At 45.7% G+C, this 71,502-nt stretch overlaps 3 protein-coding genes across 3 annotated transcripts in view; 2 read left to right on the plus strand and 1 right to left on the minus strand.

The window, feature by feature from the left end:
* tmem81 (transmembrane protein 81) overlaps positions 1 to 114 on the minus strand; it is a 4,118-nt gene extending 4,004 nt beyond the window's left edge. The window contains exon 1 of the mRNA XM_030734671.1: positions 1 to 114. This exon is cut by the window's left edge and continues 80 nt beyond it. The gene's annotated coding sequence lies outside the window, so the exon portion shown is untranslated.
* Positions 115 to 6,356: 6,242 nt separating this feature from the next.
* On the plus strand, positions 6,357 to 19,647 carry LOC115782889 (ras-related protein Rab-7L1-like). The gene is made up of 5 exons (XM_030733389.1): positions 6,357 to 6,474; positions 13,375 to 13,446; positions 18,406 to 18,587; positions 18,722 to 18,843; positions 19,518 to 19,647. The coding sequence occupies exons 1-5, from the start codon at positions 6,357 to 6,359 to the stop codon at positions 19,645 to 19,647; spliced, it is 624 nt and encodes a 207-aa protein (XP_030589249.1).
* Positions 19,648 to 27,647: 8,000 nt separating this feature from the next.
* LOC115782888 (cryptochrome-1-like) lies at positions 27,648 to 53,014 on the plus strand. The gene is made up of 15 exons (XM_030733388.1): positions 27,648 to 27,810; positions 30,845 to 31,008; positions 37,599 to 37,707; positions 37,815 to 37,957; positions 38,102 to 38,286; positions 42,049 to 42,137; positions 42,493 to 42,633; positions 43,281 to 43,592; positions 43,924 to 44,075; positions 47,254 to 47,456; positions 48,020 to 48,127; positions 48,212 to 48,358; positions 48,591 to 48,668; positions 48,797 to 48,921; positions 49,653 to 53,014. Exons 1-15 carry the CDS (start codon positions 27,784 to 27,786, stop codon positions 49,659 to 49,661), a joined length of 1,992 nt encoding a protein of 663 aa, XP_030589248.1. The 5' UTR covers positions 27,648 to 27,783; the 3' UTR covers positions 49,662 to 53,014.
* The last annotated feature ends 18,488 nt before the right edge of the window (positions 53,015 to 71,502 follow it).

Below are 71,502 nucleotides of genomic sequence, written 5' to 3' on the forward strand. Positions count from 1 at the left end.
AGAGTTCCAGGATGGAAAGGTTCCCTCCCTCCATGTTACTCTGATCTCATTCATAACTCCCACAGTTCTCACAGCCTGGCAGTTCACAGGGAGGCGGTTCTTTACTCCGATGGGAACAGCTGACAGCTGTGTTTTCATTCAAAGCTGGAACTTTATTAATAAACCTTTTTAATCATCACCCTGCCGCGTGTGGCTCCTGCTGCAGTTCAGAAAATGACCAGCAGATGTCAGACAGGCCACAGCGTGCAGGTCAGTACTGTTAAGTACATCATTACTGCAGTAACCGGGTGCACAAAGTTCATCAGTACACACTTTTACTGTTGTATAGGAATGCTCAGCTCCAGGCAGCTGTGAAGGCTTTTGGACAAAGAAACATCAGGATGAGGCTGAAGTACCGACTCTCAGCTTTGGTTCATAGCCTTTAACTAAAGTACTGCAGTAACTGTTCAGGAATTACAGACTTTTTCCAAAGTAATCAGATTATTTTAAATGTGAGGACTGTTTTTTGATGAAAATCCTTTGCAGTTTCTGACTGCCTGAAGAACCCGTGAACATCACCACATGCTGCTGAGGTCTTTACTACAGCAGCTGAAGAAAATCGCTTTGATGGGGGCGTTATCGCAGGTGTGGCCTCTCTCTTTGGTGCACACCAAAATATTAAAGTCCACTGAAGCAGCTTTCTTTTTATTTTTCCTGCTTTATTTTCAAAAACAGGACGAGACAAACGTCCGAACATCAGGACAGCGCACAGGTGGCTGTGTGGACGCTGACAGGAAGTGCTCTGGGAGTCTGTGATCACATGAAAAAAAAGAGCTCATGGGGAGAAAACTAAGCTGCAGGAATACTGGAAAAACCTCTAACATGTGTGTGGGTCCACCCTGTACACACATGTGAGGGTTGGAGTTCAGAGGTCAGCAGGCTGAGGTCACACAGAGATATTCTCTGATAATTTCAGACGTTGCTCAGTGTTTATGATTACCGCAGATGATGCTGGTGGGATGTTGAGACTGGAGTTGGCTCTGGGACCCCCCCGGCTGACCCAGTGACCCCCACCAAAGCAGACCCTCCAAAGACACCTCCTGTTTATCAGGGGGTCAGATGTCAGGTGACGTGGTGTTGTGTATAAATTGGTGACCCATTCCATTGATCCAGAGCCCTACTCCACAGATAGAACACCCAGGAAAGAAGAAAAGGCTGAGCACGGCGGGGAACCCTCAGAGCGTTCCTGCAAACACGGGAACGCTCAGCTGCACAGCGTGAACAGGAGGACGGACCGCGGTGTGAATCCAGGAATCAGGAGAGGATCCCAGCTGATTGATGATGGGTGAAGAACAGGAAGTGTGTCACAGATGATGACGGGATGAAAACTGGACGTTTTCTCTCACACACACGCGCGCGCACACACAGACACGCACGCACGGAGCGCAGCAGAGAGGAGACTGGACTGGACTGGAGTCTGATCATTAAAACATAATGAGTGAAATATCAAAGACAGCTGCTGCCACACTCGCGTCCCACCACAGTCTGTGAAGCAGCTCCTCAGCCTGCAGCTTCATTAAAGGTTACCATTATAATAACCACACATCTCTGGCTCAGCCTTTCTCAGGGTTTGTGGTGCAGCCAGCGGAGGTACCACATTTCTGTTCCTGCTGCTCTTCGATTATGAATGCAGATGATCGAGGAGAATCTGCTGGAGAACAAACAGAAGTCAGTGAGGAACACAGAGAGACAGAAATACTTTATTAAATAAAGCTCACCAGTATCGCCCCTCTTCTCATTCAGTTTACATATCAAAGAAGTACGTTGATAGTTATTTATCCAGCTTCCTTATTGATATAAACCTCAATATGGACATTTCTAATAACAGACTATAAACAGTACACTCAGCCTCCCTCGCACGGACCGGTGTCGGGTCCAAATATCCTAAAAATCTGATTTTAATGTTCCTCAATGAACTTGAAGTTCACATCATGCAGCTGACGACCTTTGACTTCTTCATGTTTGCAGGAACATCAAAGAGATCTGAAGACACATTCCTGTTAAAGTTATGCACTATGATGGACATGATCTCTGATAAACTGAACTCTATATGTCACATGCACCTTTGAACAGGCTATCCTCTGACCTGAATGAGGAAGAAGCTGAATGCCACCAGTTTCCTAAAGAGTTGGAACTGGAGTGAAATGTAGATAAAAACATTACATTTAAAATGCTGAAAACGAACTAATTTAAATAAATGCAGCCATCCTGAAAAGCAAGAATGAAACCAAACACAACCTGGATCTTACACACACACATTCACCATCTCTGCAGTTATTCAGTTTCTTTAAACATCCCAGCACCGAACCACAGACATCCTTCCAAAGCCTCTCTCTCCACTTTGGACCCTCGTTTCAGAGCCCTGTTCTGTAACCCTCTCCCCACAAACGCTGCAGCCACAACTTCTCTGATGAAGACTCCAAGCTGCTCACTCATCATCAGTTCAAGCTCAGGGATGGAGACTTTCCCTCGTTCCATGTTGTCATGATCTAATTCATCTAAAGAGTCTTGCAGGAAATAGAATCATGTGTGGTCCTCAGCCTAAAATAAAAAATCTGGTTTACATGTTGCATGTGATGGTGCTGCAGTTCATAAAATGACCAGCAGGTGTCAGACAAGCCACAGAGTGCAGGTCAGTGCTATCAGAGCTTTGTGACATCATTACTGCATCTTCACTGCAATATACAAAAGCTATCAGGTCATTCTTTCTGTACTCTCAGTACGTGGTACTCCCTCATTTCCACACCAAATCTGATTAACAGTGTTAAATGGGACAGAAAGTTATATAAAAGGACAAAATGAGGAAAATAAAGACACAGACTCCCAGTCTCCAAACTGCTGCTGGGGATGCAAAAAGGCTGGTCGGAAGTTATTTTTAAATCCTGAGTGATACCAGGAAAAGGGCCAAGACATGGAAACACACAAAACAGGAAAACGCTTAGAAAGAGAGTCACGGAGATGAGTCGGCTTCACGGGCGACTGAATCAATGACCAATAACTGTAAAACTCCCCACCTCACAGTCGGGTAAATTTCTGTGTAAGTTTCTGAGCTGTTCTCTTGACTTTAATCATGAACATCTGCAGGTTTTTCTTCCATCCGCTGACTGTTTCACCTTCAGTGGTCCTAATGCACTGTGGTTGTCCTGGGATGTGCCTTTTTTTTTAGCCTTGTCTTATTTTATTTCTTTGTCTTGTTTCCTCAATGATTTCCAGCTGTGTTTCCAGGTGTTTTCCAGTCCGCCTTTGTCCTCTGTCGTGTCCTGGTCTGGTTTCCTAGAGAGTCCAGTTGGTTTATTTGCTCCTGACCTGCATTTCTTTGTACTGTGTAAAAGTTCAGCAATAAAGCTGCTTTTTAGTTCACATCCAGTCTTCTGAGTCCTGCTTTCTGGGTCCATTCTGGGTCCGTTTCCTACCTGCCGCGCAGCTGATAGTTTTTCCTGCACTGCTGCCAAGTGCTTGCTCAGATGGGTCGTGTAATTGTTGCTGTTTTCCCTGTATTATTGCAGGGTCTGTACCTTACAAGATTAAGTGCCTTGTGGCGACTGTTGTTACAGTTTGGTTCTATATAAATTAGATAAGTTGGAGACGAAATGGCATTCTTCTACTTCCACTTAGAAGAAGAGGAACACAGGAATGCCATCGTCTGGTCTAGAAAAGCTGTTCCTCTGTAAAAAAAAAAAAAAAAAAAAAGGCCTCCATAAAGCTAGGACAGCAAGCCAAGCCAATTTTATTTATGAAGCATTTTAAAACAGCAAGCACTGACCAAAGTGCTGAATATGGAAAAATGAAACACAACAATATACAAAAGGTAAAAGTCAGCACCCAAAGTGAAAATAAAGTACACAATTAATCAAGAGTCAGGATAAAAATAGACTAATACACAATATAAACTTCTCAAGCTTGGTCGAACGCCTGGTGAAAAAGGTGGGTCTTGAGAGAAGATTTAAACATGACTAGCGAAGAGGCCTGTTTAACCTGGGAGCTGCCACAGCGAAGGCTCTGCCCACCCCCCACCCCCGAGCCTCCGCTTAGTCCTCGGCACGACCAAAAGCAGTTGGTAAGCAGATCTGAGCGAGTGGGAAGGGGAGTGTAGGTGGAGCAACTCCGTAAGGTAGGGTGGTGAAAGGCCATTTAAGGACTTAAAAACAAATAAAAGAATTTTAAAATGAACTCTAAAATAAACAGGAAGCCAGTGCAGTGATGATAAAACTGAAGTGATGTGTTCCTTCTCACGTGTTCCATTATTAATATTACCTGAGGGAAGCATGTATAATGTAAAAAATACTGGTTCCAGCACAGAACCCTGTGGAACGCCGTGACTATCTCTGCTGTATATGGAAAACTCCTCATTTACTCGGACAAAGTGGAATCTGTCAGACTGGTCATAGCATTAATTAATGGTTGTTTAGAGGAAGAAATGATTGACGTTAACTCAGAAAGATCAATCAGAGAGAATCAGTCTAAATAAATATCAGCAGTTATCAGAGTTGCTGTACTTAATGATACGTCTGTGAATCATTTTTGGTCTAATGGTTAAACCTGTCCACACTCAAAAAGATTATTCTTATTATTTAATCCTCTTATGTCAACAATTTCCACCAAACTCAGTTATGTTCAATGTGATTTCATAATATCATTAAACTGCCTGTTTTAGGCAATTCCAATTATAACCAATCAACTTGGATTTAATTAAGAAGTCAGCGTTCAACTGACTAAACTGGTCAACACGAATTCAACAGAACACAGTTTCTTCATGTACCTGTGTTAACATAAATATATTTCATTAGCCCTAACAGCTATATTTACTCAAGTGAAACTAAACTGCACTTACACTTGAATGAGTGTAACAATCACTGGATTTAGTTTCTTTGGACTTCTAATTATCCCTCTCATGCATGAATTATGAGAACCTTAGTCAAGAATGTTTTTATTTCTCTTTAGGCAAGAAAAAAATGCAATCAAAATTTTGTTTATGAACCTATTTTTCATGGAGTTACGAATATGTCCACTCAGCTGGACACCATGCATTTGACTTTTCAACCAGAGAAATGTGTGTTTAACACCCCAATAACAGAAAATGATATTGCATCCTCAGATCGACTGTCACTGCTGCTGATATTCACTAGTCCTGATTCTGTTAATTACATTCAAATAACAAAAATTTTTTAAAAAAGCAACTCCCCATGACTGGCTAATCGTAGCAGTGTATGGCATGATGCACAGGCATCCACTGTGTTGACTGATATGCAACTATAATAACAAAACACAGGCAGAGAACAGCTTTGAACAGCCGTCCAGTACGAAAGGGTTAAGTCAACAGTTTCCACACAGAGTAGTTCAGTAAATTCTGTGATAAACTCAATTTATTAAGCAATAAAACACAATGTAGCACCAACCTGGTCAGCTTGTGTTTACAGTACCTGTACATGATAGATTTGTGTCCCCATGTCCATCTACAGTTCAGTCTTACACTGTTCTTCAGCATGTTTTACTCTTTCTAAAAGGTAAATCTGCAGAAAAGGGGACACAGTTCACTCTGACACAGTTACTCAGCTGATGACCTCTATCCTAAGTGTGCCCTGCCTCTATGACAGCTGGGATTGAGGAGGTTTACTAAAGAGTATCATCAGCTGAAAGTGAAAGTGATCAGTCCCTGTAGAAGCAGGTCCTGTTAGCCAGAAGTTATACTGAAACACATCGGGGCACCTTCAGGGACTGCACTGCCTGGCATACAGCTCCTTTAATCCCTGTTTACACCTCTGACTGCCTGCCTGCTACAGAGCTGAGCAGAGAATTACAGACTGGCCTAAAACCATGTAGAAATGTGATGACTGGTAGAACTACGCATGTGTAAATAATGGGGAAATTGGTGCCATAAAGACCTCTTCCTTTGGCCAGTGTTAGATTGTTAGTCTGCAGAGATTTACTAACAGCCTGCTGTTCCTGAAGGCGTGTTTATGACTATGAATCATATTTATGGTCTCTAGCAACTTCCTGTCAGGGAACAAAAGCCACAGAGTGTTGAATTACAGACTCAGTGCTGTCTGGAACAGTTAAGTTTTAGGTTTAAGGAAGTTAACGAAGTTTGGCTGCCTCTTTGGTTTTGAAGCAGGATAGGAAATTAGAATATAAAGATCTGAATGTATATTAAATTCAAAGAAAACCTAAAAAAAAAAAGAAGAAGAAGAACATGTAGGTGTGTTCTTGTTTACTTAGAGGTGATTGAACTGTGTGCCTCATAAATCATGTTTCCTGGGCAGGGATATGAACTTTGAGCTCTCCATGCTGCTACCTGTTATTGTCTGATGAGGAGAACGATGACGGAGCACCTTCTGAAAATACTGATTGTTGGTGACGGAAATGTCGGCAAGTCTTCCTTTGTTCATCGGTATGTCAGTGGACAGTTCAACAAGACCTACAGGATGACAGTGGGCGGTAAGGCTGCTTCACTTTATCGTGTTCTTTCACAAAAATGTGGCCAGGCAGGATCATCGCGGTGTTTATGAGTGCTCGAAGACTTTATTACTGCCATAGGAAACTTCAGCCTTCGTCTTCAGACAGCTTCAAAAGCCTTGCTAGAAACAGCAGCTACATATTAAACAAATATGTAGGACCGCTTTTTTGCATTTGCGCAATATTTCTAAAATTAGAAACATCCTTTCTCAGAGTGATGCTGAAAAGCTCATTCATGCATTTATTACTTCTAGGCTGGACTATTGTAATTCATTATTATCAGGCTGTCCTAAAAGCTTCCTGAAAAGCCTTCAGCTGATCCAAAATGCTGCAGCTAGAGTACTGACAGGGACTAGAAAGAGAGAGCAGATTTCTCCCATATTGGCTTCTCTTCATTGGCTCCCTGTTAAATCTAGAATAGAATTTAAAATTCTTCTCCTCACATACAAGGTCTTGAATAATCAGGCCCCATCTTATCTCAAAGACCTCATAGTACCATATCACCCCAATAGAGCACTTCGCTCTCAGACTGCTGGCTTACTTGTGGTTCCTAGGATACTTAAGAGTAGAATGGGAGGCAGAGCCTTCAGCTTTCAGGCCCCTCTTCTGTGGAACCAGCTTCCAGCTTGGATTCAGGAGACAGACACCCTCTCTATTTTTAAGATTAGGCTTAAAACTTTCCTTTATGATCAAGCTTATAGTTAGGGCTGGATCAGGTGACCCTGAACCCTCCCTTAGTTATGCTGCTATAGGCCTAGTCTGCTGGGGGGTTCACATAATGCACTGTTTCTCATTCACCTTATTTACTTTGTTTATACTCCACTCTGCATTTAATCATTAATTGATATTAATCTCTGGCTCTCTTCCACAGCATGTCTTTCTCTCCCCTCAGCCCAACCGGTCGTGGCAGATGACCCCCCCTCCCTGAGCCTGGTTCTGCTGGAGGTTTCTTCCTGTTAAAAGGGAGTTTTTCCTTCCCACTGTCACCAAGTGCTGCTCATAGGGGGTCGTTTTGACTGTTGGGTTTTCTCTGTATTATTGTAGGGTCTTTATCTACAATACAAAGCGCCTTGAGGTGACAGTTTGTTGTGATTTGGCGCTATATAAATAAAATTGAATTGAATTGAATTGAATTGATCTTTTGTGGCCATCTTCCTGATGTATTCATGGATCTTCATTGTTTCATCTAGGACAGTGGTTCTGACACTCACTAGTCCTCGGCCTCCTTCCTTCCGCTTAGCGTACAGTCTCAGGGTGCTGGACTTGGGGTGAAACCCTCCATGCGTGGTAAGGAGCTTTCTTGTCTTGATGACAGTGGCTTCTATTTCCTCCTTTGGCCAGCTTATTATCCCAGCAGGGTATCTGACAACTGGCAGGGCATAGGGCCTGGATCTTGTTCTTCCCATTCAGCTAACTCTGGTTGGTCAGTCTGGTCTTATAGTCTCAAGTGACTGCTCTATCTACCAGTAGCTGGTGTTTTGCTCCACTGGTATCTCTGCAAATTCCTTTCTGGGCCTCGCTCATGTATTGAGCCACGTGAGTGTTCATCTTAGCTGCTATGATTTCCAACAGGAGTTTCGATGTTGTACTAAGGCAGGTTATGGGCCGGTAGTTGGATGCAACTGGAATTTAAGGACTTTAATTAATTTATTTACTAGCATAATACCTGTCCTGCAGATGGTTGTCAGTTGATGCTGTTGGTAATGGAATGATAGTTACTGGGCAGAAGCATAAATATATCAGCATAAGCATAAATGATCAGCTGGTGGCCCATGTGTAGACCTGAATTGGGCCACATAAAAATTAGACAAAAATTAAAATGTTATTTTAATTTTTGTCTAATTTAAAATGTTATTTTAGAAGCTACGTTTAAGATGAAAAGTCAAACGATTGTTATACGAAGAACCGTGAACAGATTTCTCAGGGAAGGAATTGCTAGGGTCATCTATGATGGCGGCGCATTGTTCGGCTGCGGCTGCTATGGCTGGTCATGACATCGGAAACTCAGAGCTTAATACAGCGGAATTGCAGCAACAACACTCAAAACCAACATACGACTGTCAGAAGATTATGGATTTGAGGAAATTCAGTAATCAGGGACTTGTATTGACATCCACTCTTGACCTTTTACGCAGCCTTGGTCTGCTGTGTTGAATACATCCAGCAGCCTGTGAAGCAACGGAGCCTTATTCCAATGAGAGCCGCCAGCGGAGGAGGCGAAAGCGGTGCGACAGATTGCGGAAGCGTGGACGCCGAGCTAACAGCTAGGCTAAGGGCTAACCCATTCAGAATGTCGCTTCCTTCCATCCTGCTTGCGAAGTGAGATCTTTAGAAAACAAACTGGACTTTTTGAGGCTGGATCTAACTTCGAAAAGGGAGGTGAGAGACAGCTGTGCCATAATTTTTACAGAAACATGGCTCAGTCCATTGGTTTCAGATGAAGCTGTTAGCATGGAGGGGCTGACAATATTTCGGTCAGATAGAAGCTGTGCTCTAACTGGCAAATCTCGGGGAGGTGGTGTTTGCATTTACACGAATAACAACTGGTGCAACAACGCAGTTAAAGTGTCGAGTCACTGCAGTTCTGATGTGGAGCTACTGACTGTAAAATGCAGACCTTTTTATCTGCTCAGGGAATTCGCTGTTATTATCCTTGTAGCAGTATACGTATATTCCCCCTAGTGCAAACACCAAAGAAGCCTTGAATGTTCTCTACCATTCCATTGGTAAATTGCAATCTACACATCCAGAGGGAGTTTTCATTGTTGCAGGGGATTTTAATCAGGCAAAAATGAAAATGTGTTTCCTCATTTCCATCAGTATGTGAACTTTGCAACCAGGGAGCAAAACACACTGGACCTGGTTTACAGCAATATTAGTGATGCATTCAGAGCATCACCCCACCCCGACCTTGGCTCCTCTGACCATCTCTCTGTGATGCTAACACCAGCATATAAACCCCTGCTGATCAGAAAGGAAGCCACCACAAGGCGAGTGAGGGTCTGGCCTGAAGGTGCTATGGAAGCACTTCAGGACTGCTTCGACTGCACCGACTGGAACATGTTCAAGGCAGCGGCCACTGAAGATCACCACACAAGGTTGGAGGAGTACACCGAATCTGTGTCTGCATATATCCAGAAGTGTATGGAGGATGTGAGTGAGAGCAAGAACATCTTTACATGAGCAAATGAGAAACCTTGGATGACCTGCGAGGTACGTGCGCGGCTGAAGGCACGAGATACTGCCTTCAAATCCAGTGATGTGTTAGCACTCAGATCAGCGAGAGCTAATCTGAACCGGGCCATACAAATCGCAAAGCGTGCCCATAGTAAAAAGGTACAAGATTTCTTCAGTGAGCCCTCCAACACGAGACGAATGTGGCAAGGTATCCAGGCAATTACAGACTATAAAGTCACTCCACCCCACTGTGAGAATAACATCGAGTTTCTCAACAAAATTAATAATCACTTTGGAAGGTTCGAGACCTTTAACACCACCCCTGCAGTAAAATCTACTCCTCGCCCTGATGAGCAGTTGCTACAGCTGGAGATGGAGGATGTTCGGAAAATCCTAAGAACCCTCGTAAGGCGGCAGGTCCTGACAACATCCCCGGACGTATATTCAGGGAATGTGCTGACCAGCTGGCTGGGGTTCTCACAGACATTTTCAACACCTCGCTGGAGCAAGCTATTGCCCCATCATGCTTAAAGACTGCTACGATCATTCCGATTCCCAAAAAACACACAGTCTCCTCCGTTAATGATTACTGCCCTGTAGCACTCACCCCTGTCATGATGAAGTGCTTCGAGAGGCTGGTTAAGGACTACATCACCTCCAAACTTCCTCCCAAGTTCGACCCGGACCAGTTTGCTTATCGCTCAAACCGCTCAGTGGATGATGCCATATCATCTGTATTGCACCTGAGCTTAGAACATCTGGAAGAAAAGAATACACATGTGCGCATGCTGTTTCTGGACTTTAGCTCTGCGTTCAATACCATCATCCCTCAACACCTGATATACAAACTGTCCTCCCTTGGCTTCAGCACCCACCTGTGTAACTGGCAGGGTTATTATAGTTAACGAAAACGAACGAAATAACGAAAACTGAAATTGAAAAAACATTGTCGTTAACTGAAATAAATAAAAACTATAATTAAAAGGAAAAAACGATAACTAATTAAAACTGAATTGTGAGTTTACAAAACTAACTAAAACTAACTGAAATTATCGATAAACTGACTTTCATTTACTTGTTTTTTTGGGGGGTTTTTTTTAAGCCTTGTGGATTGATATGAAATCATTGTTTCCGCTCTCCGAGTTTAAGCTGGGAGCGCCACAGGACAACTGTGTGAGTGCGCATGTGCGTGCGCTCACCGCGCTGGTCCGCAAAGTAATGGCTGCGGTCTGCAGAGAAAGCGGCAGAGTCCCGTATGGAGGTTCTTTGAGTACAAACACCTGCACACGACCACAAGATAATTAACACACACAATCCAGCTACACAAGCATAAATGCGGACATGAGGTCGGCAACTTCTGTAGGTTGTGTACAGAGGCCGCAAAGACCCTGCAGGTTTAATTAGCGAGCATCTAACCAAGCTAGCTCCAAAACAGAAGCAGCTTCAGGTGGTGAGAACATCAGGATGCAGCTGGATTTGAGCTTTGACTCCTTCAAAGAGTTTGTTTTTGTTTAACACCACATGTAGGCGTTATTAATCTGCTGCACTGATGCTGAACTTTATTGTGGAGTTTATTGTAGAATTTATTGAGTTTGGGAGTTCATGTTTTTCTTTGTTTCTCCCTGTTGATGTTCATGTGTGTCCTTAATATTACACACATTTAGCATGTCTTGTGAACAGTTGGTTGTTGACTATATTTCTTTAAACTGTATCTTTTGTCAAGTTTTCATTACACAATAGTCACTTTTGCGCCTTGAATCTTACACCTGATTAGGTATGAAAATACTAAAACTAATACTGAAACTAACTGAAACTAACTAAAACTAAGCATGAAACCAAAAATAAAAACTAATAAAAACGAGCAAAACCACTCTGAAAACTAATTAAAACTAACTGAATTAGAGAAAAAAAAGTAAAAACTAACTAAAACTAAACTATAATGTAAAATCCAAAACTATTATAACCCTGGTAACTGGCTGTTGGATTTCCTAACAAACAGACCTCAGTCGGTGAGGGTGGGTGACACCGTCTCCAATGTCATCTCACTGAGCACTGGCTCCCCCCAGGGCTGCGTCCTGAGCCCGCTGCTGTTCACCCTGTTGACCCATGACTGCTGCGCTAGCTCCGCTAACAATCACATTGTGAAGTTTGCAGACGACACAACAGTTGTGGGTCTAATCCAGAATGACAACAACTTGAACCATCTGGTCAAATGGTGCGAGATCAACAACCTGGCCCTGAACGTCGAGAAAACCAAAGAGCTTATTATCGACTTCAGGAGGAGCAAACCCATCCACACACCACTCCTTATTAATGACACAGCAGTGGAGATTGTCAGCAAAACAAAGTTCCTGGGGGTACAGTTAACAAACACTCTGACCTGGACTACTCACATTGAAGCTTTGGTTAAAAGAGCCCAGCAGCGCATGCTCTTCTTGAGACGGATGAAAAGAGCACACCTCCCCCCTCCGATTCTTACCATCTTCTACAGGGGCACCATAGAGAGCGTGCTGTGCAGTGGTATCTCAGTCTGGGCAGGAGCCTGCAGCGCCTCTGATTGGAGGCACGAGGTCAAGAGGTCAACACATGGACCACATGAGGAATTTTGTTAAAAATATAATTTCAATATTGGCAAAATTTACTGCAGAAGTTTTATTACCAAGTTTTAGGTGAAGCTTACAATTGTGTTTTTACACTGACTTTTTAACTACACCAGCTCTACAGGTGCTACACCACAGCATCACTTCCAATGGCAATGATTTTTCATTTGTTAAACGCACCACACTGCCCCCTATGGAAGCTTGGTAAAAAAAAAAAAAAACCTTGAAATTTCAATCTAAGTATCTGAGAATTTCAAGTTAGCTCTGCCAATCAGTAACTCCATGACAGTATGTCACTTCCTTGTTACCTGGAAGCAGGAGGCTGAAGTCATCAGCTGTCCAACAGTTCAACATGAAAACAACAGTAGCTAACTGATACTGTCGCAACCTGATTTTGAGTGCGCATGCATTGGCATCATCTGCTTCAAGGTAACAAGGAAGTGACACGAGCATCGTGACTTGCAGAGCTAACTCACAATTTTGACTTATTAATGCGAAATTTTGAGAAAACAACTCAAAAATTTGCGTTATAGATAGCAAAAAAATGTTTTTCAGTGACGGAAACAAGTTTCCATGGTAAAAAGGAATTCCATGCATGGTCACATCCATCATCACAGTTGGTCTTCATCGGTCACCCCGCAGAAAGTAAAGTTGTATTTCACCTTACTCCACGATCACGTCCATCACAAAGACAGTGAGTACGTGAACAGAGTCTTTCAGCTGTATTATTCGAGGACATCTGGAAGTGATGACAGTCCTTCTCCACTTGTCTTCACGGCCACCTCAGAGAATTTAGTGGCTGCTCCGGATTGCACACGGCAATCACAGCGATGGAGGATTCCCCATTGCGGACAGCACAGGAACAGGATCAATGTTAAGCTTGCCTACTTTCAAAATAATCGTTTATTATTTTGTGGAAAGAACAATCTTGTACACATGCTTCCATGCTGAACTTAACACCATGAAAAATGACTTGTCTGTTTCCTTTTTACAGTGTAGATTTTTGGTTTATTTTCACATTTTGAGCTTCCAGTGCAGACAAGCCTTCGGTGCTGTTTCATGTCTCTGTGTGTGACTTTAACATAGATTTTATTTCCTTCTCCAGTGGATTTCTCCGTGAAACTGCTGCACTGGTCTGATAAAGAGAAGGTCAGACTGCAACTTTGGGACATCGCAGGTACAAAGAAAGTTTTGCTTAAACTTTTTTAGGCTGCATGGATTGGATGAAGTTAGCTAAACTAGTTAACTGAAATAAAAATGAAAACTAGACTTGAGGAAAAAGATGAAAACTAAGTGAAATGATAAAATGGAAACAATGAATGTTCTTAGTTTTGAACAGTTCAGTCAGCAAACTTCAGCAGACTTTGGTGCTTCTGTTTAGAGACTGAGTTTTCTACATGACAGGAAGTGCTGTGTTTGTGTTGTACTGCCTGAATATCTTTAATCTGTTCAAAAAATCCATCCATCCATCCACTCTCATCCGCCCATTCTATTCAGGGTCACGGCGGGGCTGGAGCCTATCCCAGCTGTCATAGGGTGAAAGGCAGGATACACCCTGTACAGTTCATCAGCCTGTCACAGGGTTAACACAGAGAGACAGACACTGTTCAAAAAAATCATCATAATTAATAATAAACTCAAACACTGAAACTCATAAAAACTAAACTGAACATTTTCATACTGGAAAATTAAACAGAAATTAATTGAAGGCAATTCAAATAAAATATCAATGAAAGCTAATGAAAAAGTCTAAATCTTTAACTCCTCTGGATGGATGGATCATTACAGCCATACCACCCTGAACATACCCGATCTTGTCTAATCTTGGAAGCTAAGCTGGATCAGGCCTGGTTTGTACTTGGATGGGAGCACCAGGTCCTGTAAGCTCCCACTTGTGGTTCCTAGGATACTTAAGAGTAGAATGGGAGGCAGAGCCTTCAGCTTTCAGGCCCCTCTTCTGTGGAACCAGCTCCCAGCTTGGAGACAGACACCCTCTCTATTTTTAAGATTAGGCTTAAAACTTTCCTTTATGATCAAGCTTATAGTTAGGGCTGGATCATGTGACCCTGAACCATCCCTTAGTTATGCTGCTATAGGCCTAGGCTGCTGGGGGTTTCCCATAATAATAATAATAATAATACATTTTATTTATGGGCACCTTTCAGGGCACTCAAGGTCGCCTTACATTTTTTACCAAGGTAAAATCCTAGAACCCACACAGTTACAGGCCAAAAGCTTGTTTGAACAGATGGGTTTTTAAATGAGATTTAAAAAGAGATAAGCTGTTTATGACCTTTAAATGTTGCGGTAGAGCGTTCCAGAGATGGGGTGCTATATGACAAAAGGCTCTAGACCCCATAGTTGCTAAGCGGACAGAAGGTATAGTGAGGAGCAGTGACGAAGAAGAACGAAGTGGGCATGAGGGAGTATAGGAATGGATTAGAGCAGCAATGTAGGGGGGAGCAAGGTTATGGAGAGATTTGAAGGTGAGAAGAAGAATCCTGTATTTGATACGGTAGTCGATTGGAAGCCAGTGTAGGTCCTGAAGGATGGGAGTGATGTGTTGAGTAGAGAAGGTTCGGGTAATGATACGTGCAGCAGAGTTTTGAACCATCTGGAGTTTACGGAGAAGTTTGAGTGGTAGACCAGCAAGAAGTGAATTGCAGTAATCCAAACGAGAAGTGACAAGAGCGTGGACAAGAGTTGCAGTACTGGCAGGTGTAAGAGAAGGACGGAGACGATTAATGTTACGTAAGTGAAAATAAGCAGACCGAGTGAGGTTTTTGACATGAGCCTCAAAAGAAAGAGTGCTATCGAGGATGACACCCAGACTCTTAACTTGGGAGGAAATGGGGACAGTGAAATTATCAATGGTGAGTGTGAAGTGATTGGATTTTGCAAGGGTAGATTTGGCACCAATCAGCAGGATTTCCGTTTTATCATTATTCAATTTGAGAAGATTGTCAGAAAACCATGATTTTATTTCAGAAAGACAGTCAGAAAGGGAGGACGGGGGGAGAAGAGCATTTGGTTTAGAAGAGACATAGAGCTGGGTGTCATCGGCATTACAATGAAAATGGATGCCGTAAGATTAAGATTATCAGCATTGTTGCATCCCAGTAGCTTATTTAAATTTTCCCATATCATTTTCCCATTTCCATTTGCTCCTTTTATAATGTCAATGTAAAAATTAGCTTTTGCTTTACGTATGTATTTTATCACTTTATTCCTTAGTGATGTAAAAATCTGGCGATCAATTGAAGTTCCTGTACTCAAAGATTTCTTAAAGGCTCAATCTCTTTCTTTAATCAATTTTAAAATGTCACTGTTAAGCCAGGGTAAATTATGCTTTTGTTTCCTAAACCTACCTATTTTTGTAAACTGGCTTAAAATTTCATTTACATTTTTGAAAAAGTTGTTAGTACAAATCTCAGTATCATTATATTCCAATACATTAGACCAATTTATTTGTTCAAGTTCAGTCTTAAGATGCTGCTGCAGACGTTTAGGTATAAAAAGGTGAGATCTATTTTTAGTGATTATAGCTGGATGCTGCCTATTCATTTTTCTTGAGCAGAAAATAAAATTGTGATCAGAGAGACCTGATAGAAGGTTAAAAGTTTTCAAAATTCTATCAGGTTTATTAGTGAAAATCAAATCAATAGTTGTTTTGGACGTATTTGTTATTCTTGTTGGCCCATTTATAATCTTTGTTAAATTATATTTGTCAACAAGTTGTTTCAGTTTTTTCCTATTCGATTTATTGTCCCAGTTGATGTTAAAATCACCCATAAGAATAATTTCCCTTTGAAAGTTGCAGTGGTTTAAAAGTGTTCTAAGTTGTTCATAAAATATATCCTTGGTAGATGGAGGTCGGTATATACAAATCATAGTGAATGACATTGTATGAGATAATATAACATTTAAACCAATACATTCAAGATTAACTTCCCCTGGCCAACTGATTAGTTCACATTTAATATGATTTTTAACATAGACCAATACACCTCCACCTTTCCCTATTCCTCTATCTCTTCTATATACATTATATTCTGGCATATTCACAGCTGCTGTCGGAGATGTAGAAGTCAGCCAGCTTTCTGATGTTCCAAGTATGTCAATATTTGAATCACTTAACAGATGTTCTATTTGCTCCGTTTTAATAACAATGCTACGAATGTTGATGTGACCCATTAAAATTCCTTTTGGTTTTGATCTTGGATCCCAAATTACCTTTGCATTGTTGAGGATTTTTTAGGATTTGCTTCAGCAGATGTAAAGAGATTAGCATAATACTCAGTCTTGGTTGTAGAAAGAGCATTCTTATAGGTTTGAATATGGTTGGCATACATATCTTTATGAACCATAAGTCCAGTCTTCCTAAAGAGGCACTCTAGACGGCGACCCTTAGCTTTTAGGAGCCGGAGATCTGGAGTATACCAGGGTGCAGGATGAGAAAAGGTAACAGTTCGAGTTTTAACAGGAGCAATATCATCCAAGATGTTCTGAAGTCCACTGTTGTAATGAGTAACCAGGTCATCCAGAGTAGATAGATTATCTTTACTAGCAAGACTATGAAGTTTATCAAGCAAAGTCAGATCAATATTTTTTAAATTTCTAAAGGAAATAGAGCGAGCTAAATTAATATTCGTGACCGGCAAGTTGATATTAAAGGATACCAGTTTATGGTCAGATATGGTGAGATCTGATAGAGTGCAGTTGAAGGGAGTTATTCCAGAACAACAAACCAAGTCCAATATGTGACCTTTAACATGTGTAAGAGAGTCAACACATTGCTGCAAACCAAAACTGTCCAAGCAGGATATAAAGTCCCTGGTGAGTGGATCAGCAGCATTATCAATATGAACATTGAAGTCGCCCAGCAGGATAAAATATGGTGACATAGTCGATAACGAAGACAGACATGCAGAGAGTTCATTTATAAAATCCGGGCTTCTTTTAGGTGGGCGATACAAAACTGCTAAAACCATGGGCATAGCTCCTTTTATCTGTAGGGCGATACATTCAAAGGAGGTGAAATGAGGTACAGGGATAGATGTAACTTTCCATTTCTCCTGGTAGAATACCGCAAGACCGCCACCACGACCGGTGTCACGTGACCGAGACATGTAAACAAACCCAGGAGGCATAGCTTGATTTAACTGGGAAAAGTCATTATTTTGCTGCCATGTCTTGGTCAGACACATAAAGTCAAACTTACTGTCGTGGATGTATTCAGACAGCAAAAGTCCCTTATTGGTGAGAGAGCGAATATTCGGGAGGCTGAGGGTGATGGTGCTTGTCATCGGGGCAGCATTAGCCGATCTGGCTAGTCGAGTCAGGGCACTGCGGTCCGTAATCCGTCCGGCTTTCTTTGAAGGTCGCGGAAAAACCGACCACAAGGTACGGATCGGCTTGGTGTCATCAACGCAGTATTTGCGACGAGAGCCTCGGTGGGTATACCTTCTGCGGGGATGCCAGATAATTCGTCAGCCGAGTATTGGATTTCCAGAGCCACTGATTTCCAAAACAGGGAAAGAATAATCCAGAAAAGTATGATCCAAATAGACGACTTGTTGGGCCACATTGTTGAGAGTTCAGAGATCAATAAGATCAATAAGCATAAAAACATAGAAAGATTGCAGCCAGGATAGCAGCAGCCAAAACGCGCCAGCGTTCACCCCGGAAACAGATGTCTAATGCACTGTTTCTTTTCATTCACCTTATTTACTCTGTTTATACTCCACTCTGCATTTAATAATTAATTGTTATTAATCTCTGGCTCTCTTCCACAGCATGTCTTTTCTCTCCCCTCAGCCCCCCCTCACAGCAGATGACCCCCCCCCCCCCCCCCCCCCCCCCCCCCCCCCCCCCCCCCCTTTCCCTGAGCCTGGTTCTGATGGAGGTTTCTTCCTGTTAAAGGGAGTTTTTCCTTCCCACTGTCACCAAGTGCTGCTCATAGGGGGTCATTTGACTGTTGGGTTTTCTCTGTATTATTGTAGGGTCTTTACCTACAATATAAAGCAGCCTCAGGTGACTGTAGTGATTTGGCGCTATATAAAGATTTATTGAACTGAACTTAATTGAAATTGAATGATGGATGGATGACGCACTGACCTTTGTCTCGTCCCTTCAGGCCAGGAGCGTTTCATATCCATGACCAGGATTTACTATAAAGGAGCAGTGGGCTGTGTGGTGATGTTTGACGTCACCAGTTCCTCCAGTTTCTCCAGCTGTCGCCACTGGAAACAGGACCTGGGCAACAAGGCCATGCTGCCCAACGGAGACTCCATCCCCTGCATTCTGGTGGCCAACAAGGTGATTCAGTGCATCCAGCTTATGAATGATCATTTAGGTATCAGGTTCAGGCTTTACCAATGAGCAGAGGCCGCTTACATCCAATGAGTCACCTGACAATAACCCAGAGTCTTTCTGCTTCGGTCTGGTTGCAGTGCGACCTTGCTGAGAGGGTTGTGTCTGCAGACACCATCGACAAGTTCAGCAAAGCCCACGGCTTCATTACATGGATGGAGATTTCAGTCAAAGAAAACAAGAACATTGGAGAAGTCATGAGGTAAGGAGAGAAGATTAGAAGCAGCATTCAGAGAATTCATTTTTCAGCAGAAGCACAGTAGAAAGCAGATCTGAATCTGGAGAGTGAGAAGGATCAATCAATAACTGATAGAAGCCCAAACCTTTTGTTACGTGCACTTTTATTCAAAATGTAACATGTAAGCACATAATTAGCTCATGTTCAAAAGTTCAAAAGTTCAAAGTTCAAAATCTGGCAAAAATAAAACAACCCACATCCTCTAGAGCTGAAAAATGATCCTGCAGTTCCTCTGGTGTCCAGCAGAGGTGTCAAGGTGAGTCAGTCCCCATAGACTCCCATGTTAAACCTTCCAGTACAAATAACTCACCTGTTTAAATAAAGTTTGCATTATTGATGTACTCATCACCAAAGCTTATAACTGATCCTGTTATTTTTTAGTATTTCCCTTTTTTAATATTTCTTCTTTTTCATGCACTCCTGTTTTTTGTGCAATAAGAAATCTAAAAGCACATGTTGCCTTCTGCACAGCAACATGACACAAAGCTCATAAGAAAATGAGGAAACAGCCTGACAGCAGGCAGCCGCTACGAGGACACTGTAGACTGAAGACTGAAGACTTTATGGACCTTTTTAAATAACTAACAATTTCATCCCTCTCCCCTCAACATGTCAGTGTGAAATGTGCTGTGTTTCAGGAGGCTGGTGCAGGAGGTCCTGTCAGTTCAGACCACTCTGGACCTGCTGAATCACAGAGCTGAATCCCGAGGTGATCCTAAGCTGGACACAGAGATCAACAGCAGTGCAGGAGGAAGAGCCTGCTGCTGAAAGACCGCCGATCAGTCAGAGCAGAGCAGGAAATGCTCTTCGTGTGTGTCTGCATAGATGTGCAGTGTGCACTTTAAACATCTCACCACTGGAACTGCAAACTATTAGCAACTGAAAATGAAGTTTTACTGTCTCACAGCTGATTCTGCCCCCCCGCCCTGTTATACACTGAGATTAAAGCAAACCTTTGAAAACACATCAGATCTCTGGGGGAAACTCCTGCTGGATATCTGTACTGATATGGGCTGGGTAATGTGTTAGGGATGAAAGGATGCCATATCATTTAATAAATATGAAAATGATCAACCTACAGAGGCTGAATTCAAAGACACCCCAAAAAAGTGAAAATGATGTAGCAGCTGGAAAATTTAGCTGAAATTTTATTGCAGCAACTCTAAATGGTGCTCAGTAGTTTGTGTTGCTCCCATGTGCTTGTATTCATGCCTGACATCATCAGGCCTCCTAATGAGATGATGGATGGTGTCCTGGAAGATCTCCCAGATCTGGACCAGGGCATCACTGAGCTCCTGGACAGTCTGAGGTGCAGCCTGGAGGTGTCAGATGGACTGAAACATGAGGTCCCAGAGGTGTTCTGTTAGATTTAGTCAGGTGAGTCTGGGGGCCAGTCAGTGCTATCAATTCCTTCATCCTCCAGGAACTACCTGCATACTCTCACCACACGAAACACCAGGAGGAACCCAGGACCCACTGCAGCAGGGTAGGGTCTGACAGGTCCAAGGGTTTCATCCTGATACCTGCTGGCAGTCAGGGTGCCGTTGCCTAGGCTGTAGAGGTCTGTGTGTCCCTCCATGGATATGCCTCCTCAAACCATCACTGACCAGCCACCAAACCGGTCATGCTGAACGATGTTACAGGCAGCATAACGTTCTTCACAGCTTCTTCAGACCCTTTCAGGTCTGTCACATGTGCTCAGGGTGAACCTGCTCTCATATAAAAAGCACAGGGCACCAGTGATGGACCTGCTAATTCTGGTATTCTGTGGTAAATGCCTGTCAGGCTCCACGGTGCTGGGCAGTGAATACAGCGCCCACTAGACGACATCGGGGCCTCAGGCCCCCTCATGAAGTCTGTTTCTGATTGTTCGCTCAGAGACATTCACACCAGTGGCTGCTGGAGGTCATTTTGTAGCTCTGCAGTGTTCATCCTGTTCCTCCTTGCACAAAGGAGCAGATCCCGGTCCTGCTGATGGGTTAAGGACCTTCTCCGGCCCTGTCCAGCTCTCCTAGAGCAACTGCCTGTCTCCTGGAGTCTCCTCCATGCTCTGAGACAGTAAAACCCCTCTAGCGCACCTGTTGTTAATTTCATGAACACCAAAGCAGCTGAAACTGATTAACAACCCCCTCTGATTCTTACTGACCTCATCAAATCACAGAGGTTTACTGACTGATGTTGAATTCTGTTTTTTTGAGCAGTGTAGTTTCATATTTACCCCAAACTCTAATGACCACAATAAATAAAGAAAGTTCAAATCAATGTGGAATACTCAGGTAGGTGTTTGGATCTGTGTGCAGGTGGAGGCTCTGAAGTCCAGGCAGAGAAAAAGCAACTTTTATTTGAACTCAAAGCCTGATTGAGTCCTCTCGAAAAGAAGGCCTCTCAGTGAGAGAACGAGGCGTGGAGCGTGCTCAGTGCGGCCATCAAATCATCCCCTCCTAACACGCTGAGTCAGTCCTGACACGTGGCGTCCCCGTGCTAGCAGGTGTGTGTGTGTGAGTGAGGCGATGGTGTGTGGGTGCTGCAGAGAGCCAATCAGATGGAGGCAGGTGGCTGTGCAGGTCTAGCACTTAAAGTCTGCTGTGAAACATTCAACTTTGGATTTTTTACACTTTTCACTTTGTTTGTGGTTTTTAGCTTTGACTGTTTCCATCTTCTTTTATTTTGTAGTTTTCCTCCTCAAATGTGTTTCTGGTTCACTCACTTCCTCTTTCATTTTGGTAGTTACCTTCCCTGTGCTGCTCTCTGATCTCGTTCCCGTCCAGCAGTTCAGGACACGTTTCCCCTCCTGTTTTCCAGCCTTATTCCCAGTTTGTTTCTCTGTGCTTCACTTTCGTTCTTTCGAGCTTTATTCCACCTTTGATGGGTTTCATGACTTTTCTCATGTTTTAAAAGAATAAAGTTTTTTGTATCAGCTGACCTGATGTCTGCATGTTGCATTTGGATCCAAACTGAACACAGAAACATTAAACGCACCTTCAGACTGTTTATGGGTTTGATTAATAAATAGTTTACAAACGAGCTGCAATAAAAAGGTAAATATCTTTATGATCACCAGCCCTCCAACAAAGATAAAACCTTGACTCTGCAGCCTGATGAACAACATCTTTGCCAGAGTGGCTCAAATGAACATCTGGAGCTGAGATGATGCCAGGATGATGACATGCCTGGATGGTCATTTGGATTATCTGGAGGTGCAAAAGCAAAAATGCTGTTTTTCTATGTAACCCAGGTGTGAGGGGTCAGTGGCTGTCACTGTGGAAGAAAATAAAACGGAAGAAAAACATGAAACCTGAAATTTTTCATCTGGATTTTGAGTAGGTTAATAAAAACGGTCATTAACCTTTAAAGGCAGGCGCTGACCAATCACTCAAAAGAGACACAGTGTGAGAAACATGCAAACTCCAGCAGAGCTTTGTCTCACACTCATTAAGTGACTGAAATTACCTATGAAGCCAGTGCAAAATTAATAAAATCTGCATTCAAGATATACAACTTCAGCAAAAACATTAGCTGGTGAACGCCCATCAGCTGGAGAGCAGCTGGGGTTGTTCAGCCTTCAGACGGGAAAAGGACAATGTCCAGAATATGGACTACAAAATGCTCACCTTACTTCACCTCACATTGTCGTGAGTTTTTCCTGGCAGTTTATTTCATAGACGTATAAAAGACGCTGTGACGTCACCGGCTGGTTTCTGAGGAGCCGTTTTGAAGATGAACATCTTCACCATCTTGGTGTTCCTGCTGCCGTCCATCAGACCGGAGTCTGTGAATCAGGTAGTTTTGCATGCCTAAACACAGCTGGGAATGTTTTTTAGTGCCTAAAACTAACCAGGTCATCTTTAGCACCTAAAGTTAAGTTTTTAGCGTCTAAATTCAGAATCAGAATCAGAATCAGAATCTTTATTGTCATTGTACACAGAAATTCAGCCAGTGAGTAAAACGAGCAGCTGAAAACAACCATCTGGTGGCTTTCAGGTAGAACGCAGGTTTCAGTCTACATTCATTTTTCTAACCCAGAAGCTACATCAATGTTTTATAATGCCTGTGGTTCACTTCCTGCTTTATTTTAGAGGTTTGTTCCTCATGTGGTTTTGTGTTTTTCTTCCCTCCTTTGGCTCGCCCTCATTAGCATCTGATTGAATTCACCTGGTCCTTGTTGTCCTTGGTTATTCTTCTTCTTTGGATTTGGGTAGTTTAGCGCTCCACCCTCCCCCAGCTCTAAACACTGTCTACAGACGGTCTGTGGTCAGTCCATTGTTTCTGTGAGTTTTCCTGCAGGCTTTGATTCTCATCAGTGAGCTGGAGCAGCTCTGAGCAGTGCTGGAAACCCTCAGAAAAAAGGTCGAATGTTGGACTTTCTGTCCGTGTATCTGTGTCAGGCTGTCACAGTCACCCCACAGCAATGATGTTCCCCCATTTCACCGCTCACAGCAGGACGGCCGGTACAAAGCTCCTCAGAGGGGCTCATTAGTTGTTAATGGGTACAGTGTAGAGAGCTCTCTACTTCTCACTCTGGGACTCTTTTAAAAAGGCTTTGTGCCTCTTTATCTCACCACAGAACAGCCATCCATCATGGCTTCATGGACGGGTCAGCGCGCCCCACAGTTTCAGGTGACTGAATTCTGAGGTGCCTCATTAAAGTACAGAGACGCAGCTCCATGCACAGGTGTCATCCTACTCATCGTCACACGACACACACGGGGTGTACACGATTGGCATCAACACAAGCAGAGATGATCAGAGACCAAAAATCACTGATTTGCAGCAGCAAAATAATTGTTATTATGGTGACACAAAGTGGGCGGAGCCAGAGTTAAAACAATTGAAGTGATGACCAATGGGAATACAGGATACTGTGTGTGGGTGGTAAATACAGGTTATTAGAGGGTTATGGAGGGCCCCGCTGCTGGGCCTCATGTGTTAGCAGGAAGGGCTGGACAGAAACCAGCAGCATGGACTTGAAACCGGACTCAGAAGCACACAGCAGGAAAATCGATGAGGACACAACAACGAGCAGCGGAAACACAGGACTTAAATACACAAGAGGGCTGATGAGGGGAGTGGAAACAGGAGAGGAGACAGCTGAACATAATTACACTGAGGAGACAAGGGGAAGCAAAACTAAACACAAGCACACAGGACAAAGGACTGTCAAAATAAAACAGGAAGTAAGGCAAGGAAGCAAAGACGCAGACCCAGACACTGAGCATGGGAACAAGGAACTAAACAAAACACACTGGGTCAAAAGGACCCAGGATCATAATACTTTCAGGATCGAGGAGGCTAAAATAAACTAACTACCCAGCACTAAATATTACCTGGTTAAAGGTGGACACTAAAAACAACCCACATGCTTTTTTTACTGGATGCTGAGAGATGTTGGCCTTCTTTTAAAGAGCTACAAAGACACGTGGAGACTTTGTGGTGGTTTGTCAGCCTGCAGACTGAATACTGTTCAGGAAAGCATGGAGGTCTGGGTGTAAATGATCCAGCGCATTTAAATGCACCACCATGGTGTGCTTTACAAGTGTCCATATGTGATGAGCTGGGAGAGAGACCTGCCTCATTAATCCAGAGCATCGGGCCCTGACGTGTGCGTATTCAAGGATGAGCTGTGGCGTCGTGTTCCAGCTTGTTATGACCTGCTGTTGGAGCTCAGTGAGTGGAGGAGATGGGCTGAATCCTGGAAATGATCAGTGAATGCTGATTTTGCTTGTAGTTTGGCCCATCAGTGCCTAAACTCTGTCATAGCTTGTTTGAGTACTCATCTATTTCCAAGTCTATTTGGAGCTTTCTTCCTTTTCCTGGTGATGATGATGATGATGATGATGATGATGATGATGATGATGATGATGCAGCCTGGCTCGCCGTGATGCTCGGAGGCAGCAGCGTGGGAGGATTCCCGTCATCTCCTGTGAGCGGGCTCACTGAGCGTCCTCACTCTTATCGTAGTTTCATCTCAGAAAGCAGAGGCGGAGGGGACTGCGAGCCACATGGCTGACTGGCTTCAGTCCACAGGAACTCCCAAACAGCGTCTGCTCTTCATCCTGCTTTCAGCATGTTTCATGTGTCATCTCCTCCCCTCTTTGTGTTGATCATTTCTGACTGTCACGACTTACAATTGGTCGGGACCACTCGGCGTAACATACCGGACACCCTTTTGTTCCCCTTTTCCATGTCCAGGCTCATCCCATAGACTTCAATTTGATTTGTGCAGCATCAGGTCACTAAAGGTCATCTCAGGAAGCTACAATATCAGAGCAAAAACCTCAACACTCAGATGATCCCCTACGGGCAGCACTTGGCGACAGTGGGAAGGAAGAACTCCTGATTAGCCCAGTGAGGTTTGAGGCTGGTTTTCCAGTTTCTGCAAAGGATCCGAGTGACACAAATATTATCAGAGGATGAGGTCCACGCAGATGTTGGTATCCCTTTTGTGTGATCGCATAACATTACAAAGTGCTGACTAAGCATCGGTTCATCAGGCGGGCTCTTAGAGGAATGTGAAAAAACACAATGAGAGACTCAAAAACTCACCTGTCCCGGCTGCTGCTTTTATTCTGGACCTCTAAATCTGACTGTCATGTTAGCCTCAGCTGCCCACTTAGCTTTAAGTACTGTTTTCCTGTCTCTTGTGTTTATGGCTGTTTTCTGCTCACTGTAAGGCTGTCTCTATCGTTCTCTGGGATGCCTCCTCAGGTACTAATTGTCAACACTTGTGTCTGCATGCTTGGTTAGCACGGTGTTTCGGTTTGTGCTGCAGGGAAGACTTTCATACATACCCAGCCACTGACCTACACTGACTGTTGCTGGGTCTGAAGCTCCTGCACCGTATCTTATTAATGTGTTACAGTCATCATCGGCAAGGAGAAACCCTAACCCTCTGATGGACAACATCACAAAGGGGTTTTCTGGAAAAGCTGAATAGTTGTTGATGTGTGTCTGCTATGATTACTTTCCCCTGGTTGTCAAGACTTTGTAAAAAGCCAGAAATGACATATTTAGACAGCAGAAACATTTACTGTTTCATGTCCAGAGTCTTCAGAGGAGACACAGCAACGACAACCAAGAAAAAGAAGCTTTAGAAAAGCGGCAGCTCTTGGATTTTAGGCCACCTCAGATGCCTCTGACCTCCAAATGTAGACTTTGTGACCCTTTAAATGTGGAAAGCTTTACTTCAGGTACTGAGCTCCGCCGCTCCAATCAGAGGTGTGCTCAGACGGTAACGTCTGAGCTTCATTCAGAGCTGCTCACAGAAATGGAACTGCTGCATGAAGACTTTAATTTGATGAGCTGATGAATGTGGATAAGATATGAGCTGTAATGAGACTCTGCAGGCTGGAAGCTCTGACTCTCGTACAGAACATCTGGTGATGGGACACCTGTGCCCCTCTGCCTCCTCAGGACCACAGGACAGGGTTATTTCCAAAATGAGAAACCGGCTGAGTCAAAGCAGAGTGGAAAAATATTATATCTTAATAAAAATCAATAAAGTCTACCACGGGGCCGGGAAGAGGCCCCGTGGTAGACCCAGGACACGCTGGAGAGATTATGTATCTCGGCTGGCCTGGGAAGGCCTTGGGGTCCCTCCGGATGAGCTGGAGGAGGTGGCTGGGGAGAGGGAAGCCTGGGCTTCTCTGCTTAGGCTTCTGCCCCCGCGACCCGGCCCCGGATAAGCAGAAGAAAATGGATGGATGGATGGATGGAAAGTCATCATCACCCAGTATTCATAAACACAATCACTGTCCTATCTTTGGAAACACTGAAACAGTCTGAACATGTTGCAGTTTGAACATCTCAGGTCCCGCTGGGTTGATTTAAACACAGACTGAAATCACACACTGATATGCCTCTATTACCATCACACACACATTCACACACATGAATGAATGAATGAATGAAGCACACAAAATCAAGTTGAGGTGTTCTTTCTTTTCTCTGCAGTGATTATTCCCATGCTGACAATGTTGCAGGACAGAGGTATCACAGATAGCTGAAACGACAATAAAGGTTTTCACCAGCAGGGGGGGTTGTGTGCACACGAAGCCTCAGAAATGAACCAGTTGGATTGAAAGCTTCAAAGCTTCGTGAGGCTTCAGCTGCCCATCACTAATAACCCGCCGACCTGTGGAAACCTCCCGCCGACCCTTCGCTTCCTGATCTGCGATTCTCCTGCAGCTGCCGCCGCTGTTGTGAATGGACTTCCGCATCGCCATGCCTAATAAACGTGACTCGGCGTGCAGCACGTGACTGCAAACTAGCCAATGAGGAAGCCGGGATTTGGAGCACGTCAGCGTGCACGTTCAACAGTGCCTGTGTTGCATTGCGGTGCCCTAGGAAAAAAGACCTCTTTTCTGAATATTTTTCTCTGACGGTGTCGGCAGCTCTGTGAGCGCTAACTGCAACAGGACCGTCCCGGAATATCTGCTGCTTTGATAACAGGAAAACCGATCAAAGAGAGTGAAAATATCATTTATTTCAGGTTCAACATGAATAAAGGCAGTTTTAATTTCAGACCGTGTTACACTGATGTAAATCTGAAATGAGCTTAGTTTTGTAAATTTACGGCTTTACTCTAAAAGATCGCTATCCTCCCGCTTCATTTATTTATAACTGTAATTATTTATTTGTATTTACCTTTCGCGGTCCCTAACATGTCGCAGTGCCGCGCTCAGTAACACTTTTTTCCCCTCCTTCCCTGAACGCAGCATGAGTCCTGGATTAGAAGGCGGAGCATGCGCACTGAGCCGAACTGTTATGAAACAAAGTAGTACAGCAGCGGATTGAGGTGCAGACAGTCGGACCTCTGAACACAAACTCACACACACCTACCGGACCGCAGCGCGTCCCGTTCCCGCACCGACCGATGAGATGCTCCGGTCTCCGGGCCTCACATAGATGTCGCCTCCGGGGAGCCAGCACAAGGTGAGTGCGGGGGGCTGATGAAGGGAGCCGGGCTCTGGTTGTTATTAACAGCGCCACCGGTTACATAAGTGCCGCTCTGGTGACCCCGTTTCTAATGTTGTTCCTCCGCCTCGAACCCGCATCAGGTGCGTTTTACCGGGCAGACTCGGGGCTCCTGAGCCCGGTGCAGGTGATTTTCATCCGCGATGCTTTTATTCGGGCTGAAGTTGAGCTGAGGCGGAGAGCCCATTCACAAAAACTCTGTGACCTAATTTCCATCAGGTGGAGTCTGTGAACGCATCGCAGCCCAGAGCTTCAGTTTTTTGCGTTTAAACGTCATAATTTCAGCAGCAGCTGAACTTTAACCCCCCGAAGGTCTGAAACCTGCCGCAGATCCACTCGGCAATCTTCAAAGATTCACCGCAGCTGATGGAAATAAAACTCTCTCATGGAAAATAGTCTCTGTTCGTAAAGCTTAAAATATATTTATATCTTTTACTGCTCATAACAAAATAAACTCATTAAGGAACAGTTTACTGCTCAGGCTGATGTGGGATCGATGTGCTGGTCAATCAGATCGATGTGGAATCGTTTGATTACTTTGGCAGGAAAGTGGGTCAGAGGGAAGTTTGAGTTTTTCTTTGGAGGAAATCACAGGTGGAGCTTCTGTTGGTGAGTAATGAATCATGTAAAGTGAACATAAAGAGGAGATTTCTCACTAGATCTGGAGAAAATGCTCAGAAGATGTTTGTTGAAGTCAAAATTACAAAAATGAATTCAGATCACGTAAAACTGAAACCTGGTTTTACTGCAAACCTCTGAAGAAATCAGATCAGAGCTCCTGAAACCCTCCTGAAGCTGCTCATCCCGCTCCGAGACGAGCGTCTCAGCTTCTCCTGCTCTCAGCCTCACGGAGTGGTGGAGACAGGTGTTCTAACTGGGGGGGTCCCTTCATCCCTCCAACCTGCCGACTCTGCTGCTGCGTCTTAGTGGGTCAGTCTGATATCGCACAGGTGCACCCTGGGATTGTCTTTATTATGATGAGTTTATTGAAGCATCGGTGTATAAATCATGTTTTGGTGCCATGATGATGATGATGATGATGATGAGGCTGCTTAAAGCAGGAAAGGACGTCAGGTTGGATTTTTTTTTTTTTTTTGTATCCAACCTTAGATTTTTATTTCTTTTCTATATTTTTAGTTTTTGATGGTTTGTCTTTTTAAGCTGCTTTAAAATGTCTTATTAATACATTTTAATTTTATTGTCAGCTTGAATCTGAAGGACCGTGAACTGGACTAACATGCACGAGGAGCTGGTCGGTCCGGTCTGGTTTCTTGGCTTCAGAATCGTTTATCATAAGAGCTCAATTTAAAAAAAGAACAAAAAACTGCTCACAAAAGTAGAAAAACCTCAAATGTTTTAATCAGATGTCTCTAAAGTGCAGCAGAAAGAGTAAAACGGGGAGAATAACACGTCGGTGTTCCTCGTCCTCCTTTAGTGCCGTTGAGCCTCGAGCCGTCTGGGATTGACTGATGCAGGCGTGAGTTTTCCCTCCACGCTGATGACACGTTTTCATCGCCGGCTGTTGGGGGGCACGCTGACTGTGGCTATTTTTAGACGCCGCTCCGTGGACGTCACAGCAGAATAAATGGAAACCTGATTGGTTGTTTATCATGTGGCGAGCAGGTTTATCACAGGTAACAGGAAGTCCCTGACGCCGCGGAGCCTCAGCAGGAACCGTCCTCCTCCCGGCTGATCGGCTTCTGCCGCCCGACAGGTGAACGTTTCAAAACAATGAGGTCACCTCGTGGTGGGTGGAGCTTTGTCACACCTGAGTCAAACACAGGCTTTCCTCTTCTAAACTGTCAGGACAGAAAAGCTGAGGATACAGAGGTCATTCAACCATCAGGAAATAATCAGACTGATGAGTCCTGTTAGACTCAGCTGGTCCGAGCATCGTCCTCCCCGCACGGCTAAAACATGAGAATGAATTTTAAAGCCAGAGGAAACCAGCAGAAATCATCTGACTCTCTGCTCCAAACATCAGTAGAAGCTCAAATGTTCAGTTTGAGATCACCGAATAGATTATAATCTGAAACTAGGTCAAAAGATACAGTTTGACACAGAAGCTGAAGCTCCAACACCTGCAGTTCCTCTGCTATCCAGCAGAGGCGCCACACTGAGTCAGTCCCCATAGACTCCCGTGTTAACCTCCTGAGACCCCTCGTCCACATATGGGGACATTACAGTACAGTTTGGCTTTGCTGCACCTCGTGCTTCATTGTGCTCAGTAGTATTTTATGCTTTGTTAAGTCATGTTGTTTTTGTTGTGTTATGCTATAAAATAATCCCATTGTCCACATCTGAGGACATTTTTTTTTTCTCACAAAAGTACAACTTCCTGTTCAAAGAGGAAGCTCAGTATATATCCATTTCAGGTCCATTTAATCACAAATATCAAGGAGAAATTGAAAATGCATCACAAACAGGAGCTCAGGAGATTAAAGATTAAAGAAATAATATGTTCACAGCCGATACAGAAACTGCCTTGTTGTCTGTGCCATGCAGGTAAACCACACCTGTTGCAGCAGCTGAGTATTAATCTGCCAGGGAAAGGGTTATAATCTGTTCTTAGCAGGTAAACACTGGGCTCATCTTTGCATAGATTCTCTTTCAGATAACAGATCCTAATCTTACTGCTCCAGAATAAAAGTGAACACCTGTAGGACAGGTAAGCCTGAGGGAGTCAGAGCCACAGGTCCCACCTTCACCCAACCAACCCTCTCAGCTCACTTTATCCTCTGAAACCAGCTGTTTTAGCTCCTCCCCCCATTAACACAGCTTTATTCTGATTGGCTGTAGAAAAAAGTGTGTTTAGCACAGCCTGAGCTGGAATGGGAGCTATGACAGGAAGTCAGGATGATGTGACCGTTTCTGCCCACAGTAGAAAGCAATAAAACCCTCTGATTCTATTGTGGGCCGTCCCACCTGCTGCTTCTGTCCTCGTTTGGTTCAGCAGACTCAGTGAAACTTCTTCCTGTTTCCTTCCTTTCAGAATAAAATGGCCCCAAATTCCATCCACTGGTTCCGAAAGGGCCTCCGTCTCCATGACAACCCAGCTCTGCGGGAGGCAGTCCAGGGGGCAGCGACGGTGCGCTGCGTTTACTTCCTGGACCCGTGGTTCGCGGGCTCCTCCAACGTCGGGGTCAACAGGTGGAGGTAAGAGGATCAGCAGTCGAATATTTTTACAGCATTAATTTTTTCTGCACACAAAATGCAGCACACACAAAAATCTGGGTTCATTTGGACCTCTGTGCTTGGATTATCCTGCAGTGTCGCAGATCTGTGTGTTTTCTATTGTAAAAACAGAAATGATGCACATTAAATATTAAAATGCTTAACCTGAGGATAATACCATAGTAATACCTGTAAACAGCAGTTCACCAGTAGAAAAACACACGTGTGTTTGACGGGTTTCATATCAGCAGTTTTCTGTCTCATAAACCGGGGGGGGGGCTTGTTTGGGGAGGCCGGGGGCTGCAGCAGCCTCGGTGTGACATACAGGAGGACTGTTCTGAACTGCGGCTCTGATGTGATGAAGCTGCAGTTCTTCAAACCGCAGCATGATGTCAGCGTTTCTGTGCTTTCAGGGGAAACCCTCACGCTCCAGGAGATTTATTTGGTTGGTGGGAAACTGTTGCTGGTGATCTTTGAAGGTCCACAGACCACAGAGTGCCTGTTAGATCTACTTCTTCAGGCGAAGGAAAGGAGGACCGACTGGCTCAGCTGCGGTCACAGCCTCGGGCGGTCATTCCTCCATAATCCTGCCTGTGGAGGTCAGTCTGCAGGTGGAGCGCGGCTCAGCGGCTGGACGAGCAGGTTACAGCAGAAGTAGGTTAGGCTGTCAGACTGCGTGGTCAGTGTGTTTGCAGCCGGGGGGGCGGTGTCGATTCAGCTGCTGTTTGTGGTCGTCACACAGCAGCAGCGACCCGCTCACGTCCAGCTGACTGCGATGCTAAAAGGGTAAACGAGGCAGCGGCATCGATGCAGGAGGCGCGCATCACTGACGCACACGCCAGGTCGCCGCCAGCAGATTCCAAAACAGCTTCTGTAGTTCTCCCAGTTTGATCCCGATGCCACGTCAGAGGCTCTGACTGTGTTCATGGATGTTTTCCTCATTATAAACTAATAAATGTCAACTTGGAGCTCAGAGTTGATGAAAAGGTCATAAAATGTCTGAGATTTGCCATAAATGTCCTTGTGGTGTGTTTAATGCTCTCAGCCTGTAGGACTAATCTCAGACATCAGGCTCTTAAAGCAGTTGTTTAATATTCAGTTTATGGCCACGTGAGGCAAAGGCAAGCATCTCTCTGAACGAGCCCCAGCTGTGTTCATGGGAGCTCACCCTCTGCCGAGGTGTTTCCTGGGTACGTGTCGGAGAAAAGCAGGAGGATTTGTGAGTCTGTGCTGTGCGTGATTCGGTTAAAGTGTAGAGGCTTCTTTTTCACGTTTTAAACTGAGGTGGGTGGAAACTGCAGACAGTCGCCCACTTCGGGCCCAAAAACCGTGCCGTCAGACTCGAGGCCACTCGATCCGTCCGGAGGCGCTCTGTGGTTCAAGGTCCCACATCGGGAAGCTCGTGGAGCAGATGAATGGGAGCGAACAGATGTCTGTTCAGCTGCTGAGACACCTGCAGCTCTGTGATGGCAGACGATCATCCCATTAGCATCGCAGGTCTGTCTGCTGGGATTAAAGGGCTCCATCTTCTGAATGAAGGGAGTGAGCTGAGTCTTTAGCAGACGCACTGTCACATTGGAGACCAAACTTAAGGGGCCTCCTCAAAGCCTGCGAAGCTTTCTGTGGTCCACGTGCTGCAGGATGTCCTGAGAGGTCACAGATGATTAAGCTGCAGTGTTCAGGAAGCATCTGCTGAAACCGGAGAGCTGCCTGAGATGTAGGTTACTGTTAACCTGCATCCAAGCTTTACCTCATGAGGCTTCACTGAGGTAACCTCAGCCGGTCTGTGAGCTGCACTTCATTTAATCAGCTAATTACAGACAGGGGAAAGATTTCAATACAATAAAGATTTAAAGTTTTTTTAATTATTTCAGTTTCATCAATGATCGCTTCATTACAGGTCATAGAAATATGTTTTTATACTTTTCACCAATGAAGATTACAGCAAACAGCAGCTGACGCGTCTGAATGATTTAATATTGTAGATCATCATCATCATCATCATCATCACAGGGGTGTGTGTGGACTAAAGTAAAGACTGCCCAGCATATTAAACCTGACCTCACAGCAGCTGACCCAGAACAGACACATTTTAATAAGTTATAGTAAAAGTACATCAGTCTGTAGCTGCTGCCCCCCCGGCTCACCTCCCCCAGCTCTGAAACCTGTCTGAGTCGGCTGCTCTGTGTTGGATTTCACGCTTTATTTCTCAGATTTGTTCTCCACCCTCTGGACTCCGCTCAGTTCAGCTACCCCGTTAACATCCCTGGGGTTCATTTTCCCATGTATTTGGGCCCGTGTAAGGGCCCTAGGATTGTTAAAGGGCTACATCCCTTTTTCCCATTTTCAGGGAAATATGAGAGTAGTGCAGATATGTAGGTTAGTGTGCCAGAGCGTTAAACTTACGAGCAGTTATGTGATCGTGACCTACATGAGGGCCTGTTATCCAGCGAGTAGCGCCACAGGTAGAGGAGCAGGAAGAGACGAAGGAGCTCCAACCTGCAGTACATGTGGCGAATCAGTCATAATGTGTTCATCACGTGGTGACCGAGGCTACCGGCTGCTGTCAGGCCTGAATCGTCCTGTCACAGAGCAGATGATCCACTCAGGCTCAGCAAACCTGAACACAAACGCAGCTTTTTAGCTCGTCTGTCGGTGACGGGCGCTTCAGATGTTGTGGTACCGAACGGGTCGTATGTTTGAGTCTGTGTGCGACTGCAGAATGTCAGCTGAGGACCTAAACGCAGGGTTTTACAGCCGCTCTGACACACAAAGCAGTGTTATAGTCGGTGTGTGTGTGTAACATCCAGAAATGACTCATCAGGCAGGTGTGTGGCAGGAAACGGGCTCAGACAGGAACCCTGCGGTGTCCTAAAAATAACTCTGTCAAACTGGACCTGCTGCTTATTGGCTGTGAAGCTCCAGATTTACAGGCTACATTCAGTCAGCATCAAACCTGTGGATCCAAACCTGCATATTGAAGCCAGGCTGGGAACTCTGGGATCTGTGTACTGGTTTGTTGGTAGAGCTCGCCTCCTGCCCTGTGACCCTGAGCGGGACGCTGCTGTTAGGGTATTTTCATATCAGCTGCTTGGAGCAGGAGGTTCCTGCAGTGCTCGCTGTGATGGCGCTGGAGAGATGTCGTCTGTTTCTTTGAGAGAAATCTGATTAGTGAGTGGGTTCAGGTCTGTGCAGGCGTGTGGGTCAGTGTGTTAAACGTGTGTTTCTTTGTTACTGCTCACAGACACAGAAACCTGTTTATGTCTTAAACCTCTTAGAATGAAAGGTTCCTGCATCATCCGGGTTCTGGCCAGCGCTGTGCCGGCCTGTGGATTTCACAGCATTTAACGAGCAGTCGTCTGGAGAGCCCCCCCCACCCCCCCGTCACAGTCCCACTTTCCTTTGTTGGCAGATCCGAGACTTTAATGTAACCAGTTTGTTGGGATTCAGGCTGCCACCTCAGAGCGTCCTCTGTCAGAGTGGATTCAGAGTGACACATGCTGAGGTCTGGATGATGGTGGTGACGATGATGATGATGATGGTGATGATGATGGCGACAGGTTTTTTATTTATTTTAAAGTAGAAACTTTTCCATTAAAGTGTCACAACAGTAGGTTCAAGTTTTTAGTCAGGAAAATGTTTTTTTCACATCTTCCAGCCAGTGACTGTTATTACAGCTGTGTGTGTGTGTGTGTGTGTGTGTGTGTGTGTGTGTGTGTGTGTGCGCGCTCAGGAATGAGGTTACTAGGCTAAGGGATTGTGTTGTGGAGCGGTCGAAGCAGAGTGTGTCTGCTGTGACAGATGTAGGCCAGAACAGTTATATAAGGATGGCTGTAGACACACACACACACACACACACACACACACACACACACAGCACCTCTCTGTTTTCACATACATGAGCAGCAGTGCGAGCTTCCCTGTCAGATACCTGCCTGTTCATACGTGTTCACTCTCTGCACGTGCACGCTCACGTGCGTGAAGGCGTGGAGCTGTTTGACGTGAATGCAGCAGAGAGACTGAAACCGTGGGTCGGCGTGTTAAACCAGCCGCTCCGTCACCTTTTTCGTGTTTCCTTCACTTCCTGTTTCTGCAAAGGCGATGAGCTGGTGGTGACTGAAACGTTGAAGCCTCACCGATGCCGGCCGTCACCGTCAGCAGCCCGAGCACCACTCAGGAGTCTTTGTACACGACCTCGTCTGTCAGCTTAATACAGGAAGCTCGTTTAAGTTATAATGAACTGTGTTTGTTCATCATAGCACCAGAAAAACAACCCCACCCATTTCTGGTCACCTGTCCTCTTTATTCTGTCTCTCCGTCTTTCCTTTTTGGCAGTCAGAACATGTTTAATAAGAAGAATGTGGGGTTTGGGCTGAGCCTCGGCGCTCATCAGGAAAATAAAGACCCTCAGAGGGGCTTCTTAACTGTACTGTAGTAACAAAGCAGCACTGAGAGGGGTCTCTGTAATAGAAGTGTTACTGGCTGCAGAGAAACCACAGCGAGACGTAACATCAGCATCTTGTCCTAAAAGCTGAAACGAGGTCACTCACATTTCCTCCTTTCACAGGAAATGATGCGTATCAGCTGTGACATCGGCTGCTAGTTTCTTAGTACAGCATCATGTGATGATGAAGGGAAACGAGCTGCTCGGGATGTTTTATAGGACACAAACTGATGGCCGGCCTCGGGCGAGCTGTAGAGTCGGTGTTGGGCTGTTTTTATTCTCCTCAGATCAAATGATTGGCGGCCCGAGTGGCTGCAGTCTGAACCGATCTATAAAAAGAGCAGACGGTCGGTTATAAAACCGCCTCCTCGCTGAGTCTGTGCAGGTCCTCACGTGCCGCCGCGTGCAGGCGGATTGGGAGCAGGCAGAGCTTTGGTGGCCTCTGGTTTAACGACGGGGTCAGATGGGAGGGAGCTGCACCGATCAGACGCTCAGAGCTCAGTCTGGACCGTCTGACCTGCAGGCAGTGCTGTCTGTGAGCAGGCGGCTCATACAGGAAGTGTTCGCACTGAAGGAACCTAAAAACCAGCTTATCCCCCCAGGTTCCGGCATGTTCGTTTATCAAACAGAAATGAGACAACACAACGGAATAAGGAGTCCAATTATTAAATTTAATAAAGCCATTTCAAACAGTTTAAAGATATCTGGTTAAGACTGCATGCCATGCCCGTGTGAGATGGCATGAAGTACTGGCACATTCTAATTCTAGTTTCATATAGTCACAGCGTATCAGTCTTGATTACATCATTATTCAAAACAAGAAAACAAAGGATTCAGTAAGTAAGTTTTTAGGTTATTTACTAGAAAAAAGGATTCTGTGCTCATCAGTAGATACTGTGTGATTATGTCTTATCCCATAAAGTTAGAATGAATCCATTAAAATGCACAGGAGGGGGCGCCGGTTTGTGGAAGCCGCCATGTTGCCCCGCCATCTTGGATGGATGTACATCGCCGTCCCGCCTGATCACGTTTTATGTATGCAGCTACAGACCGACCACATGCCTGAGGCAGCAGAGAGCAGGTGTACCTGCTTTATCGTCGGGGAAGGGCCCCCTTTACCAAAGAAGTGGAAACACGAAGGAAAGAGGCACCAGCATCTTAATAAACCAGCATCCTCTTCCTCCTCACCTCCAGCCTCATCTTCTGAGCTGAAGTTAGAGCTCTGACACGTGACACCAGCTGAAGTCAGGCTCCAGTGTCCTAAAACAACCTGATCCCCAAACTTCCCGGCTCCCCAGCACAGTCTGAATGATAAAGATCTTTATGGCACAAAGTCGTTTTTAAACCCTGTGTTGGTTTGTTTTTTTTAAGTAAATTATAAAGAAAAAATCCTTTGAGCAGGTGGAGGGGAGCCTGGAGAGGTGGAGGTATATTCTGGAGAGAAGAGCAGCGAGTCAGAAGCACCACAGACTCAGTGTGTGTAAATGAGAGGGAGTGAAGGTGGAGGAATACCTGGGGTCAACCAGCTAAAGACAGGTGAAGTAGAGTGGAGGCAGGGTGGAGCAGGTGGAGACGAGTGTCAGAGGTAATCTGTGACTGAAGGAGAGCAGCCACAGTGAAAGGGAAGGTTTAAAGATGGCACTGAGACCTGCTGTGATGGTTTGGAGATGGTGGCTCTGCCACAGACAGACTGGAGAGGCTCAGATCTTCACTGGGAACGAGCAGGACGGCTCCATCAGAGGGACAGCTCCGAGTCACAGAGGCTGAGATGGTTCAGCCGTGTGCAGAGGGTGGAGATACTGAAGATGGAGCTGCAGGCTGAAGGAGGAGAAGGCCTCAGAGGAGGTTCGGTGAAGAAGGCCGTGCAGAGGGCTGGTGTGCCACAGGAGGGTGCTGGGATAGGGGGAGGTGGAAGCAGAGGATCTGCTGTGGAGACCCCTGAAGGAGCAGCTGACAGAGGACAAAAAGTTTAAAGGAAAAAAAATCAGATTTTGAAGTCGTTCCCAAAGGATTTTAGTGAGTTTAAGCTGTAGGATTCAATCATGTAAAAGGCCCAGCTTTAAAATGATGAGTTCCCATCCGTGTCAAATAATCCCATTTCTCTCTTCCTCTTTCTCTTCCTCTTCAGGTTTCTCCTCCAGTGTTTGGAGGATCTGGATGCCAGCCTTCGTAAGCTCAACTCCCGCCTTTTTGTCATCAGGGGGCAGCCAGCCAACGTGTTCCCGCGGCTCTTTAAGGTCAGAAACCGCCGCCCCTCCCTAAAGTTCAGCATTTTTATTGTCATGTGACGGAGGACAGGAAGTGAGAGGAACGCACTGTGTGAATACCTCTTTCTGTGTCTCAGGAGTGGAAGATCTCTCGGCTGACCTTTGAATACGACTCGGAGCCTTTTGGGAAGGAGAGAGACGCCGCCATCAAGAAGCTGGCAATGGAGGCGGGCGTGGAGGTCATCGTCAAAATATCACACACCCTCTATGACCTCGACAGGTGAGCAGCAAACCTGGGCTTTAGTTTTTATTTAACTTTGCAGCTGACACGCATGAAAACAGTGTGAAGCTGTAAACATGTGGTGTGATCTGGGGTCATGTGATCTGGGGTCAAACGCCAAGCGCCCTCTGTGCTCCTCTGCAGGATCATCGAGCTGAACGGGGGACAGCCTCCTCTCACCTACAAGCGTTTCCAGACTCTGATCAGTCGGCTGGATCCTCCCGAGATGCCCGCCGAGATGCTGTCGGACGCGCTGATGGGCCGCTGCGTCACGCCCGTCTCTGAGGACCACGGGGACAAGTACGGCGTCCCGTCCCTGGAGGAGCTGGGTGAGAAAACGAACGCACTACCACAGGCGTCACCCCCCCCCCCCGAAAAATAAAAAAATCCTCGTCTGAGCACCAACGCGCCGCCTCAGACCGCTCCGTACGTTTCCAGCAGCTTCTTTAAAGCTCCGCTGATGATTCGCTTCAACAAAACAAGGAAAACCGTTTAAAAGAAGCGCGTCTCAAAGTTTCAGAGCAGCTTTTTCCTGGTTTCAGCTGCAGAAACATCTGAATTAAAGTTCTGTGAGGAACCGCCGCTCTGTTCTCTGAAGGTCAGATTTCTGTATTGATGCTCTGATTTTAAATGTCTGAAACAATCTTACACACACTCTCAGGTTGGTGTGGTTACCATAGTAGCAGCACGTACCTGCTGTGGTCACATGACCGCTGATTCTGGTGTTTTGGACAGAAATGCTGGGCGCCGTCTTCCCTCCGCTGTCCTGTCACAATAAAGGCTGAAAGGCCCAAAAGTGACTTTAAAAAAAGAAACCTGCAGATCGCCTGTTTGTATCCAGCTTCCTGTCACACACAGACATGGAGCCAAGGTCTGCAGAGGCTGCAGCGCCACCTAGTGGTGGCTGGCTGCATGACCGTTTGAGTCCAGCTCTGAACTCTGTGTTGGAGTTCAATAAAAGCTCAAAGTTTAACTTCCAGAAGAAAGAAAGATATTTGGGGGCGAAGGCACCAAAGTTTTAAAGAGTTTTTAACTGGAGATTTTCTGTCCCAGTAATTATTAGGATTAAAGTTACTGTGAAGAATAATCCAGATTAAATATTTGAAGATGCCTCCTGTTGGCAAACTGTGATGCTTGAAGGACTTCGGTGCTGCACATTCACCCAAACCTGAACTCCACGTTTGGAGGAGAATAAAATGACATTTTGGGAAGAACTTCAGTTTGAAGGAGGAAAGTGTGAGTCTCAGACGACTAATGAGGACCTGGACTTCAGAGGGCTAAACAGGAATACTCACTACTTCATACATCTCTGTGATTGAGCACCGACCCTTCAGTTTGCAGAGCTGATCTGAGGCCTCTGCAGCTCTAAGAACAGATCTCAGATCAGCTCCTGGAGCAGCTCAGCTCAAAGATCCTGGGAGGCACAGATGGAGTAAAATAATAAAAATACAACTGTGAGGGATGCTGATCCAACCCTCAAACTCTCACCTGGTTTCCCTCATTTAAAGCTGTCTGTTCATACAGGTACCTGCTGTGTAACACCTGTGCCTCTGACCCCTGAGATATTTAAGGAGCTCCGTCCTCCTGAATGAACATGCTGATCCTCAGTCTGCTTCACACAGATCTGCAGCTCTCAAAGCTCCGCCTCCATCTGCTGCTCACAGCTGCTGCTCATTGACTTTATCAGGTCACCTGCAGTGACAGCACACCTGCCCAGAAAAGAACTCTAATCTAATAGAAGTTAACTGACTTTAAGTGTGTTCAGAGCTTTGCTGAAGGTTTTAAAGGATGAAGGAAGAAGACGCTCAGCTGTGTGTCTGCAGAGACCTTATTTTAAAGAAGCTTCTAAGCAGCTCGCTGTTCGAGGTGTCAGCTGGGAAACCCTGATGGGTTTGATGGTTTCAGCTGCTGTTCATGAGTAACTGTAATAACGGTCTAACCTCGGAGACGGGGCGGGCCGGAGTTTCCTCGGCTTCAGCACAGATTAATCAGCTCATCGACAGGAACGTGGTTCTGGATGGTTCCTGTGAATCGTGCTGACAGTACCGAGGCCGTTACGCCCGACACCGGGGTTCCTCAGTCAGAGGACCCTGTGTTCGATCCCGATGCGGGTTTCCTCTGAGAGCTCTTCTTCCTGCTGCACCTGAAAACTCTTCTGGAGCATCATTCGTACGCTGCTCGTCTTCCTCGAGACGTTCTTCGCTGTTCCCGTATGTGCTGCGTTGTTGCCGCCCGGCTCTCAGATCCGCGGAGGTCCGCCGGGCCTCTGAGAAATCTTTGACGTCCATCAGTTGCATAAGATGCCGGCGCGCTGACGCCACCTCCTCCACGCTGTGTTCGTGTGGGAGGGTACCGCCATCACTGGAAATGATGCAGCAGAGATATCTGAGCCCACGCTCCACCTATTCGGTCTCCAGGCTGTTGGTGTGATGCTGAAGCCCGAGCTGCTCTTCATCATCACGGCAGGTCTAGGGTTTAATATTTTTCCCGAAAATGACATGAATCAAATCCCGGGAAATGGCTCGTCATTTCCCGGGAATCCCGGGAAAAAGTTTATTTATTTTTTTATTTTAATTAGGCCTTCTGTAGCCTGTGTCGGCCTTAACCTATTCTGATATTGTAGAGGTAGCTTTCCAGCTATGTCCTGTTATGCCCAGTAGGGGGCAACGTCGGCTTGATTAACGCAATAAAACCTACATCTCGGCATTCGAGTGCTCGAGCTATGCGGTGTTGTATCGTTCCTCAACACTCCCTTAACAAATATAATTCGAATATTCCTCCATTGTACATGGAATTATACCAAGCTATTTTACAACTGCTGGTGCAAAACAATACGGTTCATCTCCACAGCATTGATAAAGGCTCAGCCACGCTGTCGTGGCGACATCTGTTGCGCTATATCTCCACCAGTGGAACGCTGTTATAGTCACTGAAAAGTTAACTACCGTACTACACTATAATATGACATAACACAGGGCCTTGAGTAATGCACTACGACTTGGTCATTGCCATTCTGGCAACAGCAAATTTATAACACCGTGTCTGAGGGTTAAAGTAGGTTCGCTGTGAATCGTCTATTGAAAAACTGGCCAATCCTTATAGCCTAAAAAAATATACATTTTACTCAACTCCATTTTAAAAGCGAAATATGTTAAAGCAATCATTTCATGATAATTTCTTCACACATTAGGCCCGTATCCTAATTCATGATTGTTAGTAAGCGGCTGCAAACGAGGAAAAGAAACACTCGAAGTTAAACAGATATTTCTTTATTGTTCAGGGCAGGCATATTTTATAGGCTATATAATGCAATATAACAATATATAATAATATAAAATTATATAATACAAAATACCTTAGGGTAAACACATTGCCTACGATTTCAACAAATTAAAGAGGAAAAAAGCACAACTGTGTAATACCTCTATTAAAACGCTTGAGATGAAGAGGCTGAAGCCTTAAACGGAGGCTGAACGTGCCTGAAATGAAGAGTAATGCTTTTCGCATTAAACGAACCCTTCTCTCAATATTTCCTTAAATTTAACTTTCTGAAGCTTTCTTTTCTTTCTGAAAGTAAAATCGACGCGCGCGACTTTTTTCCCGGTTTCCCGTCTAACGTTTCCCGGGAAACGGGAAATGGTTCTGATCGCATTTCCCGGGAATCCCGGATCCCGGGATTAAACCCTAGGCAGGTCCCACCGACGGGGCAGCCGGAGGTCAGTTACATCAGCAGGTCCTTCAGCTCGAGACTTTCACTCAATAACTAAGAGTCTAAATCAAAAATATTTAACTGTAAAATGACCGTGACCGTTTCTACAGGTGACGCTCACCTGTAGAAACGGTCAGACCCGAGCTTCATCGCCGCTGCGGCTGTAATGATCCTTAATCAGAGTGGCGGAGGCGTTCACCTGTCAGCTTCAGCCCAGGTGTGTGCGAGCAGGTTCAGACGCTCACACAGCTGATGGACACAGAAACGTTACGATGTCAGAGCTCACCTGCAGCTGCTGTATAAAAGCAGGTTTCACAGGTGCATGATGGGAGGCAGGAAGGCGACGTGCTGATTGGCTGCCTGCGTTTAACCTTTCTTCCAGGCTTTGACACGGAGGGGCTGCCGTCAGCCGTGTGGCCGGGAGGAGAGACGGAGGCCCTGACCAGGATAGAGCGCCACCTGGAGAGAAAGGTGGGTACTGCAGCTCGTCATGATTGATGACCTGCTGCTCACTTCACTTCAGTTTTAGCAGGTTTTTAAGGCTTTTTTTATGTGTGTTTTTTTTATATTTCATCTTTAATTTTAAAACTTTTTAAAAGTTTAAAAGTTAAAATTTTTTTGGTGATTTTAGATTTTATTTCAATGCTTAGGTTTAAAATTTTTTGCTTAATATGAACTGAACTAATAACGAAACTTATATTTCAATAACCAGATGACTCAAATCCTCTCGTATATATTAAAATATTTTGATGCACTCTGTACTTTGGTGAAGATTTCATAAAAACATGACGTGTGACGGTAAATTCGTTCCCTCCTCTGTCTCCAGGCGTGGGTGGCGAATTTCGAGCGTCCCAGGATGAACGCCAACTCGCTGCTGGCCAGCCCGACGGGCCTCAGCCCGTACCTGCGTTTCGGCTGCCTCTCCTGTCGCCTCTTCTACTTCAAGCTCACTGACCTCTACCGCAAGGTGCGCCTCACACGCTGATCTCTGAACAGCTTGTTGTAACCAGGCGGGCAGTTTAGAGCGTGGATGCATGTTGTGCACATAATGAGCAGGTGCAAAGAAAAGGTTTACAGGCAGAGCGCCATCCACTGGAACTAGCAGTTCAGGTTTCTAGCAAAACAAAGAAATGAGGCGTTGCAGTTCCACGTGCATATACAGAACCTGCAGGAATGATGCTTCCTGGCTCTGACCAATCAGGTTTGAGCAGGCTTTGTTTGCATGTAAAGAGAAAAAAGCTGAATCTAATCTGCAGACAGGCCCCACCCAGCAGACCCCTCAGAACAGTGTTATGACGGCATCTGAAGGGAAAACGAAGAGCTGCTTGCAGCTGCTCACTTACTCACCGGGGCTTCCACATGGAGGGGGGGGGGGACTGTGAGTTGGGTGTAAACCACTGTGAAGCCACCGTCTGAGGGCCAAACAAACTCCAACCACCTGCAACAGAAGTCAGATGTAGCTGACGGGTTTGCAGGATTCATACGTCACGTTTCACACTGATATCCATAAACAGACAGTTTTTAAGCTGAGATGAAACAGGAACTGAGCAGCACTGAGAAAAATGTTTTTTCTTCAGAATTCTCTCAGAACTTTGACTCTTTAAATTTGTGCAGGTGAAGAAGAACAGCTCTCCGCCGCTCTCCCTGTACGGACAGTTACTGTGGCGCGAGTTCTTCTACACCGCCGCCACCAACAACCCGCGCTTCGACAAGATGGAGGGAAACCCCATCTGCGTCCGCATTCCCTGGGACAAAAATCCCGAGGCGCTCGCCAAGTGGGCCGAGGCGAAGACGGGCTTTCCATGGATAGATGCCATCATGACTCAGCTGAGGCAGGAGGGATGGATCCATCACTTGGCCAGGCACGCCGTGGCCTGCTTCCTCACCAGAGGAGACCTGTGGATCAGCTGGGAGGAAGGAATGAAGGTGAGCGCACAGGAAGTGGTCGCGGTGCCAATGATACCGACACAGTGAAAGGAGGTGATGTAACGTGCAGGTAGTCACAGAGCCTGATGTGGACATGAGGGAAACGGGCCACATGTTTGATCTCTGTGCTGTTTGTGCTCTAACGATGCACACAGCTTAAATATAATTAATGAAGTGAAACAAATCATTTTAATGAATGTATGAGCAGCTTGTTTCTCGTGGCCTCGTGATATTATTTCCCCTGCGTGTCTGCTGATGTTCCTGTTTATTTGGAGGGATCTGTGCCTGAGGTTTAAATGCTCACCTGGAGCGTGTCGGTTACCTGCTGCAGGTGTTTGAGGAGCTGCTTCTGGATGCAGACTGGAGTGTGAACGCGGGCAGCTGGATGTGGCTGTCCTGCAGTTCATTTTTCCAGCAGTTTTTCCACTGCTACTGCCCCGTGGGCTTCGGCCGGCGCACCGACCCCAACGGGGACTTCATCAGGTGGGTACCTTTCCTTCCATCGCCCCTTGGTGCCAGCAGCTGACCCTGCACCTGGATGGCGCCCTTCCTCCCTCCGTCTCTCTGGACTACACAGATACTTGAACATGAAAGTGCTTCACATACAGGAGCCAATACTCAGGTTATCAGAGGACATTAGTGAGTCAGAGAGGAGGCACAGACAGCAGATAGTCGTGTGTTTTCAGGGTTTGTGTGTGAGTAATGTTTGACCTTACAGTACCTACCAGCTAATGATGTATTTGACACACAGTCAGCTCAGCAGAATATAGCAGGGAGGGAGAGAGATGGGGGGATAAAGGGGACCTCCAGATCTCTGGGTAAGTCAAAAAAACAAACGTCCTTCCCTCCTCCTCCTCCTCTTCTTCTTCTTCTTCTTCTTCTTCTTCTTCTTCTTCTTCTTTTTTTTTTTGGTCCATCAGTTGTTTTTTAGCTCTCTGTTAAGACTTCAGCACTTTAGTTTTTGGACTTGAGCATGCCCTCTGTAAAGATCTCACACGGTCTCTGCTGCCTCTGTCTGTGAGTGTGTGGTGATTGTGTACACATGTGCGTCTGTAGACATGTACCCAGCAGATGGATTTGCTGCAGAGGTGTAGCTAACTCCTCTCTCTGGATGTGGCTCTGTGTTTGTGTTTTTGGGGGATTGGGGGAAAAGTTCAGCGGTCCCTCTCCCCTTCGTAGATTGTAGCTGATTGCTTTTAAGGTGATTGGCCGTTCTCTCGCCCTTCCACCCAGATGCAGCCTGCGCTCCCAACCGGGGCTGCCGTGGATGGACGCTGTCGATGGCCGTTTGTTTCACCCGTGCAATCCTGAGGCACTCGTGCCCCAGCGGCACCCTCTGAGCAGGTTTATAACTCGGTGGCGTCTCATTTCGTCAAAAGGGATTCTGACCTCGGTAGGGGAACGCAAACGCCTCGCCTGCGTTCGTTAAGTAGAGCGCTATGAAACATTCCACAGAGGGTAGTGAGGAGAGGTGTTGGACCAGCTGTAGCTCTGCCATCGCAGTGATGCACGGTTGGCGCCGGTACTCGTTACCCGCGCTGTGCCACGCGAGCCGGTCCACTGTCCAGGCGCTGGGCAAAGCCCCTCATCCGGCCCTTTGTGAAATGTTCAGCGGTGCTCTGCTTTTGTGAACGCAGCCCTGCCGGTTCAGGCAGACCTGGAGCAGCAGCTGGACCACACAGACCCACAACATATGTTCCAGTTAGTGTAGATGGACATCAAGCAGAGCACAAACAGGAGCCTGAGGCACAATGGAAGCCAGATTTACAGGAAGGTCCTGCAGGAAGAACCAGGGGGCAGTAACGAGTTCTCTGATGCTGAATACAGAACAACAGGACACGACCCGGGATCAGTACAGGATCAGTACAGCCTTAATGTGGGCTGTTCAAGCCTTCTGTTCACCTCTTAACACACACACAGATACACAGAAATATATACACACACACACACACACACTGTTCCAGTCTTTAGCGTATTTGTCTCCATACGCAAAAATACCACTGATGCTAATTTTAGGCTTTTCCCAACAATCATCCATCACTCCACTAAAGCCGCCTCCTCCAAGCCCAGAGTGGTGCATAGTTAGAAAAAGTACACACACCCTCAGTTACATCCATCCAACATCCAACCACATCCAGCAGGGATAAACGAGCCCCACCTTTGACGTGTTACTGTGAATCCTCCTGGTCGGGTTAAAGGTGAAGTGAGGCCGTCCAGCCAGACTTGATCAGCTGACCCAAACATGGTCAGGTTCCCTGCAGAGTAGTTAAAGCAGCTCTGATAGTTCAACAGGTAATAATAGAGATACGTTACCCCTCCCACATACTGCTGCCCTCCATCGGACTTCTTGCTGCCGGCAGGTCGCGGATCTTCCTGGCAAAAGGGTTGTGGTCCCTTTTGGTGAAATGAGGGGGCTCCCTAGTGGGCCAGCCCAGAGTGTGGCACTGTGGCTGTGGGAGAGGACAGTCAGCAGGGGGGCTTTGGCCCACTGACCACTTAAAAGACAAACACCACAGTCTGAGGGACAGGGGGAGCAGGTTTGAGCTCTTTTCTCAGTCCACTGCTGTTTGATGGGGATGGAGGTGGGGGAAGGTTGGAGGGAGGGTGGGGCTGGAGCTGGGAGGTATGATGGAAGCCTTCTGTCATCGACGGCGAGCCCTCGGGGTGCTCTCGGCGCTTTTTCACGTTAAGCTGTGAAGACTTGCACAAAGCTTGGAGGTGAAACAAAAGAGCGGGAAGAAGCTTTGCCTTTACAGCCGAGTGGACAGACAGGAAACTCGATGGCAGAACTTTTCCACCATATGCCAGCTCCGGTCCGAACGGGGTGGGGGGAGGGCTGCGGGTGGGCGGGGTCAAAACTTTGTGCTTTCTAACGGCGTGTTGCAGTAGACGTCTCCTAGCGTCATCAGCACCGATCGGCAGTGATGTCTCTAGCGACGGAGCGGTCTCCGTCCGTCGAGCACGTGCGCGTCCACAAGACCGCACCGCCACCCGACCCCACTGTGCCGCTTCCCACTGTTCCACTCGCCCCCTCCTCCTCCGTCCTGTCTGTGTCCCCTCCTCGGACTCGGTAAGGTCGGACCAAGCGCAGTAGGTAGGTGGCCTCTCTTTCCACAACAGCCCAAGGAACCTTCAGCAGGTTGTGAGATGTTGAAGCCTCGCTGCATTCTCATTGGCTCTCGGAGCATCACTGTGTGTGCGCGGCGTGGCTGCCGTCACACCAGCTCACAGTAAATGTTGTCTGGGACCACAGCCCCTCGTTTTCTACCATGTTTGGCAGCATAGTCTTCCTGTGGGCGCACTGTGATGGTAACTCCCCTCAGTGCCGCTGTACCCATACTCTCATGTACTGTACCATACTGTGCAGTGTTGTGGTTGTTTGTAGCTTCATTTTGTAGCAGCTATTTTCCATAATACTTGTAAGCATGAAGTGCTGAAGACCAGCATGCTCTCAGTTACAGACACACACAGGCTGCAGGACTCAGACTCACTTTATCCAGCAGAAGCTTAAAGTTCAGCCTGGAAACACTGACGAAGATGAGAAAGTAGCTCTTGAGCATTTAACTGTTAACCTTTGCCTCCCTGCGTCACCCCCACCCTCTCTAAGCCCCGCCTCCTGCTGACAGAAGCCAGCATGTCTAATGTTTCCATCTACTTCCAGACGATACTTACCTGTCCTCCGAGGTTTTCCCGCTAAGTTCATCTACGATCCGTGGAACGCTCCCGAGCCCGTGCAGGCAGCAGCCAAGTGCATCATCGGAGTCCATTACCCGAAGCCCATGGTGCACCACGCAGAGGCGAGCCGGCTCAACATCGAGAGGATGAAGCAGATCTACCAGCAGCTGAGTCGATACAGAGGACTGGGTACGAGATCGGAGAGCATCAGAATTTACCCTCTGAGCAAAGAGCCCCATGACCCCCCCCCCACCCACCCACCCACCCACCCTCAGCTGCTTTATTTGTAAAATAACTTTAGGATATTTAATGAGGCCTTGAAAAGTTTTAGCTTCATAATATAAATATTTTCTGAGTTGCAGGCCTGAAAGTGCAGAGTGCTTAGATTGCTGTTTGGTCCTCCACAGAGATCCACGTTAAACATTCAGGGCTGAGAAACATGTTTAAGCAGCTCTGAGCATCTGTATGATTTCTGTGACTAATGTGCAGCAGGTTAAACTCACTGGGACCCTGGATGGTTCATCCAGTGCATTCTGGGTAAAGTCAACCTGTGGGGTGGGTGGCTGCGATGCCTTCTGGGTCACAATAACAAATATGTGATTGGAAGTTATAATTCTATTAATGTCAGACAGGAACAGGAAGTGGGGGGTTGGGGTGGGACTACCTGTGTCACATCCTGTTTGCCCTTTGTGAACCCTGGTTCAGACTAAACCTTAGTAAATAAATAATGAATGTATGTTTGCACCTTTCAGGCCTGCTGGCATCTGTGCCGTCCACCAACGGGAACGGGAACGGGGGGATGATGGCCTATTCTCCCGGAGAGCAGCAGCCAGGGACCAACAACAGCAACAATTCACACTGTGCGTCCGTGTGAACGTTTGTAGCAGCTGCCGCTGTCGCGCTGGAGCGTCGTTGCTGATGTGCGACGTGTTCTGTGTTTTCAGTGCCTGGAGTGTCGGGGAGCCCGGTTCCAGCAGGAAATGGCAGCGGAAGCATCCTGCTCAACTTTGACAGTGAAGAGCAGACGGGACCCGGCGGCGTTGGACAACAGCAGCAACGACTGCAGCCTTTGCTGCAGCAGCAGCAGCATGGTACATCATCACTGTCGTCTCCAGCTTTTAAAAATAACCAGTTCTGCATTTGTTACAGAAAGAGCTTTGAGACATTCAGCCGACACCGCATTGTGTGCAAGCAAACTGATCTGAGAACAGATTCACTGCACTGTTAGTTTAATGATGTCACAGTGGAATAACACGAGTCTGCATCACAGATGAGCTCTGCCGCTTTGTCGCTGTGATGAAGGTAACGGTGTGTCTCCTGCAGGATACCACTCAGTGCCAGACGCCAGCCAGAGCACCAGCAGCCAGCTCTACCACGAGTTTGCTGTGCCTCAGCACCCAGGTAGGCCGCAGGCAGCGCGTGATGCTTTTCACACGAGTCCATCATCAAACGCTCGTTTGTTCTCGAGTGTTAGTCGGTTTGTGTGCCTGAGACAAAAACCACAGTTTAATCACTTCCTTTTGTTTCAGGACTCCTTCTGCACCCCAGGGGCGGCATCACGGGAAAACGGGAGCGCGAGTCGGAACGCGGGGGGTCGGGGGAAGAAGAGGTGGCGTCCTGCTCCGTACACAAGATGCAGCGGCAGAGTGCAGAGGTCAGCCTTCCCCTCATCACACCATCAGGCTGAGGTTTCCTGAAACATTATAAAAACACTGATTATGTAACCCGACACCGCACGCGCGCACACACACACACACACGATAGTTATGTATGCAAATGTCAACCTGCTCACAATAAAACACACGAAGCAGATGTTTGCATTCAGGACATTAAAGCTGACCTCTGCTCCATAGTTTTATTCTGGGCTTCAGCAGCTTTGCATGTACCCCCCCCCCCCCCCCCCCCCAAACAGAGTCTCATGCACAGCAGGAACTGAAGAAAGTTAAAGCTGAAAGTTCATTTCATACTCTGAGTGACACAAGGTTTCATTAAATGAATTAAAATGAAGGTGGAGCACAGTGTGCGTATCCTGGGGGACGGGCGGTGGGGGCGGAGCTCTCAGCCCACCTGATGTTGAGTGGTCGTTCTCGGCCTCTCCAGCTGTGTTGTTGTGCATCACGTCTTTAAGCTCAGAGTTTAACACTCACCACAGCACCGGGGGGGGGATCCAAACCACACGGCAGCAGCAGCACTGCTCTCGTGCTGTGGGTGGATCCACAGAGATTACACTGACCTCGTTATTAGACATGTTTTAATATGAACATCATCACTGGAACAGGAGCTGTAGGACAGGAAGTGAGATGAAGAAGAAGAGTAGGACCCCTTTAAAGCCTCGATGTTCCTGTGAGCATTAAACCAGGTGTGTCTCCTCTCATCTTCCTGCAGGCTACCTAGAGCAGGTGGAGAAGAGACCGTCCATCCAGCCGGCAGAGAGAGGAAACCCCGACATGACCGCTCTGTCCTCCAATCACAGCAGCTTCAGACAGTCTCCTCCTCCTCTTCCTCACACACACACAAACTCCCCAGGGTGCAAACACAGAGGTGAAAATGTGTCGGCCGGTTCGAGTCTGTTGACCTCTGACCTCAGAGGAATGTGCAAAGAAACAAATGACCTCAGACTTACAGCTCGGCAGATTATTTCTAATAAAATAAATAAACCGACTAAAAAAAAAACAAACGTGTCTTAAACTGCTGCCACCAGCGACAACACCGAAGCAGCTACCAGTGTACGAGAGGCGGGATCAAACCCAGCTCAGCGTTACCCATTCTTCTTCTATTCACACAGGTTCACACAGGAAACGGCAGCTGAAGCAGCCGCTCTCAGCCCGCCACTGCTTCATATGAAATATGCTGTTAAAAAATCACGAACCAGAGGCACCTGAGCAGGTGAGGCGCTGATATTTAAGCTGTAATGCAGATTAATTCCGGCGGGGTGAAACTTTCTTTCCTCTGTCTGTGTAAATAAAGTTTTTTGTTTGTTTGTTTTTTGGATACTGGAGGTGCAGCTGGTTATGAAATCCTCTTAAAGGTACTTGCTGTGATTCCATGTACAGTTTCACTGAGACTCACCACCACCAGGGGCAGCATTTCTCCAGTGAGTGTCTTCAGATTTTTATTTTTCTGCCCTCACAGGGTTACCTGTCCCCGCCCACCACTCTGTGTGTTTGGAACCACTCACCTGGTTCAGTAAATATTAAAGTGATGCTGCAGTTCAGCTTCAGCTAAAATCTCAACACTTCAAAGTCACAGATTCTTCTTCCTGCTGCTCACATGCAGCTCGACCTTTGGCTTTAAACTACAGGATTTCACAGAAAGTACCTTTAACTCTGACGTCACGGGCGCATCTTTCACTGCCCGGTTTGTGAACACTCGACTCGTATCGGCAGCTAAAATCAGGTCCAAATTCACTTCGGAGGAGTTTCATTCATGAGTGTGTCTAAATATTTATTTGTAGCTGAGTAACAAACCATCAAACCAGTTCCCTCCCATGTGTGGTCTTTAACTCGTGTCCCGGCGCTGCTGTAGGTTAGTGAAGAGCTGCTTCGTACTGTACAAACTGCCTTCAGGCCGTGGCGTCGTGTAGCTTTGTGTCCTGGTGCGCCGTCTCCGGGTTCATCGGGAGAAAACTCAGTTTTCGTTGTGGAAGCGTTCTCACGCTTCTCCGTCATCCTCACACAGTTTCTCACGTTGTTAATGACGGTTCACAGTGCTGTGGTTCAGGACGCAGTTTACTTTGAGTTTCTCCATCCGAAGTCACACTTTCACCTCTCTGTTCCCCTCACACACCGCCTGAGGTTTCCTGCGCCGCAGAAAGTCCTGCAGATGTGGTGGTGGTTTGAGCTAACAGCTGGATCCAGGCTCCTCTCACAGGTGTCACATTTTTCTAAGATTTCTTATAAAAACCAAAAACTTGATAAACAAAAAGGAAGAAAAACTGTAAGTGGAGTCGATGCGACGAGACGGGCGGCAGCATTAAGATCCCGACAAGCCTCAGCGACATTCCTCACAGGGTTCCTGCTGCTGTACGAGTGTGTCTGCGTACACACACGCATACACACACACAGACGTGGCTGCTTGGCACTCATCATTTTCAAACCCCAATCTGACAAACAGAAGCACAAATAAAGAATAAATGTGAGTCTGGCCACAGTCTGAGTGACAGGTGAAGGGTCACAGGTCGTGTAAGATGAAAGATGAAGCTGGAGTTTTACTGAGGACCCCTCCACCCTCCACCGTCACTTGGCTCCTGCTCCAAGAATGAATTCAAACCAGAGAATGTAAAACACGCCCGGCAGCATGTGGTCCACAGCAAACACCTGCACTTCAGGTAGTGTCAGGAAACTCCCCCTGTGTTAAAGCAGAGCAGAGTAATTACCCCTGTACTTAACAAGCAGAGTAAATATAGGAACTGGAGTCATTATAAATACCTGTAACATATGTGGTAATTACAGAGTATTTGTACTGTATTTACATTTAGTTTTTCCATTAAGTACCTGCTTTCATTTGAGACGGTCAGTTTGAATGTGGGCTATTGTAACTGTACAGTAATTATCCTGCAGCCACTGAAGAGACTCAGTCCCTGACACTTCCTGTTTCACAATAAAAGCCTTCTCCTGAACAGTGGAGGCCTTTAAAAGCAAAAGAGCTCATAAACAGGCCAGAGTCAACAAAGTGCAGCATAAATGAAGGCTGAGGATAAACACAATGATCATAAATACAAACTCTCTCACACACTCAGCCTTCATGACGATTAGCCAGGAGAGAACATCAGTCTGCCCCTGATATCAGCGCCCCCTGCTGTTTAAGCAGTGTAGCTGTGATTAAATCACCACATTGATCTATTGATTGATGAATGAGCCAATCAGCTGTTTGAAACTTTATAGCTTTAGAGCTCACATGTGGGTTGATGGTGTATAAGAATAAAATATTGATTTGACCTAAATGCCAAATTGACCCCAGCTTTCTAACGAGGGTATCAATTTAAAAATGTGCTAATGCCCGATTATTGTAAATACCCAGCAGCAGCGGCAGTTTTGCACGACCCACCAGAGAAAGGAGTCACAGTCGCTCCCGAGCTCAGTGTTTGATATGTAATTAATTTCTTTGTGAGTTCAAATGTTTGTGGCTGTCACAGATAAAGAATCTGTAGTACGGCACTGATTAAAGCTGCAGCAGGAGGAGGGGGGTTAGGGAGGGGTTAGCAGATGTTAAAGGTTCAGCATGTAGGATTTTCTCACCTGTAAACAGGTAAACACAAACTGGCAGAGGAAGCGGATCCTTTTACGCCAAGTCCGTTTGACGAGCTCTTCGGCACTCTCAGGTCTCTGACAGCGAGGCGGGAATCCTGCACGCTGCACCTTTAACGGTCGGCGGGGGGGCTGTAGGTTTCGCCCTCCTGAGGCGCCTCGGTTTGAAAGCAGCTGTGGGGACAGAATTCGTTATCTGTGGGTCTGAGGGGGCTGATGTGGGGCAGGGAGGGAGAGACTGTACCAAGTGTTGTAGTGTTTCTGTATTATAATTCTGTCTGTTCTCCAGAGGATCTGAACATCGTTGGCTTTCTGTAGCTTTTATCACTATGGGGGAAGTTGAACCAAGTTTCTATTCTTTTGTTTCCCTTCATGAAGGTGAAGACGAACGCCATCTATCTGTAATCTTCTGCTCTTTCTGTCTCTCCTCGTGTTGTGAAAGGCTTTTTGTGCTCGATCAAGTTCATGACAGGAAATTAAAATTGTTACAAGTTGAAAACCTCTCTTTGTCCCGTCTTAATTCACTTCCTGCACACAGCAGATGCACATTATGGAACAGCTGTGTTTAGTGTTTTTTTTATGTGTTATGAAGGTACCTGATAAATTATCATGGTAACTGATGCTCCAAGAACTAAACCGTGAGATCAGCAGATTCAAACCGACCACCTCCTGACCAATCAGAGCTCAAACTCCCCGCTCAGCTAAACAGTTCTTGATAAGAGGTGTAATGTTCATCAGCAGCTTGGTCTACGGAAATCAGTTCACACGGGTCAGAAAACGGGACAGCGGGGGCGTAGAGCATCTGTTTACAGAACATCCAGGAGAAGAATGCGATAACAGCAATCCAAGGCCGTCAGGGAGCCAAATTTCTGATTCTACAAATTGTTTTGGGTACAGGCTGTACTGATTAATTGTTGACAGCCTTCAGTCATTCTGGCACCTCTCAATGGCAAAAAATCCAAACCTCCAAATCTTTTTGGTTCATTCCTTCGCCGCGCAGAAACGGATACGTCTCCAAGATCTAATCCCTCCAATCAGCTCCAGATATACAGAGTCTGAGTTTGAGTCTGTACCTTTCTGCATTCCCGTCATAAGCAGCCTTACCAAGGCCAGACAGCTGCCCAGACTTCCTGAATTCTAACGACAAGCCAGGTATCTCCAGGTCCAATCGGAGAAATCCCAGTGTCAATAAGCCAAATGTGTGTGTCCTCCATTGACAATATGGCCAGGGACCTCATCTTCCATCCACACAGGAATCCATAATGTAGCCAGCCGGGAATGTCAACTGGATAAGCGGGAACAGGGTTCTCCTTTCCCCAATCTCCTCATGGTGAGAATTTGATCAAAATTTGTTGACAGACCAGCTGACCAGATCAATAATTATAAATTCCAGTTCGGAAGCTGTGTGAAGAGAGGCTCTAAAGCAGCAAAGCAGGGGGAAAAGGAAGGGCTGGGGTGAGAAGAAAAATGCATCCGTCTCCACTGAGAGTAAGTACAAGAAGAAATAAAGACTAACACACACTTTCATTCCTCATCTTTTTCTGCCATGTTGAATTTAAAATGTGCCGATCTGTTGGATTCTTCTTTAAGTGTTGCTAAAGCACAGAGCTGCACTCAGACCGCGGTGATAACAGCAGCACGGCGGCTGCAGCTCAGATCATCTCACACTGGCCATCAGAGCTGCTCAGTCACCAGTTTACCAGCTTTCCTTCCTGCTGCAAATAAGCTTTATTACTACTTTATTACTACAGCGCACACGTTTGTGCAGAACTCCTCCTCTCACACTCTGCTGCTCGCAGCCTGTGCTTTGTGTTGAAGTGCTGCTCGTGACGCCATCGGATTGAACTAACGTCTAACCGAGCTAACCCCGGACTCACACATAAACATGGACGGCTTTCATTTGATCCGTGCCGACAGAACCAAGGAGAGTGGTAAGAAGAGGGGCGGGGGTCTGGCTGTGTTTGTGAACGATAGATGGTGCAACTCCAGACATCTAACCATCAAAGAGACGCTCTGCAGTAAGGACATTGAACTGCTCGCTGTTGGTATGAGACCGCACTATCTTCCTCGGGAGTTTTCACATGTTATTGTGATAACTGTGTATGTGCCGCCCTCTGCTAACGCTGCTGCAGCCTGCGATGTCCTCCATGCTACTACCAGCAGACTCCAAACACAGCACCCACAGGCCCTCTTTCTGATCTCAGGGGACTTTAACCACGTCTCCCTGTCCTCCACTCTCCCCACCTTCACCCAGTATGTCACCTGCCACACCAGGAATACCAACACACTGGATCTACTGTATGCCAACATCAAGAGGCATACAGCTCATCACCTCTGCCTCCCCTGGGGGGCTCAGATCACAACCTGGTTCATCTCCAGCCTGTGTACAAACCCTTGGTACACAGAGAACCAGTTGTGACACACACAGTGAAGAAATGGTCTGAGGAGACTGAAGAAGCTCTGAGAGACTGCTTTAGCTCCACTGTGTGGGAAGAGCTTTGTGCCCCTCATGGGGAGGACATCGACAGCATCACGGACTGCATCACTGATTACATCAATTTCTGTGTGGAAAACACTGTGCCCACCAGGAGGGTACGGTGTTTTTCAAACAACAAACCCTGGATCAACTCTGAAATAAAGGCTCTCCTGAAGAAGAAGAAGAGAGCCTTTAGATCAGGAAATAAGGAGGAGCTGAGAGCCGTGCAGAAGGATCTGAGAAGGAAAATCAGGGATGGAAAAAACATCTACAGGAAGAAGATGGAGGACCAGCTACAGCAGAGCAACATCAGTGGGGTTTGGAGGAGTTTGAACTCAATTTCAGGCCACAAACCAAGCCCTAGGGTTGTGGGAGACTTAGAGTGGGTTAACAACCTGAACCAGTTCTTTAACAGGTTTGACCAGCCACCCGTCCCTCCCCCAGCCCAGTCCCCCCTGCTGTCAGCCCCACCATCTTTAATGACTGCCAACCTCTCTTCTTCTTGGGACCTCACACCTCTCAGCTCTCAGCCATCACCCACCCCCTTCACTTCTGAGGACTCCATCTCACAACCCCCACCCCCCACCTCCATCTTGTCCATCTCAACTCATCATGTGAGGAAGGAGCTACGTAAGATCAAGGTGCGAAAGGCTGCTGGTCCAGACGGCATCAGCTCCAGGCTCCTGAGGTGCTGCGCAGATCAGCTGTGTGGCATCATGGGATACATGTTCAACCTGAGCTTGAAGCTGGGGAAAGTACCACAACTGTGGAAGACCTCCTGTGTGGTACCGGTACCAAAGACCAAACGTCCAAAGGATCTTAGCAGCTACAGGCCGGTAGCCCTGACATCGCATCTAATGAAGACCCTCGAGAGGCTGGTCCTCAACCATCTACGCCTCATGGTGTCGTCTTCGTTGGACCCGCTGCAGTTCGCCTACCGGCCTGGCATCGGGGTGGATGACGCCATCATCTACCTCCTGCACCGAGCTCTGACCCACCTGGAGAAGCCTGGAAGCACTGTGAGGATCATGTTCTTTGATTTCTCCAGTGCTTTTAACACCATCCAGCCAGGACTTCTGAGAGACAAGCTGGAACTGTCAGGAGTGGACCACCACATCTCCGAGTGGATACTGGACTACCTCACTGACCGCCCACAGTACGTGAGGACACAGGGCTGTGTCTCTGACAGGCTGGTCTGCAGTACGGGGGCCCCACAGGGAACTGTGCTGGCACCGTTCCTCTTCACCCTCTACACTGCAGACTTCTCCATCAACTCCCCACGCTGCCATCTGCAGAAGTTCTCTGACGACTCTGCCATAGTTGGCCTCATCACAGGTGAGGATGACTCAGAGTACAGACAGTGGACTCAGGACTTTGTGGACTGGTGCCAGCGGAACCACCTCCTGATCAACGCCGCTAAAACCAAGGAGCTGGTGGTGGATTTCCGCAGGCGCAGACCCACCACACGGACACCGGTGAACATCCAGGGAGTGGACATTGAGATAGTGGACTCTTATAAGTACCTGGGTGTTCACCTAAACAATAAACTGGACTGGACTCATAACACTGATGCGCTCTACAGGAAGGGTCAGAGCAGACTCTACCTGCTGAGAAGGCTGAGGTCTTTTGGAGTGCAGGGGACACTCCTGAAGACCTTCTATGACTCTGTGGTGGCATCAGCCATCTTCTATGCAGCAGTATGTTGGAGCAGCAGCTTGTCTACAGCTGAGAGGAAGAGGATAGACAAGCTCATCAGGAAAGCCAGCTCTGTCCTAGGATGTCCTCTCGACTCAGTGCAGGTGGTGGGAGACAGAAGGACTCTGACCAAAATAACATCACTGATGGACAAGGTCTCCCATCCCATGCATGAAACTGTTGCTGAGCTGGAGAGCTCCTTCAGTGACAGACTGCTGCATCCTAAATGCACAAAGGAGCGTTACCGCAGATCCTTCCTCCCAGCAGCTGTAAGACTTTATAACCATCACTGCTCCCAACAAAAACCACAATAACCTACACAATGTAGGATAATATATAATATACTGTAAATAGTCCGGCACATCATGCACATTGTATATAGTGTTATTATTATTAGTAGTATTAAGGTTAATATTGTTTGTTGATTTTATATATATTCTTTTCTTAATAGTGTGAATTATTATATCTTTATTTATATTTATAATAACTGCGGCTGCTGTTACACCCAAATTTCCCCTCTGTGGGACAATAAAGGCTGTTTCTTCTTCTAAAGAAGCTGGAGGTGACTGTTGCTGAGAGTTGGTGCTATATGCATCTTAATTGAATTGAAGTGACCTTTTCAGATTTTTCTAATATTACAGTTTCTGATAAACCTGTGATTGGTTTGGAATCCTTAACCACCTTCATGTGGTTGGTGTTGTTAGCAGATGTGAAGCCAGGAAAAGAGCCGCTGCACCTGTTGGACCTGTTCAGGGTCACTGTGTGTTTGCAGGTCTGGAGGATCTGACATCATTCAGTGTTTGTTTTCTATCTAAAACCTCCCAGAACAGTCGGGCTGCTGTGGGAAGTCTCATAAACTCAGATTTTATTCACAGTAGAAAATAATAAACTCAGATGTTTAAAGTGAGAAAATGAACCATTTAAATAAAAATCTGAGCTCGTGTTGAGTTTGATGGCAGCAGCTCGTCTCTAAAGCTGTCACAGGTCTGTGTTTCCAGCTGTGCAGCATCCTCTGCTTTAACATCAGTCCGTAAACATCTGGAACTGAGGAGAGCAGCTGCTGGACTTTGGGAGAGGAATGTTGTCCCGTACTGTCTGATGGAGGATTCCAGCTGCTCAGCAGTCCTGGGGCTGGATCCCATTTGGATCCTTCTGACTTCAGAACAGTTTCCTCTTTGCCTCAGTCCATTTCAAAGAGCTTTGGCTCAGAGAGCGCTGTTCCTGGATTGGGTTCACAGATGGCTTCTTCTTCTTTAACCTGCATGTGTGGAGCTGAGCTCAGTGATTCCTGGATGTGTTCCTGAGTCCATGCAGTGATTTCCAGGACAGAATCAGGCCTGTTTTTGGAGTGTGTCACCAAGACATCATGTTTCAAACGTGTCTGCGTTCACAGACTTCCTGCAACAGCACGAGGTTACTGTAATAAATAAACGTTGGCAGTAAAGTGCATTTTCTTAGCTTTCAGAAACCATTTAGCTGTTTTTGATTGGACAAACTTTGCATAATTATGGTAAAATGCACATGTGTAGACGATAGCTCAGTGTTAAAGGGTTGATGCAGTACTTCGGAGGGCCCAGAGATCGCAATACTGATTTTCAGCCTTGTTGCTGCACACCTCAGATTCTCTAAATCTTCTGATGATGTGTAGATGATGAGACCTGCGGTCTTCAGTTTTACACTGAGGAACATTATTCTGAACGTTTGTAGACGCAGTGTTTTGCAGGTCGGTGAACCTCTGCCCATCTTTACTCTGAGAACATCTGCTTCTATAAGAGGCTCTTTTTAGATCGAATCATCTCATCTTTTCCAGCCTTCGTGTTCTGTACCGACTTTTAGACGTGTTTCTGCCATCAAATCCAAAATATTTTGCATAAAGTGGTTCATTTTCCATGCTCTATTGTGAATAAAATCTGGGTTTATGAGTTTGCACATCATTGTATTGTGTTTATTGATGTTTTCCACAGAGAGCAGCTTTCGTGGAATCACTGCAGTGGACAGCTGTTAAAAAGCTGTTCTCATGTATGTTCTTGTGATTTGTTGTTATAGTTGTATATCAGCCCACACAGTGGATGCTCACATACACTGCTACCTATTGGCCAGTCATGGGAAGCTGTTTTTGTTATTTTATTTATTTGAATGTAATTAACAGGATCTGGATTAGTCGATGCTAGCAGCAGCAGAAACAGTGGATCTGAGAATGCAATATCATTTTCTGTTATTAGTTTGTTAATTACATATTTCTGTGGTTCAAAGGTCAAACACATGGTGTTACAAGCTCTTTGTAATCATAGGTATTTCCCTGTTTCAGTAGCCAGGGATCAGACCACCAAGGCCTCTGCCTTAGACTACCAAAGCAACATTGGGTACTTTTGGTAACATTGGGTAGCCAGTCTACATCGCAGTGGACCCCTATGGCCCCCTACAGGTGGGTCCACAGGAGGGCTCGCGCATATGGCTCATTCAGGCTAAGACCAGGATGAGCTCCTTCCCCAGGCCAGCTTCATGTTTGAAACCCCACGGCGTTGGTTCAGTCAGCTGCATCCAGCTGAAGCAGCTGCTGCACCTGTGTCACCTCCACCTGGCCTCCTCCTCTCATCCTGCTTCTGACTTCAGTCTCATGTCTGCTCTGCGAGGCTCTCACTGAGCTAAGAGAGCAAATAAAAATAATGTTTGTTCCTGACTAAAATCCAAAGATGCAAATCACCCCGGCCACTCTGATGTTTGTGCATCATAAGATGCAAATCATGGAGCAGCGTGGACAGCAAAGGCAGGACGTGTTTCATTTAAAAACTAACTCATACATTTCCCCTTTCAGCCAATACGTAAAGGTCCAGAACGTCTCTGTTGAGCCTGATTATGTAATATTTCCCATCTGATCTGTGTTTAATTTGAGAGGCGGCTTTGAGACCAGCAGAGCACCTGTGATGATGCTCTTCCTACTGCAGCGCACCTGTTCTCCTCTGGGTGAAACTGCTCAACTCTGGAGTCAGTCTCTGCTGCTGTTTGATGTGTTGGGTCATATCAGAGCATTTTTGGGATGATGGAAAGATGAATTTTTAACAGATATATTTTTGAAAACACTTCAGCGGCACAGAGATTTAACAATTCTGATACCCGTGTAGATATTTCTAAGTTCAGTTGACTGGGATGAAATCGTACCTGGATGGCCTTGAATTTCCAGTCACCATGCTTCAAAACACACATTTCATTTTCATTTTTGAGTTATGTTTACTTTAATGTTGCTAATCATTCAGTGAATGTGGATGCTTTTATCTTGAAAGAATGCTTTTGTATAAACATGTGTTTTTCCCTTTTCACTGAAACTGTGGTGGCTGCATCAGTGGCTCTGATACAAGCTGAGACAGGCTGGCTTGTTGCAGTAGATTATTATCTGCCTCCCTCCTGTTAAAACCATGTTGGATCATAAAGAAATGGGTGTCTTGCATAACCGCCTCATGAATGATGATCATGTTGTTATGCCTGGAGCAGCACGATAAAGTGTTATTACTCATTCATTCAGCGTTCATACCCACTGAAACCAGACCCAAAGGCCTGTAACAGGTTATCAGACTGCACACGTGCTTTCATAACTTTACTTCATTCTAACCAGAGACAGAGATTAGAGGAGCAACTCGGCCTAACTAAAAGCAGCCCGACAGAAATGAGCGTCCACCATATTTTTTTGTCTGCTCAGAGCTGGTGGTTATAATCAGTGCAAAGCTGCACTCAGAGAGCTCCCACTGTCAGCAGCATAAAGGATTCATTCAGGTATAAAGAGCTGAAAGAATCGAGAAGCCTCGAGGAAAATAAAACTAGAAAAAGGTTTCATAAACTATCTCAAACCAACAACCGAAGAAGTCCATCGACAGCCACCTGCACTGCATATATATTTATAACAGACTGCAGGTGTTTATAACAAGAAATAAAGCAAATTATGAGGATCAGTATTATAATTGTACAGTGATATAATTATAACCTTCTGTATTTAATAGCAGCCAGTGTGTTTCTACTACTGTATTTTTATAGAAATGTTCCTGTACACACTTAATTTTAACATTTTACTATCAAATCAGGAAAAATCAGGAATAAAAAAGGAATATGTGAAAATTAAATATTTTTTACCCTGGACTCCCCTCAGACGCTCTGGCCGGCATAATGTGCAGCTGTGATCACTGTTTACCTCATGATGGCGCTGTGGAGCCTCCACAATTATTTATTCTGGAGGAGGCTGTCAAAGTTTATGAAAGGAGTCTGATACGGTCGATGAGTGAGGGCAGCTCACTGCTGTCCAAGGACAGCAATGCTGAGGGCAGCTGTTGAGGATTTCCAGGACTGCTCTGTTGGTAGGACTGTTGTTAGCTGCGGTTAGCTACTGTTAGCTGCTCTTAGTTGCTGTTAGCTGCCGTTAGCTGCTATTAGCTGTGGTTGGCTGCCGTTAGCTACTGTTAGCTGCGGTTAGCCAGCGTTACTGAAACTTTCTTCGAGGTGGCTCTACTGCTATCAACGACTCGGACGCTGAGCAAATAAATTCTCCTACGATGTGAGAGTCTAATCAAACTGTTTATCAGAGGAAAGTGTGATTTTAGGACACTCAGCCTCACATTAGCTGGTACACAGTTAGCTTATAGACGGCTCCTGTCAGCTGTTGGAGCGCCGCAGATCTGATCCGCTGAAAAACAGGAACTGCGGCGATATCGGGAATAAAAGAGCATCTTTATGTATGTTTTTTGCTACAGCTATCAAAAGCTGAAGTCACATGCTGGTACAATATTGGAGTACTGAGTATAAATACAGCAAACAGACAGAGTAACTCTGAATTTGATCAAAATAATGTTTCAGAAACATTTCTGAAATCAGCAAACAGCTAGGGCTGCAGCTATCAGTTGTTTTAGTAATCAAGTATTCCATCGATTACTCGAGTAATCGGATAAGAAATATTATTTTCGTATTAACAGTTCATCTGCACATTTTAACTTCCGTACTGCAGTTTTTCCCTGTGTGAAACAAACAGGGTGGATGGAGCAGCTACAAAGTTCTCTTTTCTTCACTTGCTGATCAGGTGGTTGATGAAGGACCTCCAGCTGTTTCCCAGTAAAGGGTCGTTTCTCAAACCTTAAGTACGCAAGGACGAACTTTCGTACTTGACAAGTTTGGACTTCCCAAGTATGGGGGATTATTTCTCAATTGGAACACCAGCGTACTTGATGACATCACAGCTCAGCTCCAGCTTAAATTTAGTTGTTTTAAAAACTTTATCTCTGAATAAAAAATTATACATGTATACACAGCTCTGCTGCTTACTTTACAAAAACAGGGCAAATATTAAAATTCTATTAAAATTCTTCCACCACTTACAACAGACATTTGTTTAGAATAAAGTCACATAAATATTATCAGTTTAAAACATATAATTTGATCATTTCTGGAGCAGGCGTATCGTCAGTCTTCACGATCTCCATGACCAGCATCAACATGCTGATGCGATGTTCCCATTCCCGGTGAAAAGGCTCTCGTGTTCCTTCCTGAGTAAAATATTTGTAATATCAGTTTTATTGATTTGCACAGGAACAAATGAAATGCCAAAATAAACCAAACATCAGCCGTTTGAGATAATCTGAGTGTATTATATCTGTGTTTAACTTCCACTCAGCAGTGAAAACCAGCGGGAGTTTTGAAAACGATGTGCCGGCAGTCTGGCGTTCTCCCCGCGTGTAGCGACCGTCGTTCGGCCGGCGAGGGGACAGCTGCTGTTAGAGCAGCGGAACGGACATCTCCGAAAACGTCGGAGCACATTTGAATTCAAGCAATATCTTGATAAACTGAGGAGATATTTGATGTTTACACGTCTACATTCTACACCGTAAAAGTCTGTTTTGTGTCACAGAGGCGGTAATATTTCAAAATTTACTCACAGTTTTAGCCGCGCTATTCCGCCATTATTGGTTTTGAGTTTTGTTCGAAATGCATTCTGGGATACTTGGCTGCACCAAGTCCACACAAGTCACCACCGATGCAGACTCGATAAAAGGGGCGGAGCGAGAACACATCCGGGTATTTTGAGCGAACTTGCCTTTATGCGTACTTAGGTTTGGAACAGTACTTGGGCTGAGAGTGATGACGTTTCACAAGTTCACGAGTACAGAAGTCCGCACAAGAACGCATATTGAGAAACGGCCACGGTTTAATGGTGGTTACAGGAAAAAAAGCTTCCGTTTTGGATGCTAGAAAAACATTTACTTTTGCTCCACCTGAGCTCACCGTCTCTAACGGCTCCGATGGATGACGTCGATGGAGAACTGTAATGCTGCTAATGCAGGTGAAACGCTCCACTTACACGTTGATACCTGAGTGCTTCAGAGTTTAAACGAAGCATCGAAGCAACAAATTTGCTTTGAGGATTTTTTTATAATCAAATTATTCAAGTTACTCGAGGAATCGTTGCAGCCCTACAAACAGCCATTCTGGTTCACAGACCCTGATTTTTCTCCAATCATCATCGGAGTGAGCTCAGTTTATCTCCATCCACACTGACTCAGTGACTGTCAGCATTAATGCTCACATCTCTGTAAGCATGATATTAAACTCGTCATTAGCTGCTACCTTGCCTCTACCTCATTGTTGTGTTGTGTTTTGAGCCGCATACAAATTACGTCAAGAAACTACTGCCCGCGCTGCTATATCGACTCCACCCACACTGTGGTGATCCACAATTGCAATGGAAACAAAACAAGATCGTGCCGAGTTGTGTCGACCCGCACCGAGTAGGTACTATTGACCACTTCCTGCACTCGGTCACTGACACAGCCTACAACTGAGGCGGAGGCCACTGCTGGCTCAGCAGGTTTGCACCGGGCAGAGTGTAAAAATGGGGCTCGGTCTTCACTGGATCAAATGTGTTGGGCTTGTTTGTGGAGCTTCAGCCTCACAGAGATTACTGTCTACACTGAGTCATTATTAGAAATGTTTAATATGAGCTGGAACAGCAAATGAGGAGGAGAACAGCTCCACCGCAACGGTCACTGTCCTGTTGTTGCTGCATTCACGGAGCCATTTTATGGATGCAGTTTTATTTTGAAAAAATAAATAGTTCTATTGTTGCTCAAATTTATACCTGTTCCCTTTGATTTCAGAGGAGTTTTGACCTTTTTCTGAGTTTTTGATTGAGCTACATACCATTGTCCTTGTTTAAGCTCTCAGCAGGAACCTGATAAATGCTGAATGGCACGCTTCATATATATCTATATACTTTCTATAAAAATACCAGAGCCACCATGCAGTCACTGTACTCAGTGAAAGTGTGGGTAAAGAGTCAGGTGGGTGACGCTTTGTTCCCTCCTGTAGGTGTTTGTTGATCTATTCTCATTGAAATGATTTTATGCGAGCCGGCCTGCAGTCAAAGGTCACGTGGAAGTCCTGAGAGACAAACAACATCAACATTTGTGTTCCTGTTGGAGTCATAAAGTCCTGTGGTTTGTGGTTTGCGTGTGTGTGGGAGTGTTTGGAGGGTTCCCTGCCTGCACACAGGCCTCATCTATGGACAACAACACACAACAGTGGTGTGGATCATACTTTCCATGTGGGATCACCTTTTGTCCCGTCCTCTCATACGTGCTCCATCTTTACCTTTCATTATGCAAATTCCACATTTGAGGTCTTCCCCCGGGATTCCCAAACCCAGAGAGCACCGCCACGTTTGAGGATGACAACAAAGGAAGAAATGCACAGGTAGATATTTAGTTTACTGGATTCATCCAAGAAGGCAAACAATGCCATCAAACTGCCCCGCAGGGTCCCACTGAAAGCTGATGAGGATCCTCAGACTAAAGCAGAACCCAGCCTGTGTTCTGACTTGGTCATGTGACCACAGAACCCAAACCCAGCTCCTCAGGATGCTCACAGTCTGAAAATCATGGGAGTCAGAGATTTGGCTTGAGAAACAGGTGTTGGACAGGTGCAGCCGTTTCTGATTGACTGATTGGACCAGAAACACTAGGCCCTGTTTCTGATTGGTGGGTGACTGCTGGGGGTTCTGAGGTAAGAAGAGATTTTCCCCACAGATTCCAGGTGAGGACTGACTCACACTACCTGAGGGGATATTTCAGCTGCATGAGTGAAGCTGAATTGTGTTTCTGCAGACTCAGCTGCGCATTCTACTTAAAGCACCCCCCGCTCCACTCCCACGATGAAACAGTCGCTCAATGTCAGGAGTCATGAGAGTGATGACATTCACCTGCACCTGTGCTTCATCCTGACACATGTCACAGTTATTACAGAAGTTTTCCTCCAAATCTGAAACTTTCCTAAAACTCAACACACACCACAACAACCAGAGTTCACACAATGATGAACACAAAACTCCTGATTCCAATGGAAGGACAATTCATTCAGAACCTGCTGATGATTCATGAACCAGTTAAGCTCTTACCTAAACCGACCCTGGCCTGCTCTATCTCAGTGCTTCGTGCAGGCCTTTCTGGGACCTTATAAAGGATGTTGACTCGTTCAGACCTCAAAGCCGCCTTTCCTAACGCGGTCTCGGTCCCGTGGAGTCCAGCGGCAGGACGCCAGCGGTGGACCGTCGGGTCCTGTGGGTCAGCAGATGGGGTTTGTTTGGCTGCATCCTGCAAGGACAGAAGTCCCTTCAACACACGGGAACAATCATTGTTCCACTTTCTTTGGTGCTGACAGTAAGCCGCCCTCTCATTCCTTTGGAGTTTGAGGCCTTTAAAATACTCTGTTGGCTTTTAAAGTGCAGCCTTTGTATCTGTATTGATCTATAATTTGGAATTAGTGATGGCTGAATGCATCACTTCTCATTTCATTGACTTTTGCCAGTAAAAAGCATCTGTAGTGCAGGTTTGTGGTGCAGATGGTGCTGTCTGTGGCCGGCACGTTTCTGGAACGATGGCGAGAACTCGGCAGCCCTGAAGTCTAAACCATCCTCGACCCCTCTCACGGAGAGTATTTGTCTTTATTCATTCGGTCTGTAAGCTGTCACAGACATTTGGGCAACGACAGCTCAGTGTTGGATGTTTCCAGGAGGAGAACAGAGGACACTTTGGATGTCTCAGTTCGGTTTTCCAGCTTTCTGTTTTTCATTTGATGGATGCAAAATGGAACTGCTGAATGTTTCCCTGTGTTCACGAGTCTCTGCTGAGAATCAAGTGTTTGGCGCTCCGCTCGGAGGCGAGCAAACCCGTCCAGTGACGGCTGAGGGGTTCCTTCTGTGCTCCGGGATGCTGAAGCTGCCCTCTGCTTGTAAAGCTTCCATCTTCTGACCTTCTTCCACATTGCAGATGAAACCTTTGCTCTCACTGTAAGCTGCGTGGGACACTGATGAAACTGAGCGTGTGCAACTTTGTTCACACACAAACGCACACTTCAGGAAAGCTTTCTGACTACAAAGCCTGTATCTGCTTGCAATACAGGCTTTACATCTTCTTCATATCTATTCATAGCTTTGCCTTTGCCTGTACTGAAGCGTGCCGACTCTCAGGTGAGCGCTTCAGGTCTTGTGAAAGTTCCCTTTCAGTGACAGCAGGCGTGTTACGACTCGAATCCCGACGCTTACATGGGAAGACTCACACGGATGTGTGGGAGTTTGTCGGCCTGGATCAGATTCCAGAGAATCTGCGTTTTAGTGATGTTGTGCCGGGGTGGGTGGGGGCGGGGATCCCTTGCCACGCCTCCTGAGGGTAGCCCCGGTTTGTGTTTCTTTACCCTGGAGGAACGTTAGCGGATGAAGACACACTTAAACACTGACATTCATGGAGCTGAATCAGTTCATCAGCAAGATTAATGAGTGCATCGAAACAGAGGTCACATAAATGATAGCTGCTAAAATTACAGGCTGCTCATTCTGACAAAGACACACAATCTTTCTAATGAACTTCTTTGTCCTGTATGCTCGTCTGAGTGCAGCCCCTGCAGGTCTGAACACCTCAGCGCTCAGAGCAGAGCCTCTGTGCAGATCCCAGAGGGTGCAGAAACAACATCACCCTCACAAAATGACCACCTAGAAACCTGAAATCAAGTAGAAACGAGCTCAATAAAGCAGAATGAATACAAAAGTAAAAACCCAACTAAAGGAAAATGCTGACAGGCTGAAAATAGACAAAAAGTAAAGCAGTAAATGAAGTCAGTGAAGTAAAGTAAATGTAGTCAGAGGTGTGTGTTTCTGTTTCGTGGAGTGTCTTTGTATATTTATGTATAAATGATGTTAATTGAGAGTGTCAGTTGGGTTTTCTCTGTATTATTGTAGGGTGTTTACCTACAATATAAAGCGCCCTGAGGCGACTGTTTGTTGTGATTTGGTGGTATAGAAATAAAATTGAATTGACGTGTTTGATTTTCCGCTCTGACTGAAACCTTTATGCTCAAACTCACAGGTTTCCCCTCTGGGACACTCAAGCTTAAAGATGATATAACCTGTGCAGGCTCAGACTAAATTTAGCCACAATGGAGGCAAGCATAAACCAACCACACACTCAGTGAATCCCAGAGCGCGATGTTGATGACACACTGCTGGCACGGGTCCACCACCTTCATGGTTTCCCTTTCTCCCCCGCAATGCAAATGGGCTCTTTCATCAGCGAGTGACGGGATAAAAAGGTGTGCTCACACAGGGAGACACCAGCAGCTCTGTGCCAGGAGAGATCTACACTGAGTTTACAGAAGCCAACAGGAGGAGACGCACTCAGCATGAACTCTGCTGCCATTCCGGTGAGTACCGACTGCGCCTGGATCAGAGAGTTTGAGCCGTGCAGAGTCAGAGTGCCTTTCAAAGCTTCGAGCGCCTCGCTCAGGGTGAACTTTGCTGTCTTTTGAACGCATGTGTTAGCAGGCTTTAGTTGCAGTGTGTACATGTTAGAATACCTGTTTGATGAGAGGTCAAAGGTCCTGATCAGAGCAGCAGCACAGTAGCAAGCATTTCACCTCACGGCAACAGCCTGAGAACACCTGAAGAGAAACGTTAAAGTGTGCAGGAGTCTTTTAGATGGCAGAACTCGTGTGATGTGTCTGTACAGAGCAAACACTCTTTAATCGTAAGATCAGCTGACCCAGGTCACATGGTCAGCTGGTTCTGGGGGATGCTGGAGGTGCGACTGTAAAATCCTTATCTGTCTTTCCAGATCTTCCTGGGACTGATGGTGGCGGTGATCAGCGGCCCAGCCTGTCCTCAAAACTGCATACCTGCCAACAAATATCACAAACAGCACTTCATGCTTGATTCGGAGCTCAGCCATTCTTCAGTGGCACCCTGGGACCTGCGGTGAGTTTTCTTACTTAAAGCCAGGAAAGAGTTAGTCATAACAAGTTACTAATCATACAAAGAGAGGAATAACTGAGGAAAATCAGTGAGAAGGACTTCATGGATGTCACAGCTGTGGATGCTGAACACACCCATGAATGCCAGTTTTTAGCAGAGACTGTATGTAAAAGATGCACATCGTATCCAGTCTGTAGTACTTTAAGTACCTTAAACCTGCATTCTCTCCTCTGGCCTGATTGAATAGAAGTCTATGAGAAAACGAGCCTCCTGCTCACCTGATCGCTGAGCTCAGCGAACTCTGTCCCGATCAGTTTATGGTCCCAGTCACTGCTTTCAGGCCTGACTGAATAAAACATGACGGTCCCATTAAAGTCACAAAGGAGCAGGAAGCAGGGGAGGATGATTGGATGGGGACCTGTCAGTCAAATGTTGCTGCAATTTTTTATGATATGCAGCCATAAAAAATGGATTTGAATCTTTATTTTCATTGTGACAAAGTCAGAAGCTGATATGTTAGAGCTGAAGTCCTTTTAACCCCAGAGTGAGCAGACCTTAATGACCTGTAATCTGACACTGCCACACCTGAAGACTTCCACTTATTCATGGACTTTTCCCTGTTTTTCAGCAATAACACTGAAGCAGGCAGAGAACCAGAGAACATCCTGGAGGCTGTGTGCAGGACCTGCAACGTGGAGAAAATGAAGGCCAGACCGATCTACTTACAGATTTTAGTGTACCAGAGGATAAGCAACCACGCAGATAACTTCTGGTGCAGGTGTCCCTTCAAGCTGGCGGTCGGATGTACGTGTGTCGCCACACAGTGACGGGCAGATGTCAGTCTTTGCTGAGTGTGTCGTACCACATCTGCTATAGCAATTTATTTTTTTGTTACAAAACCACTGATGAAATACAGTATAAATATGAGCTTCGCTATGACTGTATTAGTTTTTAAAGTTGCCTGTATGTCAACGACATGTTTCTTCACATGAGATCTAATTATTTCATGAATTATTGAATTTTGTGGCAGTGTCACACATTTGAAAGCAACATGAATCCTATTTTCTGGAAAGATTTCTGTGTGCTGATTTGTAAAATGGGATTCAGCATCTGAATGCCAGACTTCATGTTTTACATGTATCATGTAATCTGCAGTAACAACATTAGAATATTTATAGAATATTTTTGTTCAGTACCAATGTGAAAATGTTGGTTTGTATTATCAAAATGCCTGATTTTATGGATCTAACTGAGCTTTATTAAAGCTATGCTGCACAGCATTTATACTGTATTAAATGTGTTTTTATTGCTGATGCCTGATTGTTACATAACTCAATAACTGATTCCTCACAGTGTTACTGTTAACCTTAGTGTGTGAAGAAGACTCCCCATTTACATGAACAAACTGAAGTCTATTAGATAAATATGACTCAAACCACTGGCCTATAGCAGCATAACTAAGGGAGGGTTCAGGGTCACCTGATCCAGCCCTAACTATAAGCTTGATCATAAAGGAAAGTTTTAAGCCTAATCTTAAAAATAAAGAGGGTGTCTGTCTCCTGAATCCAAGCTGGGAGCTGGTTCCACAGAAGAGGGGCCTGAAAGCTGAAGGCTCTGCCTCCCATTCTACTCTTAAGTATCCTAGGAACCACAAGTAAGCCAGCAGTCTGAGAGAGAAGTGCTCTATTGGGGTGATATGGTACTATGAGCCAATGAAGAGAAGCCAATATGGGAGAAATCTGCTCTCTCTTTCTAGTCCCTGTCAGTACTCTAGCTGCAGCATTTTGGATCAGCTGAAGGCTTTTCAGGGAGCTTTTAGGACAGCCTGATAACAATGAATTACAATAGTCCAGCCTAGAAGTAATAAATGCACGAATGAGCTTTTCAGCATCACTCTGAGAAAGGATGTTTCTAATTTTAGAAATATTGCGCAAATGCAAAAAAGCGGTCTTACATATTTGTTTAATATGTGCATTGAAGGACATATCCTGGTCAAAAATGACTCCAAGATTTCTCACAGTGTTACTGGAGGCCAAAGTAATGCCATCCAGAGTAAGTATCTGGTTAGACACCATGTTTCTAAGATTTGTGGGGCCGAGTACAAGAATTTCAGTTTTATCTGAATTTAGAAGCAGGAAATTAGAGGTCATCCAGGCCTTAATATCTTTAAGACATTCCTGCAGTTTAACTAATTGATGTGTGTCATCTGGCTTCATTGATAGGTAAAGCTGAGTATCATCTGCATAACAATGAAAATTGATGCAGTGCTTTCTAATAATACTGCCTAAGGGAAGCATGTATAATGTAAATAAAATTGGTCCTAGCACAGAACCCTGTGGAACTCCATAATTAACCTTAGTGTGTGAAGAAGACTCCCCATTTACATGAACAAATTGGAGTCTATGAGATAAATATGATTCAAATCACTGCAGTGCAGTACCTTTAATACCTATAGCAAGCTCTAATCTCTGTAATAAAATGTTATGGTCAACAGTATCAAAGCTGCACTGAGGTCCAACAGGACAAGAACAGAGATGAGTCCACTGTCAGAGGCTCTAAGAAGATCATTGGTAACCTTCACTAATGCTGTTTCTGTACTGTGATGAATTCTGAAACCTGACTGAAACTCTTCAAATAAACCGTTCCTCTGCAGATGATCAGTTAGCTGTTTTACAACTACTCTTTCAAGGATCTTTGAGAGAAAAGGAAGGTTGGAGATTGGCCTATAATTAGCTAAGACAGCTGGGTCAAGTGATGGCTTTTTAAGCAGAGGTTTAATTACAGCCACCTTGAAGGCCTGTGGTACATAGCCAACTAATAAAGACAGATTGATCATTTTTAAGATTGAAGCATCAATAATTGGAAAGACTTCTTTGAACAGTCTAGTAGGAATGGGATCTAACAAACATGTTGCTGGTTTGGAGGAAGTAACTATTGAAGTTAACTCTGAAAGATCAACTGGAGCCAAAGAGTCTAAACAAATACCAGCAGTGCTGAAAGCAGCCGAACATGAAGAATAATCTTTGAGATGGTTATGAATAATTTTTTCTCTAACGTCTAAAATTTTATTTGTGAAGAAATTCATGAAGTCATTACTAGTTAATAACTTCTTGCAATCAATTTCCTGCCCTTATTAGCCGCGAACAGCTGTTCAGATGTAGTGTATCACTGCTGAGCCGGCTGATCAAAGTTCCTTTGATTTTTACTGTAACTGCACGACCGTTTGTCCTATCGGAAAAATTCAAACGGTTCCTAAAAGCCCAGATATTGCACTTCACAGCCATATAGGGAGATTATGGTATTTGTTGCCAGAAGTCTGCGAACGGTGGCACATTTGAAGTACGTTGTGCGACGGCCGATGCATTCTGAGTTAAAGGGTTAAAGTGAAAGGAATACTCAGCTCAACAGAGCTCTGACTCTTTGTCAGCCTGGCTACAGTGCTGAAAAGCTAATTGATGCATTTATTACTTCTAGGCTGGACTATTGTAATTCATTATTATCAGGCTGTCCTAAAAGCTCCCTGAAAAGCCTTCAGCTGATCCAAAATGC

Source organism: Archocentrus centrarchus, chromosome 7 (genome assembly GCF_007364275.1).
Source record: "Archocentrus centrarchus isolate MPI-CPG fArcCen1 chromosome 7, fArcCen1, whole genome shotgun sequence".
NCBI classification, from domain to species: Eukaryota; Metazoa; Chordata; class Actinopteri; order Cichliformes; family Cichlidae; genus Archocentrus; species Archocentrus centrarchus.

Excerpts from the sequence above, each read along its gene's own strand:
- LOC115782889 (XM_030733389.1), top strand. The coding sequence starts at position 6,357 with ATGACGGAGCACCTTCTGAAAATACTGATTGTTGGTGACGGAAATGTC. Across the intron at positions 13,447-18,405 it reads GCAACTTTGGGACATCGCAG|GCCAGGAGCGTTTCATATCC; the intron begins GTACAAAGAAAG and ends TCGTCCCTTCAG. Across the intron at positions 18,588-18,721 it reads GCATTCTGGTGGCCAACAAG|TGCGACCTTGCTGAGAGGGT; the intron begins GTGATTCAGTGC and ends GTCTGGTTGCAG.
- LOC115782888 (XM_030733388.1), top strand. The coding sequence starts at position 27,784 with ATGTCGCCTCCGGGGAGCCAGCACAAG. Across the intron at positions 37,708-37,814 it reads TGTTCCCGCGGCTCTTTAAG|GAGTGGAAGATCTCTCGGCT; the intron begins GTCAGAAACCGC and ends TCTGTGTCTCAG. Across the intron at positions 37,958-38,101 it reads ACCCTCTATGACCTCGACAG|GATCATCGAGCTGAACGGGG; the intron begins GTGAGCAGCAAA and ends GCTCCTCTGCAG.